The following is a 58,352-nucleotide window of genomic DNA, read 5'->3' on the forward strand; positions in this document are numbered from 1 at the left end:
TAACAAAAGACGCGCGCTGTCAGCGGCACCCGGCTAGGCTGCCAGTACGCGCGCAGCACAGAGGTTGGTAGGTCCGTCGTTTACAGATAGTATAGTTGAGGGGTCAGCATAACTCAGCATATACCACTCAACGTAATTTTCGTCACTTTTACCAACTTTTACTATAGAATTAGGGCCGGTTGCATCAAACCATCTGTCATTGTTAAAGCGTTCGTTAAATTTTATTGTATGGGACGTTCCATAGACGTCTGCTGCGTGACGATGATGTGTCTGTCAAATGTGGTTGATGCAACTGGCCCTTAAACTGAATTCGTAAAAAATTGGATCTTTCATACATTTTGGTTGTTTGAATTAAACATTATGATTTTTTTACGCGATTTCGGAGCTGGTTCCATAGTAAAAGTTGCACCTTATTTGTTGTTGAAGGTGAGTAAATAATCACTTTATATTGGTACAGTGAGCTGCAAAAGTGCATGGCGAATTTATCAATGTATTCTTGATATGTCCATAATTTATCTATGCAAATATGTAGCTCACTATATATCAAAAGATCTAATTAACCCAAAATATTCCCAAAAAAGAGGTAGGGCAGAGCTCAGGAAACTGCCAAAGTTTCAGTGCTACTCTTCTCAATAGATCGAAAGAAAACGAATATATTGTAACTGTACTTTATTAAATTCAATGAAGGAAATCAACGTGAGGACACCGGACTAATCCCAATAAGGCCCACCTAATAATAGTTACCCTTTGGGTTGGAAGGTTAGATCAGGAGCCTATTTCTCAGGTATCGGAAGCCTACAACCGAGTGCCCGAAACCCTGCCAAAAAGCGAGCGTCGGAACACCCCAGGGGGTTTAGTCCGTGGGAGTCGGACATACCCACTGGCTTTCTCCCGGGCCAGTGGGATCCATAACGGATTCACTCTGGGTAAAAAAAAGGAGCCTATTTCTGGAAGCTACAAGTTACAATTTACAAGTGGTAGTCAATGTCTAATATGACAAGTTGGAAAGGGACTTTCGCTTGTAAATTGTACCTTTAAGTTTTGAGAAATGGGCCCAAGATGGCAGTGCTAAAAACTAGTACATATGCCAAAATCTTGGGATTAGTTGTCAAAGCGGCCCCAGGCTCCCATGAGCCGTGGCAAATGCTGGGATAACACAAGGAGGAAAATGTTCATTATTAAATTGTTTTCAGTTATCAGGGCTGCGCTGCTCGGCATCGGAGTAGCGGTCCAGTTGAAGGTCACGGTGATAACGGACCTGGTCGATGGCTGGTACGAGTTCGGACCCATCGCCACCATGGTGGTGGGGTCCATCGTGTTCTTCATCGCCTTCCTGGGGTGCTGCGGCGCTATACGGGAGAGCAACTGCATGCTTGTCACTGTAAGTACCATCACCATCATATAGGGGAGACCGGGGCTAGTTGACTATAGGGGTAGGTTGACTAATTATTAAAAAGTTGAGACAAAAATCTAACTTGAGCCAACCTTCGTTATACGGAATACTTTTCATCTTACGCCTCAAATAAATCCCTTCTATCAACCCATCCTTTATTTTTACATTGTTACTACCAAGAGTGTAAATTTAGTGGAAAATTCGCACATGCGGCCCCTTTTTACCCGACTACAGCAACGCAAAAGGAGGGTTATGATTTTCACCGGTATGTTTTACTTTAAAGTTTTACAATGTTTAAGCTAAAGATAACAATATAAGGAAAGAGTTTATTTGATTCTTACAGAAGAAACTTAGTATGTTGTCTGTCAAAGTTCCAAAACCTTTTAATTAATTTATAAATATATGCCACGGACACTAATTATCAATTGCTTCCAGTACTCGATCTTCATGATCGTACTGATGGTGCTGAAGGTGGCCCTGGCGACGGTGGTGTTCGTGAACGCCGACTCTCTGGCCACCAGCGTCAAGACCGAGTTCAACAACCTCTTCCAGAACAACCAGACGGAGTTCCACAAGATCGAGACGGCGGTAAATATATTTTATTCATTATAAATAATATAGTTGTCAAAGCGGACCCCAGGCTCCCATGAGCCGTGGCAAAATGCCGGGATAACGCAAGGAGGATGATGATGATAAATAATATAATGTATGGAAGCGGTGTGTTTTTCAATCCGGAGGTCGCAGGTTAAAATTCTGGCTCATACCAATAACTTTCTGAGAACTTCCGTACGAAATATCATTTTAATATTTACCACTAGCTTTTCGGTGGATGAAAACATCGGGTGGAAACTTGCATACTTGTTTACATATGCGAAGAAATTCAAAGGTGTAGGTATGTGAAGATCCCTGGCAGGCAATCATGGTCGCGCAATAAATTTTAATGATAAAACATCGGGCCGTCCCTTTCGCGCTATTTATAAGTGCGATAGGGAACGGCCTGATGTTTTATCGTTTATCGCGCGACCATGCTATCGGTGCTAATTCGCATTGGGCTAATTTGGGGACTATAGCCGAGGAGGCCTGTGCCCAGCAGTGGGACGTATTAGGCTCAATTATTTATTTTATTTGTTAATGTATAAGGGAATGGAAGAACGGTACGGGAACAGGTAAGGTTTTAAGTTTTAATCATAATGGAGATGACAGTAAACGTAATGTGACTAGCATCAGCATCAGGTTAAGCCGGCCCGGTTCGAAGGACGTTAGCTTACAATTGATAGTTAATTCAAATCAAAAGAATATTTCACAATGTTTCCATGTGGAACCTACTGATATGGAACTGTCTTCCAGCTGAGTTGCTGCGGCACCGAAGGCGGGCAGTCGTACGGGGCGAACATCGTGTCCCTGCCGCCGAGCTGCTGCGCCGAGGGCGCCGTCGCCTGCACTCTGCTCAACTCCTACCCTGGCTGCAACCGGCGGGCCGAGGACTTCATCTCCACCTTCAGCACGGCTATTGGTGCTGTTTGCATTGTCGTCGCCGCTTTGGAGGTATGATTTGGCTAATCTGATCCAATCTAAACCGTCCATAGGTATTGTAGCCTACAATATTTATTAAATAGGGCAACTTTACCTTCTATTACACAGATACAAACATTTACCTTCTATTATACAAATACAGATAACTCATAGAAACTGTCACGCATCACCACTCTACAAAATACATATTTACAAATTTTAAGTCATTTTGAACTGTTTTTAGGGTTCCGTAGTCAACTAGGAACCCTTATAGTTTCGCCATGTCTGTCTGTCCGTCCGTCCGTCCGTCCGTCCGTCCGTCCGTCCGCGGATAATCTCAGTAACCGTAAGCACTAGAAAGCTGAAATTTGGTACCAATATGTATATCAATCACGCCAACAAAGTGCAAAAATAAAAAATGGAAAAAAATGTTTTATTAGGGTACCCCCCCTACATGTAAAGTGGGGGCTGATATTTTTTTTTCATTCCAACCCCAACGTGTGATATATCGTTGGATAGGTATTTAAAAATGAATAAGAGTTTACTAAGATCATTTTTTGATAATATTAATATTTTCGGAAATAATCACTCCTAAAGGAAAAAAAAGTGCGTCCCCCCCCCTCTAACTTTTGAACCATATGTTTAAAAAATATGAAAAAAATCACAAAAGTAGAACTTTATAAAGACTTTCTAGGAAAATTATTTTGAACTTGATAGGTTCAGTAGTTTTTGAGAAAAATACGAAAAACTACGGAACCCTACACTGAGCGTGGCTCGACACGCTCTTGGCCGGATTTATTACACTAAATATATTATATTTGCTTCTATGTAAGTAATGCCTAAAGGTAAAGTTACCACAGAAGGTCTTTAACTGCCACATTTAGCAGTACATATTTGAAACCTGGTCGTCCGAAAATTTTGAATATCAAATTTATATTAACTATAAATATAGGGATGTATTATTCAATTATTATTAGTGAAATTCGTGAGAAAAATATAAACAGACATCATTTTATTGATCATTTTGGCTTCTGTGCATTCCGTCATACCACAGATTAAATAAAGTAACTTTTTCTTTCCAGCTGGTAGCGGTGGTGTTTGGTCTGTGTCTCGCGAACCACGTGCGGAACAGGGACAGAAGAACACGTTACTGAATATCTGTCTCTTACTTCATATTACGACGTGAGAAGAACCGCACGGGTCTTCATGTCATTTAGTTATAAGTGCAGTTTTAAGACAAATTGTAGTGGGTTGGGTTAAGACCGAATTATGTTAAAATCATGTAAGGAGGTCATACGGCAAATTGTTACATTTGGTTTGGGTGTTTTTGCAGGTTGATACATTTGCTACTTGCTACCTTAAACTCGCGTTTAGTAGTAAAATGTATAAACACTATAAACATTTTATATACCTACTCTGATCATTATGTAAACAGGCCAAATGTAAAGACCAGACACACATCCGTATTGACCTTAAACAATTTGATAAATAATTATACTTAATTCGAACTTAGCCTATCCTAACTATGTACCTACTTAATGTATAAAGTCTAAATACATTTTGAATAGGAGACCGCAACAATTACTAAGTATAAATAATCTCTTATTTTTTTGTATTATTTATATTATATTTATATTTATTTATAAATCACATGCAAGTTTACAGTGCTGAACCAAAACACTTAAGTACACATTAATTATACAACATTATTAAACATTAATCGTCAGTATCAATTTTAAACTTATACTTCTAATTGAATAAAGATGTAATAAATACATTGTAGTGTATTAAATTAAAGCAAAGGGTAGGAAGCATCGGTCGCGACGCCGCAATGGTTGCCGCGGTTGCGCGCCAACTTCATGTAGCCGTTAATACCCCATGTTTTGCCCCATGAGTTTTGACTAGCCAGTAGTCACCACCTGGGTACTCCGTGCCGTATCCTACTACCAGCACCTACGAGTATAAAACATCATTATATTTGCGTGATACCACGGATGGGTTTATTAATTCTGTTGCGGTACAAGTTCACGAAAAAAATGTACTTTTTTGTACCTATGTTTAATAAAATGTACCCTTATGTTTTTGGAGTTTCGACATAGGGGCCGTGGTCGTGCTAGGTAGGTACTCCCTGGCACGACCACATTATATTTAATGAGTTTTTAAATTTATGTTGCAGTACAAATTCACAAAAAAAAGTACTTTTTTGTACTTACCTTTTTAAAAAAAACTCGCATAGTTTCGGAGTTTTGACATGGGTTGTGGTCGTGCTAAATAGGTACTTCCTGGCACGGCCCCTGTGTCAAAACTCCGAAACCATAAAGGTACATTTTTTTAAACGTAAGTACAAAAAGTACATTTGTTTCTCGTGAATTTGTACCGCAACAGAATTAGTAAAATTATCCGTGGTTGTGCTGTATAGTATCACATTACTGTCAAATCATGCTCTAAATATTATAACTACCTAGTCCTTAATTAGTGATTTTTTTAACGTTTACACGAACAGTCTCAAATGGGTAGGTATAATGAAAAAATAAAAAAATAATACCTATTATTTTTATCCACTAGTGGGTAAAGTAATTTGACCTTGAATAAAGTCAGATTAACTGCTTCAAAATTGATAAAAGTAGGTGAATCTAGTAATAAAGATGATTTACCACCTATGGAACTAGTGGAAGCAGTGATAAACGCATTTTTTGCGTTTTAGTTTCTTCACTATAGTGAGGGGAAAAGTTTTGTGTTACACTCGGGTGCAAATGTATTTTACTTCTCGTGTGTTAAAAAACTCGCAAGTTCAGGATTCTATTCTAGAACCACTCGCTTCGCTCGTGGTTCAACTATAGAATCCTTTCACTTGCTCGTTTATCAATTCCACACTCGGCGTTAAAATACAACTTTGCCCCCTTGTATAACAAATAACTATTATACAATCGTGATATAATACAGAGCTTTGCAGTCGAGTACCATGTTTAGGCCACGCAGCTTGCTGAGTGGCCTAATAGTACGTTACGAGAGTGAAAAGCATAATTATATCACTGTTGTATACAATACTTTTTCTATGTCATCATCTTCATCATCAATGGACGAATAATATCATCATTCAAGTTAAAATTAATGTTAATAGCGTTGTTCACCGTTGCATCAACATCGAATTTCCTGGCAACCAATTGTTTGTAATAACTGTCTCTGATTGGTCGATAATGCGATATATATTGGGTTTTACCGCATGATCCAGATTTGTAGAAGTGCAGTCCTTGTCGAAGTACACTCCGTCTTTGTAGAGTTCAAAACTATCTAGACTGGCATCCATACCGATGGATATTGGGCCTATATTTGCTACCGCATCTTGGAGAGCACCTTCGTCAGCGTAAGGAAGATCCTTAAAGCCTTTAACGGTCATGTTATTGGAGTATTTAGGGTTATACCTGTGAAAAGCAATACGGTAATTATACTCTTATTGTTCTACATGATGACAAAGTCTGGGAATCGGGAAATCGAGGATGAGAGATTTGGTAACTGGAGCGATACTGTTGCAATATAAATTCTTCATCGATATTCCCGCTATCGGCCCAACTGACTATCAGCCTGCCGGAGGCCCACAGCCTGTCAGCACTGTCAGTTAGAACGTTAAATGTTCGCGTTGATGTGCCAAACAACAACAGTCAGTGGGCCATTAAGGTGCTTAGCAAACATGCAAGGAAATAAAGTCAAATATTTTACGCAAAATATGACACAATGGTTGTCGACTTGCGGAAAAAGCCCAATACAGGTTACAATAAACTAACTAGGTAAAATAAATCTCTCAATTTTATCAGTTGCACTGGTTGCTTTGAGTCAATGCTGCGTTTAACATATTATTACAACTGATAGAGGTTGCCAACAGCCGGCTCGATTGAATCAGGCGTTAGGTACTTCGCAGAATGTACGTACCTATTTATGCTAAATAAATAATGGGATAAATTGTGGCGTAGGCGAGAGGCTGGCAACCTGTCACTACAATGTCACATTTTCGTTTTCTTTCAACCCCTTATTTGCCAAGAGTGGCACTGAAGCTTTAGTAGTTTCATGTGTTCTGCCTACCCCTTTATGGGATACAGGCGTGATTGTATGTATTTATGTATGTAAATAAATTAATAAATAAATATATATACCGGTAAATATATGTACCTGCACAGGCCTTGAACTCCTTTATAAGGGTATAATTTCTCCTTATCAACACCACCATTGGCTGCAACGTAAGTATAGGCATCATTCGGAAGACCTCCGTCAACACAGCCGTCAACATTTCCGTAGAATTCAGAACAGTCAAGCAGGTTTTGTTCCGATAATGAAATCAATCCTCCTGTTTTCAGGAAATACTGCCCTTCGAGGGCACCAGTCTGGAAAAAATAACATGTCTATCTAGTATCTAGTTATCAAAAGTGGTCGTTTTTAGACCTTTCTTTATAGTTTGCCAAAATTCGTATTTGATAATAGCATATTTTAAGTAGCTTTAAAACACGTAGGCGTTGTTTGTTGGATTCTGGAGCCCTCTATGTGTCTGTCATCATCAATTTCCTTGAGTTATCATTATCACCGATATTTGCCACGGCATTGGCATAGTCACTGGCTTGTACGAAAATAACTGCAATCGATCTTACAATTCATATAATAAACTGGTATTTGTCCGCTCTTATGAAGATTAGTTCCTTTACCGAAAAACGACTAATATTAATTTGTTGTGACAAAAAAGCGAAATATTGAACTTACGGCACTAAATGCCCAGCAAGAGCCGCATGTGCCCTGGTCCTTGACCTCCGTCACGGCTCCTTTGAAAACCCAATCCACGGCCAGAGGCAGATTATCGGGGAAGCTGTTTTGCAAGGTGCCACCGGCGGGACGAGTAATTTTGCTGGCGACAAAAAGAATCAACTTACACAATAATTTTGTACATATCATTGGCCGATGAATGCAGGAACGAATCTCCTACTTAAAGCTTTTGAAAACCGGCTGGCTTTTTTGGGTTGGTCTCCTGTAGGTACAGGTCGTATATCGTACAGTATGGCCACTCCCGCTCCCCGCTGAAAGTGCCGCCCACCCACTCTCGGCTACCTCACAGTTACCGCCATATCTCACTCATATAAACATGGTAGGTACGCGTTAACCAACACGAGCTTAACTAGGCTCTGTACGTAGGAACGCGCTTCTTTTATATAATTTGATGGCCATTGTCCGAGGTGTACTTACGGTTTGTAGCCGCGCATGCGTTGTAGTTCCTCTGGGTAGTAGTCAGACAACGCGTTGAGAGCGAGCGTGAACGATGTGAGCCCCCGGGCATGTGCCTGGTTGTGCTTGGCCACCTTGAATTTGTTATCGACGTATATATTCATGCGTTCTCTTTCCTCCTTCAATGATGCGTACTGCTTTTTCTGCTCCAGCTGAAAGATAATTGTGCTGATAATAAATATGTAAGGGACAATCTTGCACAAATCGGCGTACCCATACGTATTAAGCTCATTGTAAATTGGTCTTAATTTGTAAAACTTTTTGTAATTGGAAATGTATTTTAGTATATAAGCATTATGAGATCAATGCTGAAATATGAAGCGAAAGAAAATTTGCCTGTATGAAACATACAACACAACATATCCATACCTACTTAATATTATAAACGGGAAAGTATGTGTGTCTGTTTGTTTGTCCGTCTTTCTCGGCAAAACGGAGCTACGAATTGTCGTGATTTTTTAAGTGGAGATACTTGAAGGGATGGAGATTGACATATTAGGCTACTTTTTGTCTCTTTTTACTCGAGCGAAGCCGCGGGCAAAAGCTAGTCTGTAATAAATCTGTGTAGGTAACCTTGAAGCAAATGTAAGTTTACCTTAAAACTCTCCCACTCTTGTCGCACCAAGTCAAAGCTGTGGAAGCAGACAACGCCAGACACCGCAACGCACAGGAGCAAGCCCGGACACTTCATGACTCCTGAACAAATAATGTCAAATATAAGCATAAGGTCCATGGTCGCTGAACGCTGGCGTACACATGTTCATACTAACGAGCGATTTTAAAAAAAAAACGAAAAAAAAAGCAAACGAGCAGATCGTATTGATCGGCGAAAGCCGATTCCGCGTCGATAGCTTTGGGGAGACCTTTACGCTACGGATCGGATACCTACTAACTACGATAGACTACAGAGCGTGAACGATTGTAGTTTGTCTTACGCCGTGGCTTGCGTAGGCGACGGCGATGAGACGCATACGAAATCAAACCTTATCGATATGGAAGTATGAGACGCGACGGCCCACGCAAGACACGGCGTTAGCTACGACTGCTGGGTACGAATAGGTAATGAAATGAGAATTATTTAAAACTAATAAGTAATAAGCAACAACTTATGCAAGGGTTACTAACTCCAAAACATACATGCTTTTGTATCTGACCCTTTGGCACAACTTGCCTTGTCGCGCGCGAATCCATACTTCAAACGCGACTTCAAGTAGGTATGGACTCGCGCGCAACAAGGCAGGTTGTGGTAGAGGGGTTGGTATATGCCTACCCTGAATGAATACCTCAGGGTTGGATCAATTCAATTGGATCCTAAAATAATGTTTAAATTTAATTATACTATTTTTAGAAGATTAATTAACAAAGCTTTTCACTCACCTTTGTTTTTAGTTTAGGCAAAATATTCCTACAAATATATCATGTATTTTCATTGCCTAATGACTCACTAACTCTGAACGCGCTGCTCAATTATTAAATAATATGACTACAATACATTTGTGCCTTTAAATAGAGATTTAAAGGGAAAATTATTTTTAACCTGAATGTAGAAACCAACCTGATATCTGGGATTTCTACCACATACATATTATTATAATGTAAATGCGTTTAATGATTAAATAAATACCAAAAGCGGGAAATAATCTGCAAAGTTCTGAAGGAAAAACGACGTGTTCGCTTTTATCTGCATTTGTACCATGAAAATCAAATGAGTAAACATTTACTCCGGTAGTACTTATAAAAAAATGTTGACACATGTAATAAAATTACACAATTTTATAGATATTATAAAATATGACCAAATTTATTAGCAGTCATATAAAACCACCACCTTATAATATACATACTAATATTATAAATGGGAAAGTGTGTACTCTGTTTGTTTGTCCGTCCTTCACGGCAAAACGGAGCGACGAACTGACGTGATTTTTTTAAGTGGAGATAGTTGATAGATGTGGAGTGGAGATAGTTGTAGAGTGGGCTTTACAAGCCCACTTGGAGCATCCTCCTCGGGCCAGCTCGCCCAGCAACAAGCCGGCCCTGGGTGGCTAGCCGAATGGCACAATCGCTCACGAAACGCTCACAAAACGAAGCGCTAGTAGATATCTATCTCTATCGCGCTTGCGTATTGGCGCGACAGAGCCAGCGGCGTATCGCTTTCGTTTGGCGTCGGAGAAATGCCATTCGGCTACGGGGCCTGGTTACCTCTTCGCTTCACCGTGGGTGACCAAGCCACGGTTACTACTTAAGCCCCTCCACCACGACGAGGTGAGCAACCTGCGGGGAGATGTATCACCATCCTAACCTAACCCGTTGGGGAAAAAATAATATTTTTCCTATAATTCCTACCTATAATATATTATAAATATAGAAGACATTAATAAATAATTAGGTACATTCGCGGACGAAGGTTCGACCGATCTACACGTTCTGCGCGTACTTGTCAGGCCATCGAAAGTAAGTTTTTAACCGCCGCCTCAAATCTCTCAAGTTAAGTCGTCTGTATATTTTTTTAAATGTTTGTTCCACGATATCTCCGTTGTTACTGGACCGATTTTGAATTTTTTTTTGATTGAATGTATATGCATACAGATTGGTCCCATTTTTCTCAGAACCCAGTTCTGATGGTGGGATCCTGCAGAAATCGAGGGAACTCCTCAAATCTGAAAGGCATACCTACATATGGTGATTTTTGTGTTTTTAAAGGAACAGCATGCATTTACGTACGGAACAGTGACATTTGGTGCAGTGGAACTGCTGATGATGGTCAGAATGGAACTCCTCAAGTCTGAACGGCACGCTTATAGTGACTTTGGTATTTTTATAAAAACAGCATGCACTTACGTCCAGAACTGTGACATTTGGTGCAGTGGAACAGCTGATGGTGGTCAGAACCGAACTCCTCAAATCTGAACGACTCACTTATAGTCACTGAACGGCACGCTTATAGTGACTTTGGTATTTTTATAAAAACAGCATGCACTTACGTCCAGAACTGTGACATTTGGTGCAGTGGAACAGCTGATGGTGGTCAGAACCGAACTCCTCAAATCTGAACGACTCACTTATAATGACTTTGGTATTTTTATAAGAACAGCATGCAACATCCAGAACAGTGACATTTGATGCAGTGGAACTGCTGATGAAGATCAGAACGGAACTCCTTGAAGCTGAACGGCACACTTATAGTGATTTTGGTATTTTTATAAGAACAGCATGCATTAAAGTTCAGAACAGTGACAATTATTTAGTTATGTTTATTAAGAATATTGAGTTTTCAAGTCAAATTTTGTCAAGCTTCGATTTCTTATAATCGGATTCATGAGGAATTCAGGAAACTCAAACCTTAACGTTATACGTATATTCATTTGTGTTGCCATCAAATAATTAAAGCATTAAAAGCAGTTTTAAAAAATACCTACACATTTCTACATAATCAAACATTCGCAAGTAGCTTTCACTAGAACCCCAAAGGCGGCAGTATATTTTTTCTTAAAAATTATCATATTAAATAATGTTACTAATTGGCAGTCAATGAAGTTACTGAGGTACATAAACCTAAAGGCTATCAAGGAATAATAAACATTAGTTGTGCTTTCCAAGCCTCATCTTGACTAATACAATGTTGAATTTGTGGTGTTAGGGTTAAAAGTTTGACTCAAATTGTATTACGATATTGTATGAGACAACGGAAAACGAATAAAATAATTTAAAAAAACTTAAATGAAAATTGGTACCTAGGTATTACAGCTAAATAAATTGGCCCAGGTCCTGTTCGTTTGGTAGGGTGCCAAGAAGACTGGCATTTGATGAATAATAAACGCGAGTGTGTACCTAACTCAAACATCAAATGAAGCGATCGTCAACTGTTGATATACAATGTTCTCATTGGTAACTTGCAAGAAAATTTTCTCAAACTTGCATAACAATGTACTTTCGTGTCATAAAAGTTTTGCTGAATTACCTATTTAAATATATTTTCAAGCCATGAAAATTGCGGTGCTGCTGCTGATCGTCTTAGTGGCGAGCGCGTGCGCCATCGCGTTCCAAGAAGTGTGGAAAGTGTTAAAGGTAAGTCACACCTTACCTACATTACATAACTATTACCTTGGGTATCTCCTGAAGATGCCAACCCACGTGGGTTGGAATAGGTAGTGATTATAGTTGAGTGGGCATAAGTATGTACCAAAACAGCGAAATCTCCCAGCTATGTCCTAATGGACCGGCTGCCTACAGTTTTCCGGACGATAACGACCTAGTCTTTCGGGTCTGTCACTTTTTGTTTCTGACTGACAGGCTGTAGTTGCTCGTATCGCACGCAGTGGTCCCCAGAAGGCTACTTGTGCCGGTGATATTATTCATAAATATTATTCAAGTTAAAAACCTGCGTATTTTCAAGAAACTACTGTTTTTTACAAAGTTACCAAGGGTCTCGTAACGGACCTGATGACGATCACATTCCACGCCCAATGTTAGAGGGAGTAGAGTGGCCGCTCCTGGCGCCAAATCGTAGTAGGGGGAGGGGCAAAACGAACCCTTATGGTGCGACTCTGTCCGTCTGTCACATTTCTAAATATCTCGAGAACTACTTATGCTATCGACTTGAAATTTGGAATAGTTATGAACATTGTTAACCTCTACAAAAGTAAAGGATTAAGTTTTTTATTTATTAATATTAATTATACAAAATGGCCAATATGAAAGTGGGGTAAATTGTAAATATCAAGAACTAAGTCAAGTGGCGTATCGTTAGAAAGAGCTCAAATTGTACATATCAAAAAACTATTTTTTATAATTATTTTGTTGTGGAAAAAAAAAGAATTATGAAGGAAAATGTAAAAAAAAAACACCGTTCCCTTATCTCCGAAGTTTACCAACATAAATTTACGAAAATTTCACCAAACATGGCTATTATAATGAATATTACAGGAAAAATAAAATTATACACGTATCTTGAAAACTTTTTTTTTTATTTATAAAAATCCTTTCATATTTACATTTTCAATTTCAACACCCTTGCGGGTGTTTATTGTAGGTACCTGTATTTTTTAACAAAATAACAATAAAATTACCTGCTTTCAAATAGAGGCAAAATGGTTAAAATCGGTTCACGCAAAAATCAATTATTCCATAAAAATCGTCTTCCATACTAGGTCGCGCACATTAGTTTACTCAATTTGCCGATAGATGTCGCTGTACGTTGAACGCTCATTTCCTACATTCTACATTTTTCCTGATTTATAATGAGGTCGGTTCAGGAGCGTCCTTGCGACATGTCGTAAGTCGTAAACTATTGATGTCGAATAGTCTTGATTTTATTTGGACGTTGTCTAACAATAAAATTGTAGGTATATAAAAATATTACTTATGTGGGAAATTGAGTCTTGAGGGATTTAGTCAAATCTCTGTAGAGTTCAGACTTTTGATGATTCAACTATTAAAAGTTTGTACGGAACCCTCGGTGAGCGAGTCCGACTCGCACTTGACCGGTTTTTTTTTCTTTCAATGACTAAAATTTGGCCGCCAAATTTATATCTTACTCTACCCCGAATAGGTACACTGATCGAATGCTCGGTTGCCCGGGCCGGCATCGGCACTGGTGAAAGGTACCTTGCGGACGGTTCTCCGTCTCGTCTCCGTCGTCGTCTGGATGGCTTTCTAGCCATCCACCAAAATCTACCTATAACGTGGCACATCACATATGTCATCTATAATAGTTGCATGATGTAATAGGTGGAGTACAACACGCAGTATTTAGCGGGAGACCATCCTACTCACATCTTGGATCTGAAATATGTTGTGAACAAGAAAAACCTGATTCCGAACAAGGCACAAGTTCAGCCAAGTTTTCCAGCAGTTCACGAGAATTACGACAAACGGTTCGTATTTATTAAATTAAGAAAATAATAGTAACCACCAGTACATGTAGGGCCAGTTGCATCAACCACAATTAGGTACCAAGCGGGGCTTTATGACGGAGACGGAGTTAATGGAACTTCCCATACATTAAAATGTTGCGAACGCTGACAAACGACTTGGTGCAACTGACCTTTACACTGACAACCTTACCATGCATCAGTAAAACCCCTACGAAAGCAAAATTATGGCCCTTTATCATACTAAAATTGGTGAATTTGTCATATTTTTGTACGTGTCGAAATTTTTCATTTCGAATGTCAGTTTCCTTTTTTTTCTGTAATTTTGGGGTACCTAATTACTGATTTTTTTAATATCTTGTATTTTCCATGTCCAGCAATTTGGTTTCTGCAGTAACAGCTCGCTTACAAGACCCGTGCCTGGATAAATTACCAGCATATTTAAACTGGACAGCGAAAGGAGCTGTAACGGACGTCAAGGATCAATATAAGGGTTATTGCCCCTCTGTAGGTTGGGCCTTCAGCGCTGTAAGTCACGTTTAATATAACGTTTTATTATAAGTATTACGATTAATTTCATTTCATTGAATCTAGGTTCAATAGTGTTTAATACCTCTAGTTAAAATGGACCTAACATGAATCACTCTTCTGTAGTCTACACTAAAAACCCGAAGAACGTTACCATGTAACTGTAAACATATGGTATTTTTCAGACTGGAGCTCTCGAAGCCCAACATTTCCTGAGAACTGGCCAGCTAGAGTCTTTGTCAGAGCAGCACTTGTTAGACTGCTCATACTTCTATGGCAACAACAGCTGTGCCGGGGGCGACGTAGAATGGGCCTTCGCGTTCGTCGCAGGGCACGGCGGCATTGCTACGGAGGAATTCTACCCTTACAACGCCATTCCGGGCCAGTGCGGAGCAGTGTAAGCAGTTACCGCCTCACTATAATTGTATAATTAGGTATTTATCCTCATTACAGACGTATTTTCAAACTAAAGCAAAAATTGAAAAATTCAGACCTCCAGCAGCTCTGATATCTATCGTCTTTCTGGAATCCAACCGCTCTAACCAACTGAACCACTTCATCTAAGGGCCAGTTGCAACAACGATAGAATACATCTTAGCGAACACTTTAATTGTCAGTTGTCACAGACGGTTTGATGCAACCGGCCCTAAATGTACATGAATTTACTTTCGCAGGCATGACGTCACATATTCCAACGTGACAGTGACCGGTTTCGTACAGGCTCCGACCGATGAGGCGAGGCTGCAGCGATGGGTCGCTCGGTACGGGCCGGCATCCGTCCGCGTCCACAGCCAGCTGTACAGCTTCCAGAGTTACCTGGGCGGCGTGTATTACGACAAGGGATGCGCTGACGCAGACCTTGAGCTCGATCACGCGGTAATCACAGTTATTTACGATACAAGTGCGGCAAATATCGAAACGACCTAAGGGACCTAAGGGAGGTGGATATAGCTTTTTAAACCTACGATATATGGACGCAAAGTGGCATATTTCGTACTGGTGTAGCAATGAACTATGGATTTTTTATCCACGTTCACTGATTAAGAGGCTGTATAAGTATATAAGTATTTAGTTCCAACTTTTAAACTTTCTGTGTTTGCTTCCCCACGGAGCGTGAATTGCCAATTAGGCTAGACAATCCAGATCAGACAACACAATGTAGGTATCTAAATCTACATGCAAAGACTGAGCAGGTAGGCAAGCATGGTCGCGCGATAAATGATAAATCATCAGGCCGTCCCTATCGCACTTACTAATAGTCCGATGTTTTTATCGTTTATCGCGCGATCATGCTATTGGTGCAGGAATATATTTAGCATTGTCAAAAGGTTAATGGCATGTTACGTGGTGACAGTTCTATTCTATATACCAATATGAAAAAAAAATTGTGTAGAAATTCCGCAACATAATCATGTATTTATGGTAAGGCTTAAATGAATTATTTGAATCAATTAATTAAGAATTGATGATTTTTATTGCAGATGCTGTTGGTGGGATACGGCACAGAACAACCAGGTGGTGACTACTGGCTGCTCAAGAACTCTTGGGGCATTGGCTGGGGCGAGGATGGTTACATGAAGCTAGCTAGAAACCGCGGCAATCACTGTGGTATCGCCTCGCGAGTGATCTACCCGCTGCCGCTGCTTACTTAGTGAGGGGGAGTAGGAATAAGGCCTGATTTAGACGGCGTGCGAACTCGCATGCGATTTTAGTTACATTGTGGGCTGTTGAGGTTACATAGGTACAATTTTGCACAGCCATCAAATACCGCAATGTAATAAAACTCGTATGAGAGTTCTCGTACCGTCTAAATGGGCCCTAAGGCGCTATGAGGCCTCGATCGTTCTGGTCGAACATCTGTGAACACACCATACCTACTGACCTCTTGGGCTGTAAATACACTGACCTCAAAATACACTAGTAGTCAATATGCTACAATTTCAAAATTACCTTTGCTCATAATACACGAGACCATAATTACTGTATTTTGAGTTTAGTGTATATTTACAGCCCAAAAGATACAGACATCGCGGGCCTGAACGACCAAGGCTTCAGGCCTACTTACAGTTTACAGTATACATGAGAGAATATGTTTGCCTACATAGAAGATAGTATATAGTATGGAAAGATATTAAGCTAATAATAGTAATAATATAGCTGACTGTACAAGTGTACATAAGTATCCATATTATTTACAAAAATGTGACGAATGTAGGGAAGTAAATCAAAAATATTTAAGCGTCATAAAATTTATTTAAGTATCAGAAAATATAATGTTTCTCAATAAAGCAATATACATGATTTTTATCGTTTCTATACACACTAGCTTGATATTCATGTACCCATTTATCTTGTAACGACTAAATTAGCTATTTTTGCACCATTTGCACGCACTACATCATGATTAAATAAATAAATAAATCTGTACCCCGTCAAGCACCTAGCATGTAGACTGCAACACCATGTATTTCGGTTACACGTTCTGATTCGGCCAAAAGTCTCAAAATATTTAATGTAGCTTTGACTTTGTATCACACATCCTACGAAAGGAACAGTCGACTGCTTAGCAGGTCGCTATACATAAGTTATTGTTAAACTTATTCGAGTATTTTATACATTGAGCGATATTTGAAAACAATAGTCTTTAGACAAGTTTTCATGGATTTAATATATTTATATTATAAGTATTATAACCAAAGGACATTTTGTCACTATGTACATTGAATAAAACTTGTTCTGTCAATTATTTGAACAGGGTACGTAGCCGAATGGCACGAACGCTCAAGAAAGGCTTGTAGACATCTATCTCTATCGCTCTTGCTTATTGGCGCGACAGAGCCAGACTACCTTTCGCGGCGTTTCGTTTTCGTTTCTCGTCGCGGAAATGCCATTCGGCTACCAGATGTAGTGTGAAAAGATTTGCCTTCGTACTGTTACGGAAACGTACGAATGAGCCATGCTATTTCAGTCAGACACAGCAGTACAAGATGTAGGTACTGACACTGACTGAACTAGCATGACAAATACGAACGTTTCCGGAAAAATACGAAGGAAACCCTTTTCGCACTACATCTGTAACTGCGTTTCGTTCAATTTTGAGTACCTAGCAGTGTAAGATACGAGAATTTTTCAAAGTAGTGGTAATACCTGGGAAAAAAAACCGTCATGTACCTATCTACATCATGCATAGAGCCCTTCTACCTCCGCACCGAGTTTTTTTTTACTTATTACTCTTAAGTAGGTAAAGACCATTTCGACTATCCCCAAGCAATAATTTTATTATATACCACATCTCAGGTACCTTAATTATATTTACTAGTATTTCAAGCATTCGACTTATATTAATAAAGTATGTAACAAATAAAGGTGGTTTTCCACCGGCAGGGCGTGAATGGGCAGAGCGGGGAGGGAATTGAAATCGCCCTGAAGGTGGTTTTCCACCGGCAATCCACTCCTCTCCGCGATAAGCCACTTTTCGTCTTGTCCTGCCGGTGGAAAACTACCATCAGAGTTAATTTATACTTTAAATCGGAAGCAAAACAGTTAATTTTTACACTAACAAATATCTTATTTGCCAAGAGTGGCACTGAAGCTTTAGTAGTTTCATGTGTTCTGCCTACCCCTTTATGGGATACAGGCGTGATTGTATGTATGTATGTATGTATGTACAAATATCTCAATTAAAGTCCCGCACATCCCAGTCATCTTTATACTATTTCCACCGAAGATGCGCTGGGCGAGAATTGAAAAAATGCCATACAAATTGCAATTCCCTCCCCGCTCTGCTCATTCACGCCCTGCCGGTGGAAAACCACCTACGAGGGGCAATTCCACGGTAGAACAGACCACAAGTGACCAAAACACAAAATGTAGGGTCAAAAGTTACAAATGTGGAGACAAATTAATGCTTGCATCCGCGTCATAAACAAATAAACACGCAATGAAATGGTCACTTACGTTACATTTACATGTAATCTTAAATACAGGTAGTATTCTTACTTATCTACATGACTATCGAAATTTCTATTCAAAATCACAATTTAATACCTAATTCGCTTTAAGTACCTTAGGAGTCTTTAGCCCCAACATTTGACCAAAACATTAACATAAAAACATTCAACCTAATATTATTATCTCAAAACAATAATTTATAATTGCGTTGCATTGTGAAAATAAAACTGAAAAGGTTAATTTATCCTGTTTCATTAAAGTTGTAAATTATTTATACTGATTTAACATTACTTAAATAATCACCTGTAGATTATGAGATCATGTAAAACACGACTTGTAACTTTTTGTTAGTAATGAATATTTGTATTTCAAGTGTTGGGCCAACACTTGGTTAAATCTTTTACCTACCCACAAACACATTATTTATCAATCAATTACATCCAAACGTAATATCCATATATGAGCATTTCTTTTTTTTTTGCCAATTTTTTTTTATTGTTTTAAGGAATTTTAGGTCAATTGTACTCAGAATCACGAGTACTTTCAATCTCACTGGGAGACAAAAAGTGTCCCTGAATTTCCATACATTTTTGTTGCTTTCCTCTTTTGTTACCCCATACAACATGTACGGAAAATGGTAACAAAATAAGAAAAAATCGTATGGGACAATTTTTTTAACTACTAGGATTGAAAAGGCTAGTAATTCTGAGTAGAAACAGCATTTTTTTTTTCAAAAATATCACACTTCATAAGAGTGGCAAAAAAAAAAGAAATGCTCCTTACCTGCTAGCTTTAGTTATATTCGATTAATTAATATAATATACAGGGTGTGTCCTGTAGCAGGACAGGAGCAATAAATTTAACCTACGAGACTCCTCATCTTGACGAACAATTTGTTATGCGACTTTTAAAAATAACTGTTTTATATATTTTAAAGTATAATCTCAAATGTATTGCGAATTTATTGTTAACGTGAAAAACGTTGCAAACAAATATTTTTGTACGAAATAGGAGGCAAACGAGCAGACAGGTCGCCTGATAGTAAGCGATCGACTGCCGCCCATGGACACCCGAAACATTAGAAATGCTGGTGGTTGGATATTTATTATTTGTAACAGTGGCGTGCCTAGGGTTTCAAAGTGAGGCAAGCCGAAAGGTACGTTTTGGCAATATCTAACTACTTAATCTTCAATTTTCGAACTCACAGCCCTACAAAATGTTCTATTACGCGCCGCACTTTTCTGAGAAATACACAAGCCGGGCGTTGGTTTTCGCGCGGAAATAATGTCTCGTTTTTGGGCAAAATTTAACTACTTTACCTTGCCTTCGTCGAGTAATATGTGTACCACGCATTTGTCACCGTCACAAGGAACAAATTCATCCATTGTCAATTGGATTTTTAAACGAATTAAACACTTAATAACAAGAAAACGAAGAAGAGCACATTCACTTAACGCAAATAAAACTTTCGACTAAATAATAATACACTTGAAGTTGTCAATCAAACGCGCGCTCAATCTTGTTCCTCACTTCATACCAAAAGCCCGGCTTAAATCGTGGAACAAATGTTCTATATATACCTACAAATAGTTATATAAGTTGCTAGGCAGAATGTAGGCTAAAAGCTAGGAAAAAAAGGATGCAAGAGCAAGCCCCATTGCAAGCCAACGAGTGCGAGCGAGCAAGATATAGCTGAACGTAGTGAACGTGCTCTTCCGCGCTGCACTAGCGCCACGGCAAAACATGGCAACATGCTGTGGTCTGTACCGTATGGTCGGTCGGCCGTGAGCTTCACTTATGGAGAACTTAATAATATCTAATATTAGCGCGCGATTTTAAAAATGTTAGGGCAAGCCCGGCTTTTGGGCTTATATGGCTGTACCGCCACTGATTTGTAATAAAGAGAAAATAGAAGAACTTCATATTTTTTTAAACTCGTTAATTAAAATTATATTGTTAAATTATTTGTTCGTGTTACAGAAAACACCCGATATTATTATTTTATAATAAAGTTAATTCATATGAAGGAGGCAAAGTCATCTCATGTAAATAACAGTCAGGTCTCGGATCATTTAATAATCGTGTCGGCATTCAATAGAATACTTAAATATAAACAACAACATACCGAACACCTTTGATATGTAACTAAACACATTTAGATTATATCTAGGTACTTTTACACTTATCCAACAGTCACCTCTCGGACACTGATGGCGATCAAATATGTATATGAAAGAGGTGCGTTCCTAGCATACAGTCTTACCCCTTATTCATAAACGTACTCTAAAGTTATCGAGCCGATAAAGTTCGTTTGTCCTTTTCTATCACACCAATACGTCGGAAAGGGACAAACGAACTTTATCGGCTTGATAACTTTAGAGTACGTTTATGAATAAAGGGGTTAGTCTGTTCGCGTTCTTGACAGGCGGTAACTGTGAGCTTGCGTGTGAGGTAACCGAAGGGGGAGGGCGGCACTTTCAGCGGGGTGCGGGACTGGCCATACTGTACGATAGTATTCTTTATTATACTGTGCTACCGTCCAGCAATGCGTGAAAACAATTCTAAATTTGTCAGTGAAAATTTAATCCTTAGAGTCAAAAATAGTGTTGTAGTGTTTGGGCCACAACCTTCCCAGAATAGCAAGAAAGCCGGAGAGGAATGTAAGAGATCAATAAAATGTATGAAAGACGAAGCAGGAAAGATTTTGACAAAAACATAAAAGAACGCTGGAGGAGCTACTTACTTTAGTAAACTTATGAATTATGACTGACAGTGTACAGGATTGCAACAACTATCGGGGAATAAAGCTCATGCATGTCACATGGTATGAAGATATGGGGGGTGGTAGCGAGAAGAATAAAAGAAGAGAGTGAGGTAACAGAGAACCAATCTCGGTTTATACCTGGCCGGGGAACTACGGACGCCATATTTAAGGTTCGCCAACTTTGCCAAAAAATGCAGACAAGCAAAGAAGAACTTGCATATCATATAAAGAAAAAAAACCGGCCAAGAGCGTGTCGGGCCACGCTCAGTGTAGGGTTCCGTAGTTTTTCGTATTTTTCTCAAAAACTACTGAACCTATCAAGTTCAAAACAATTTTCATAGAAAGTCTTTACAAAGTTGTACTTTGGTGATTTTTTTCATATTTTTTAAACATATGGTTCAAAAGTTAGAGGGGGGGGACGCACTTTTTTTTCCTTTAAGAGCGATTATTTCCGAAACTATTAATATTATCAAAAAATGATTTTAGTAAACCCTTATTCATTTTTAAATACCTATCCAACAATATAACACACGTTGGGGTTGGAATGAAAAAAAATATCAGCCCCCACTTTGCATGTAGGGGGTAACCTAATAAAACATTTTTTCCCATTTTTTATTTTTGCACTTTGTTGGCGTGATTGATATACATATTGGTACCAAATTTCAGCTTTCTAGTGCTTACGGTTACTGAGATTATCCGCGGACGGACGGACGGACGGACGGACGGACGGACGGACAGACGGACAGACAGACATGGCGAAACTATAAGGGTTCCTAGTTGACTACGGAACCCTAAAAACACCGTAGTGAGAGAGAAATTTTATCCTGAATAAATACTCAAATATAATAGAATAAAATAAGTTTTGGTCTTTTTTAGTGTTCCGTAGTCAACTAGAAACCCTTGTAGTTTTGCCATGTCTGTCTGTCCGTCCGTCCGCGGATAATCTCAGTAACCGTTAGCACTAGAAAGCTGAAATTTGGTTCCAATATGTATATCAATCACGCCAACAAAGTGCAAAAATAAAAAATGGAAAAAATGTTTTAATCCCCCTACCTGTAAAGTGGGGGCTGATATTTTTTTTCATTCCAACCCCAACGTGTGATAGGTATATTGTTGGATAGGTATTTAAAAATGAATAAGGGTTTACTAAGATCGTTTTTTGATAATATTAATATTTTCGGAAATAATCGCTCCTAAAGGAAAACAAAGTGTGTGTGTGTGTGTGTGTGTGTGTGTGTGTGTGTGTGTGTGTGTGTCAACCCCCCCCCTCTCACCCCACCCCTCTAACTTTTGAACCATATGTTTAAAAAATACGAAAAAAAATTACAAAAGTAGAACTTTATAAAGACTTTCTAGGAAAATTATTTTGAACTTGATTAGTTCAGTAGTTTTTGAGAAAAATACGGAAAACTACGGAACCCGACACTGAGCGTGGCCCGACAGTCCCGACACGCTCTTGGCCGGTTTTTTAAAATAAAGAAAAGTGTCCTTTAAGTAAAATGAGCCAGCTTAAGGATTTAAGGTATTTTTCCCTCCAGAACCAGATTATTTTTCCACACTGTATAAACCTTGTACTTTAAGAAGCTATTCGAATTAAAGAAACTCTTTCTTACATGAACTCTTATAACTAGGAATTTTAATATCCATGAATAATTCTACAAATAGACTTATTTGTGTTAATATTATTGTACTTTTAAGAATAATTTTAATTTTAATATACCATATAATAACTATGTACCTAAATCAATTGTGACGTGTAATATGTAACAATATTATAAATAAATGAGTATGAGTATGAGAGTATGAGTATTTTTACAACTGGATCACTGTTTTAATAACAGTAAGTATTTTAATCGGAGCAGCATCAGCATATTGTACTTACCTACATATTTTAATCAAATTCTTACGGGGTCCACTTACTATTGTCTAAATAACTGATATTCAGTCGGCAACTTCATAACTTACAGTAACCTACAGTTCGTAAGAAGCTAAAACAATCATCTGACTCAAAAAACGATTTCAAAGTCTGATGACGAATAAAAAAATATTGTACATTCGTCATCTGATATATTCTATAGGCAACTTGCCTGAACTTATAATAAAATATTTTAATCCATGCACGAAAAAAAGCATCAGATAATTATAAAGAAAAACATGAAAAGAAGTTATTTTTAATAAGTCGGAGAGAAATATATAAAGTAAATCAGTTGAACGTGACATCACTCGGCACAATTTCATAATTATTACATATTAGCAAATCGTTCAAATTAGTTCTGACAATTCTTAAAAAGAAGCTGATTTGCCTAGCCTAGCCTAGCCTAGCCTATTGTATGAGAGTGCGTGTGAGAGCTCTGATATATCAGATGGCGACTGTACCATATTGAACAAATAAGCAAGTTGTACATTTTACAGATCCACAATATCCACATTACGGAATTGTACAATATTTAAGCGGAAGACAAATGTGAAAACACTAGGAACTATTTAGGAATTGATTGGAAATTCGATTTTACGAGTATATAATTCGATTGACGTAATCTACTTCTAATACTACCTACTACTCCAAGAATTCCAATACTTAACACATCAAATACAGTAAATGAACGTCCGCTTATTACATCTACATTGTACTCTTACCTACTAGTTACTACTTACTGATTTCTATAAAACCAAGCGCTGATTTTAAAAGACTATCCGTAAAAGATATGCTAAAGATCAACCATGATATGAGTGAAGAGAGGGTGCATTACCGTGGCCACTTCTGTGTACTGCAGAGACTTCAGCCCGTCCTCTTTTAGTCTGTCTTTTGCGTGTTTTAGTAACTTTTCCACCGTTTGACTGAAACAAAAAAAAAAGTTTTTTTTCCGGACTAAGTTTAGCTATGTTTAAACAATGAAATATTCCTTTAAGGAAGAGGCTATCATTTGCGCTAACAAAACGGTAATGTAGGTACCGAATCTCTAACTGTCTATACGTAATACCTACTTATAACTTTTTCATAATAGTGCAATATTACCACAAATATTACCGTATTCCTGCTACGGAGCAAAAGAAAAAACCTTGGACATCTTGACTATACTCTGAAGGTGCCTCCCCTTCAGGCAGGACATACATAATAATGTCGATATACATATTATTAACACGCTGAGATGAGGCCATTTCGTGCCACTTCATTACTTTCTGTCTTGTTATTATGTGTACTCGTATTTTGTCATGCCTGTGTCCACGAATTAATGTTTATTCTATTCTATTCTATTCTATTATATACTTAACCGCTCAAGGTTGAGCAAAATGTGGGTGTGTGTTTAGTCAAATGTCCCACGATTGCTATAAAGCCGCTTCGTCAGTTTATATTCATATAAAGATACAAGCAAATTTCGTCTTGTTCTTGGTAAGCAACAAAGTGGGACGTTTTACTAAACACTCACAAATGGCGTGCTGTTGTGTTGGAAGCCAAAACTCATTTTGGGTTATAGCGCCAGCCAAGTACCTAAGTAAGTAAGGCCTGATTTAGACGGCGTGTGAACTCGCATGCGATTTTGGTTACATTGCGGGCTGTTGAGGTTACATCCAATTTTGCACAGCCATCAAATACTGCAATGTTATAAAACTCGTATCGTTCTCGTACCATCTAGTAAGTTAGACCCCACATGGAGTACTGCTGTCACCTTTGGGCAGGAGCACCTGGATACCAGCTTGGACCCTTTGACTCGATCCAGAGACGCGCTGTACGAATTGTCGACGATCCCAAACTCACAGGCGGTATTGAACCCTTGTCTAAGGAGGGACTTCGCCTCCTTATGTATGTTCTATCGCCTGTACTATGGGTTGTGTTCTGAAGAACTGTTTGACATGATGCCAACGGCCACTTTCATCGCACCGCTCGCCATCGACAGGACGCTCATCCACACACCTTACAACCTAAATGGTCGCGCACCGTGCGGTTTCAGAGGAATTTTGTCCCACGAACGTTCCGGCTGTGGAATGAGCTCCCTGTCGAGGTATTCCCGATGAACTACAGTATGGGGTTCTTCAAAAAAGGAGTGTACAAGTTCCTAATGGGTCGGCAAAGCGCACGTGACACCCCTTGAGTTGCAGGCGTCCATAGGTTACGGTGAACGCTTTCCATCAGGCGGGCCGTATACCTGTTTGCCACCGACGTGGTATAAAAAAAAATCTAAATGGGCAATAAGAGTAACTCACGTATTAGTCCTGGGGTCGTGCCGGTGTGTGAGCATGTGGTACCGACTGGTCGCGGGTTCGAACCGGCACCGTGTCAACCCGTGCGCCTCCAGCCGCACATACAAGTCGTCGTCCTCGCCGCCCCAGCCATAGTATTCGTTGCTCATCCCGTTTATTTCTGAGAACTGGGCCGTGGTTATGGCTATGGCGCCGCCGAAAAGGCCGAGGTATGGCAGGACGAATCTGTAATGAGATTAGTATAATTAGTGGTTGGAGATATGTAATGAGGGATATTCTCAGGTTCGCTTTTAAACATGAAGACGTGTTGTTAGTTCGAGCTTATCATTATATTAAACTTACATTGTAAGTCCATTAAAGTTGGTTCGTAAAGCAAAGCTCGCAAAAACACCCGTCATTTTGAAATCATATCCATAATTTGGGACCCATAAGTCAAAGTATCATTCAGTTTATGAGCCGTTAAACTCTACGAGTATGTTGTACGGAACAGGGTATATTTTTTTAAATGCCCTTTTCCGACCCTAGCTAGCCATCAATTTAACCATAGGCTAACAAAAACCTGAGAGTCAAATGTATCTTATATTTTACCATGATAGGTTAACTTACCTAAACTTGTCGATACTTGATGACATATGCCTAGGGCTGTTCGTACAGGCGTATATATTGGCAGGCCTCAGCGGCAACAAGTCTACGTCATGTAGGACGAGACAAGGGAACCCGGCGCGGGCTGCGACCACCGCGCCTATGTTCATCAGTTTCGCTCGGTTGAAGGGCCGGGAGTCTACCTGTCAAGGCACACTGTTAACTTTCTGTGTAAGAATGTCCTAATGAGGAAAAATGTAAACCTTTAAAGCTCGGCCACACATGCGCGTTTTGAGAGCGTAGGCGGAGCGTTGGCGGAGCGTTAGCGGGGCGCAATGATAGCGGTGCGCCGGACGAACGCTGGCGTTGCGCCCAGCGGACGCCGGCGGAAACTAAAGAGCGCGGATTGCGAGCGGAATGCGCGCGGATTGCGAGGGGAATGCCAGCGTTCGTCCGGCGCACCGCTATCATTGCGCTACGCTATCAAAACGCTTTATGTGTGGTGGAGGCTTTACGGTGTGACCTTTCGTCGATAGACCGTTACTTTACATATGTACAGATGTAGTGCAAAAAGAGTTTCCTTCGTATTTTTACGGAAACGCACGTGTCATGACTGTCATGCTATTTCAGTCAGTCTCAGTATACAAGACGTACTGACACTGTCTGAACTAGCATGAGTGACAGGCTGCTGGTTCGTCACCCATGATACAATTGAACTCATGTCCTACAGTTGACTTTACGACATATTCTACCTATCTATAAACACATCACCATGGGCTACTTTTAAACCGCTTCTCATCGTTGAAACTTGAAAGGCTCTGTAATTTTTTTTTATTACTGACAGTATACAATACAAAGTTTATTTAAAATGGTTCTTAATGCATGTAGCTACTATACGAGTATGAACTCGTGTTTAATACAAATCAATATTCCCATATCTACTACATACCTACAGTTTACTACAGCTTTACAATTTTTGTACTAATTAGCAAGTGTTGTAACAACCAAAATAATATACGAAAAAAATGGAAGCAGCAAACTTATCTGTATCATCCTAAAACCATTTGTAAAAATGATTTGTTTACATCCTAAACATGTGGTTCATGCCGCAGGCCAACCTGTTGGAAGGGGTTTTTGCGTAAGGTAAATATTGTTATATATTATGTAGTTAATTAATAATTATTTAGTTTTATTAATAGGTTAACTTTACTTTTAATATTATTATTTTCTGTAGTTCATATATAAATTTATGTTTCATTTATGTGTCAGACAAACCTGTGTGCGTAGCCGATTGCACAAATGCTTCACGAAACGTTCACGAATTGTGAGCGAATCATTAACGAATCGTGATCGAATCATGAACGAATCGTGAATCATGAGCAAATCGTGAAGCGTTTGGGCATTCGGCTACGCACACTGTACACTGTACAAGGGTTGCAGGATAGTATATCTTTGTGAATGACACAAAGTATACAAACAGTTCGTCTAGAGAATGCAAACTGGGTCAATTTACACCTCTCGGTATATTTGCTGCTGTTATGCACAGGCCAGTGATGCCAATTCTAAACAATAGATATTTGTTAGTGTTAGTCCACAATTCTGGTTACCTGTTCAATTATAAAAATGCGGTAGTGGATCAGCTGTCGCCGCAGGAACGTGTGCATGTAGATGAGGAACATTCGCAACTGCTCTGCTCGATCTCTGTAAAAAGTTATGATAGCTTTACTTAACCTTTTTTAAATTATGAAATAAATTAATAAAAAAAGATAGAAAAAAAAGTAGTACATTGCTATAGAATTGTGTTGTGTTGGTTATGATACTTATGACATACAACACATTATTTTAAATATTGTAATAAGAGAGTATGAATTGATTAATACACATGTTTCATACAATGTATTAAACATTTTTTATTGTTAAAACAATTAGTAAAAATGAAAAATCGGTCATGGCGCTCACAACTGCAGCCCCTGTCAGCACCCTGCTGGTAAGGATTGGGGGGCATGAGGCACTATGACAGATTTTTTACCTTTACTCACTGGGCAACTAGGATTAAGTGTTTCAAGTAAGTGGATATTATTGAATACCAAAAGTTGTACACATACATTTTTTGGTATTCAATAATATCCTATGTTCCCAATGATAAAAAAAATAGAAAAAAGTATAGATTATTTTGGTTCAGTTTTTTTAAACATTAAAAATCAACCAATAATAACCTGTAAGGTACCACTATCGCTGTACTGAACCTCGGCTTGCACTCCAGCGGCGCGTACTCCCCGCCTTCTTTGATCCTATGGCCCTCGACCAAGTCTCCATCCTTGATGGCCGGCGACAACGTAGTGTCGTCAAACACAATATCACGGTACTCACACTCACTTAACGCATTGCTACTAAAATTCTCAGCTGTCCCATAATGTAAATTATTTAGTATATCATCTTTTTCTATATATTCGTAGGTCAAATGACCATTCATATCTGGATGCAGAAATATAATCAAAACTACAATCACCACAGCGGTGTATAACACCTTTTTCTTAAAAACTTGCCGCATTGCGATAAATTTAGTTAAGTAACATCTATTTGTATTATTTCATAATCAAATTTAGCTCGCTTTTTTCTCGTGTTTATCGATTTCCACCACTTTGTTTTGTTGACATGACAAGTATGACAACTAAGGCAATTTGACAGTGACAAACGTCAAAAACAGCTGCATAGATGCGTTTTGTTTTCATCCGGAGTGCCAACGTTTCGTTTCCTTTATACGCATATACGCATGTAGAATAATTCTAAGACTTTTTAACACATTTTATTGAGAATTAATATTAAGATCGAAGAATGTAATACTCACTAGGAGGTTAAGATATTTTATAGGGGTGACTGTGGCGGTAGTATAAGTAATCAATAATGCAATACTAAACAACAATGTAGGGTAGACTAAAATAAATAGGTACTAAAACTTTTTGCTAACTTTACACGTGAAGTTTTAATATAACGGTATGGCTTTAAATAAAGAAAAAGTGAATGTTGTCAATAATACTTCAAACTCCGCTGAAAGGGACGTTTCGATGGATTCCATCGAACTAGTGAGGAGATGTTCAAAAGAGAATACAGCTGAGACGTCTTGGGACCCAAGTTGTTATGTTTCAACTATAGACAGGAGTAAAGATGAAGGCGATATAACCCCGCTGTTCGTGACTATTATGGTCACTGAACCGTCCAGCCCATCGCAAAGCATCGAGAACACTTCCACGCAGACGGACCCCTGTGAACTTGCTATCAACTGCGGAGTTTCTGACGTGAGCCTCTCGTTCTCAAAAGATTTCAACACACAAGGCTCCACCTCTACCTCTGAGGATAATTTACGAACAAAACGAGTAAGACGCGATTCTCATGATGAAGACAAAATATTTAGACCCTGAAACGAACAAAAAACGCAAGCTTTATGAGATCTCCCAGTTTAATCAACGAGGATAAAACACTCCGGCCCGCTGTGTCTTCGAGTCAATTATCTTCGACATCAGATGCCTCGTTCAAATCATTGAGCAGTAGTCATACCTACAAAGTTAGGAAAAGAAAGCCAATGTCAGAATCTAATTTGTTCAAAGACGCACTCCATAAGTCGAGGAAGAATAGAAGTTTTAACAAATCCGGGAACAACACCCCAGGTAAGATATATAGGTATCTATTGGCCTTGTAAGGAAAGAAGACAGGACATTGATACTAAGATAGATAACCTCGGGTAGGCACCTAGGCACATGCGCGATTCCAAGTTCAATCATAGGCAGACGAAAATACCTATTAGGACATTTACCATTCATCAACTATTTACATTCGTTTCCTGCTGCACCGGCAATGCAGAAGGGAGCAGGTTCGAGTCCTGCCGGGAGTTTGAATTTTTAAATTTTTCCTTTAATTTAAAAATAATTAAATATCACTCGTAGACTTTTCTGCATGTTAAAAAATAAGTTCAGCACGGGAAGCATGGTCGCGCGATAGACGATAAAATATCAGGCCGTCCCTATCGCACTTACTAATAGTGCGATAGGGACGGCCTTCTATTTTATCGTCTATCGCGCGACCATGCTTCCCGTGCTGCATTTGTTTTAAACGAATCCTTATAAATCGAATACGGACTTTGCCGAATACGAATATTCGGTTCCGCCATATTTTAAATCCTGGCTTAGAGTTAAAAACTTTTTAATGATTGGTAAGTAATGGGTACTAAGGCTCTTAATGTTCCTATAATTTAGTGCATAAGAAGATTTTGGTTTTGTATCTTAAGCTACGTTATTTTAATTTTTAACATAATTAATTAATTATTGTAGATACTTATAATATTTTTAACCGCATTTTTAACTCCCTTTGGTGATTTCTTAGAATGCTGAAATAGGATGTCATTATTCGATGAATTACGAAAAAACTTACGCTATTTATTTACTTTGTTTATTCGGTAAATATTCTGCAAATAACCGAACTATTCGGCCGAATACGAACATTGAAAAACTTGCCGAATATCGAATATTTACCGAATATTCGGCCCATCTCTACTTATAATGTAGGTTATAAGGTACTTACCTATATAATAATACTAGCTTTTGGCCGCGGCTTCGCTCGCGTCAGAAAGAGACAAAAAGTATCCTATGTCACTCTCCATCCCTTCGACTATCTCCACCTAAAAAATCACGTCAATTCGTCGCTCCGTTTTGCCGTGAAAGACGGACAAACAAACAGACACTTTCCCATTTATAATATTAGTATGGTGCCTATAAATAACTAAATAGTATGATACGATACAACTTTGTCCGGCGCCAATTATTAATATTATTATCTCACATGTAATCATCAATAATGTTGTAAGTCTTAATCCGTCATCACACATTGAACTTTTTATTGAACTTGTGTTATCTTGGTGATAACTGCCTGTTTCTTTATACCTACAGCATCCCGTCAATGACGAATATAGATCGGTGACATCATTCTAGATTTCAACTTCCAACGGTCAATAACAAATAACAAACTGCACGTCCATACGTGTTTAGACCGCGGAACTTGTTTAAGCTTTTTTTTTTTTTTCAAAATGTAGCTGGCTGGTACTAAAATTCGGTGTGCACTGTGCAGGTTTATTATTTGAAAATCGAACTCCTTACTATGTGTGCATCCAAAGAAATAGTGAAGGTCGAAGTGGAGATTGAGTGCGGCATAGACGCTAATAACTTAAGTGAGGTGGAATGGTTTATGTTGTCAGGAGGGTCGCCGAGGAGAGAGAGGAGTCACCGTAAAAACGCACCTAAGACTTGGAAGTTTGTTGATCTTTGCACATGGATTGGCATGAAGGTAATTTTATTACAGACCTACTTAATTTTTTTTTACTTTAACATCCCTTTCACCATCTTTCACATACCTATATACCGAAATATCTATGGCATAATAATAACAAGATAGATTCTATGCAGAGAGTTTTACCCCTTAAAAAAATGATGCCTTAAAAAATAATCTTAAAAAAAAATTTATAATTGACACTGACAGATCTGTCAGTGTCTTGTCAGTGTCAGTTTGAACTGTCAGATTGCATACAAGTTTTTTTTAAGATTATGAATTTTTAAGACTGTCTGTGGGGAGCCTAAAACTTATAATTCCAGAGTTACGAGTCCATAACGGGCATGCTCCGGGACCCGGCGCGGAAGCACGGATCAGAGCGAGAAGGACGGGAAGACACCGGCCTGCGAGAGGAAGTGAGAGAGCTGCGCCAGTATCTGAAAGAGGTCGAGGGCCGGCAAGCGCGGCTGGCATGGGAGAATGACGCACTGCGGGAACAGTTGGATAAGATGAACTCCAAGATTGAACTGATGGAGGAGAAATTCAGGTAATTAAAAAAAGCTGAAAATGAAAAAAAAACCTTAAGAATATGTTCGCTTGTGCTCCGCTTTTCTATTTAAAGTATAGGTAAGTATTAGGCTCCCCACAGTCTTAAAAATTCATAATCTTAAAAAAAACTTGTATGCAATCTGACAGTTCAAACTGACACTGACAAGACACTGACAGATCTGAACTGTCAGATTGCATACAAGTTTTTTTTTAAGATTATGAATTTTTAAGACTGTCTGTGGGGAGCCTTATTGTAGCATGACGGAAACTTCTTGATACTTGTCAAGTTCGGAAAGTTATGAAATTTATAACATTCGGCTAGTTCGGCCATCCTGACTCAGTAGTTTGTCCCAATGACAACATTTTATCAGTTATTTTGTACTTGGATGTGTCCCTTTGAGGGGTACATATTCTAGAGATTTTTTTATTCCATATCTATTATAATCTCGCACATTAATCACAATGTGTTGCATCGAGTGGCGTCATACACTACGCGGACGTCCGTCGTGAATCGACCGCGGACGGGAATCTGGACAATGGAAATACACGTAGCCGTGCAAACTATCGGTCGACGGACGTCGACGTGGCCTTGAGCGCATGGACGTCCGATCGAAATCTGGCTCGCTGGATGTTTTGGTAAGCCGAAAAACGTCCGCACAGTATGCACGGTGCGCAGGCCGCGTCCGAGCGCCAGAAGGACTAGGACTATTTGAGAGCTTACACGTACAGTACTGCGCACAGACTTATAAGAGATACTACGTACTGCGTACCGTAAAAATGGAGGAACGAATTATTGAATGTGTTCGCAACAAGGAAATACTATATAATCTTAAATTAAAGGATTACAAAAATGCTTCAAAGAAACAAGAAGCATGGGAGCAAATAGGCGCCGAATTAAATATAACGGGTGAGGATATCTATTCAATTACCAAACAAAACGCTAGTAGATACAGTTATTTTTATTATATATTTATCAATATTTAATTCCTATTAAGCCTAGGCAGAAGCCCGTTTTCAGAAACAAAGTAGTCACTAAATTTATCACGCACAGCAAATGCTTCTTGGGTTGAATTTTGCCGAATGCCTTCCAATGGCATAAAGTTTTCTGGTAGACCATTATTAGCTTGTTCCTCTTGCATAAAAACACTATCCTCTTCGTCGCTACGTAGCATGTTGTGTAAACAACAGCAAGCTAAAATAATGTTATCTACCAATTCGGGTTGAACATCGATATCAGTATGAAAAATCCGCCACCTTGCAGCCAAAATGCCAAATGCGTTTTCCACTGTCCTTCTAGCACGAGATAATCTGTTATTAAAGGTTTTTTTCTTCATATCGGCGGAGGCAGATTCTTTACTATATGGTCTCATTATATACCGTTTTAACGGAAAGGCTTGGTCTGCTACAATAACATGTGGCATGGGTTGTCCACCATTTTCCAGTGGAATATCTTCTGGCACATCTGCAGTGTTTGTGGCTAAGGCAATTCCTAGTGTTGATTGAGCGAATATACTTCCATCACTGTTACGTCCATATGCACCAACATCAACATAAATGAATTTGTAATTGGCGTCGACCAGTGCTAAAAGAACCACAGAATGTCTTTGTTTATAATTGTAGAATAATGATCCTGCATTTTGTGGGCAAAACAACATAACATGCTTGCCATCTAAACTACCCATACAATTAGGGAACTGCCATTTATCATTGTATGCCTTAGCAATTTGCTTCCAGTGTTCTTTAGTAGGATTTGGCATAAATATCTCTTTTAATTTTTTCCAAATAGCTATACTGACATCCTGCACAATACTTCTCACTGTGCTGAATCCCATTCTGTATCTAAATCCTAGTGATCGAAATGATTCTCCAGTAGCAAAAAACCTGAAAAGAAAACATTTTTGAAACATTTAATTTAAAATTTCATTGTAATTTAATTTGTTTGTGTTATGGTGTTGTATTTAAATATGGTCTCGAAGTCTGAAATAAATGATATTTAAATGACTCTTCTGCTTCATGGCCGGCCTTTAGCTATCAATCTTATTTTTATTTTTATCTTCAGCCGCGGAGTGTAAAACCAAATGGACCCATCTTCGCAATGCGTTTATGCATGCCGTGTCCAGAAGAAAGACAGTAACCGGCCAAGGAGTGAAGAATTGTAATAAGTGGAAATTTGAAGAGCAAATGGCTTTTTTGACACCATTTATGGCAAATAGGAAAACCATTGCAACACCAGTTGGAACATTCCCACTTGAATCTACTGAATCATCGGTTGCAGATATAATCGAAGAATCCCTTCATACAAATAACAGCCGACAAACAAAACGGAACTTAGATAACTATCATGAAGATATGCTAAATCTGATGAAAGCAAGATGTCAGAGGAGATCTGAAAAAAATGATATCAACTTATTTTTTGACAGCATCGCTGAGACTGTTAAGAAGTTTCCCAAATTAGAGCAGCTTAAATTAAAGTTTCATATTATGAAATTGGTCAATGAGGTAGAGTTGAAGTTGTATTTGGAAAATGACGGAGCTCCTACTTCAACATCTTCACCTTCCAATCACCATCCATTTTCTCCTCCATCATTATGTAACTCACCTTCACCTCATTATGACAGTTATGAGAGTTATGACACTCATTATTCCCTTTGTTCCCCACAACTTATACACCAGTCTTCACCTTCGCCCCAGTTTCCATCCTCACCTGCTCCCCCTGTCACTCAGAAAGTTTCTCCCCCACAACTTATACACCAGTCTTCACCTTCGTCCCAGTTTGCTTACTCACCTGCTCCCCCTGTCACTCAGCAAGTTTCTCCTCCACAACTTATACACCAGTCTTCACCTTCGTCCCAGTTTGCATCCTCGCCTGCTCCCCCTGTCACTCAGCAAGTTCCTCCCCCACAACTTATACACCACTCTTCACTTACGCCCCAGTTTGCATCCTCACCTGCTCCCCCTGTCACTCAGCAAGTTCCTCCTCCTCCACAATGCATACCTCAGTCTTCATTTTCATCCCAAATTGCATACTCAACTGTTCCTACTGTAACTCAGCCAGGCTTCAAAACTCGACCTGTGAGAATTTCGATCCCAGCATATAGTAAGAAGACATCCGCGCACGGGTTCCAGAGCAGCGGGCCGGCAAATAATCTTCTCAAAGAGTTTTTAATTATAAAGAAAAAAATATGAATATTAAATATAGAATACCGTATAGTTTTACTGTATGTTTCCTTTAATCGTAAACTAACGCCTGATTCCATCTATTATTTGTATGTTTCCTTTATTTACTTTAACCAAGGATTATTTTATATAGGAGTTGTTGGTCGAGACTTAGCTGTTATCAGTTCCATGGCAATTTAGTACGCCAGAATTCCCTCCACTTCACTAAGAAATATAAGGCATTTTTCTTTTAAGTCCTTAGTTACATTCATACACAAAAATCGGTCTAATTACTACTTATACTTTGAAATCTTAGTCGATCTACTGATCAGCTTGGAAACTAAAACCCATCAAATTGCTGCCGAGCAATTTGAGGCGTTTTGGATTTGAATATTTAAATAAGTTCGCCTTTGTACCTCCTCCTTCTTCATTTTTTAAATTTTATGTCTTGTATATTTTATGTTGGTGGTACAATACTTATTTATCGCCTCTCCCCTTCCATTGGTACTTTGGTACCAGCCACTGTGCAACTAAGGTCTAAAATGATCCACACCTGGATAGGAAGTATCTTCGACTAATTGGTCTTCTCTTTTTTTGGTTATTCTGTTTTGAAGGAGTACCTATGCTCAGTTGCTTATTCCTGTTCTAAGACCCTAACCAGGACGCTTTTGTTTAGAGCCTACGAAAAGAGTTTTCAACTATTTATATTAAGTATCCGATCCGGTCCAAGATGGCATCTGGTATGGGCGTAGGCATTTATGCAAATGACTAGTGACTACAGTGGTAGTATCAGCATGGGCAATTATGCCACTGTCTTTTAAGCCGAGACATACGCAATAATTACCTGTGTACATAAGAATATAGTTAGACAAACCCAAGGAAAGAATATCTATATACTCAGCGACAGTCAGGCGGCACTCAAAGCCTTCACATCGCCCAGAGGTGACTCTTGACTGGTATTAAACGGCATCCAAGCTCTTAACAAGCTTGGAAGGCAAAACAAGATGCAACTGGTATGGATACCGGGGCACGAAGGCTTCATTGGCAATGAAAATGCTGATGAACTTGCCAAGGCCAGGTCTGAAGACAACGTCACAAGGAACCATTAAAACGGCTATGAAGGACCATACAAAGGCTAATCACCAAAAAGAGTGGGATGCCCTGGTAGGTCTGAAGCATTCAAAGCTCTTTATGTGGAGGGTAGAATCTGGATGGAGCAAAAAGCTAGGAAAGCTAGGCAAAAGACAACTCCAAATTATAACGGGGGTGTTCACAGGCCATTACGGGATCAAAGGAATGTTGGCCAAGATGGGACACGCTGACTACACAGATTGTCGCATGTGCGGCGAAGAGGAAGAGACCGTCAGACATCTAATGTGTGAATGTCACGCCCTCGCCAGACAAAGAATGAAGAACTTTGGAGCAGGCTACCTAGTACCAAAGGACATCAGAGAGCTACCCATGAGCCTCATCATCCGATACGTGGAGATGGTCGAGAAGCTCCTGAATAGCTGAAGGATCTTTAGATCTAAGGGGGTAATTGCACAAAAGATCCCGATGGGTCGAAGTGTATCCGGAAGGGCCCCGCAGATTTAAGATAAGATGAGTATCCGATCCGATCGAGCGAAGGACCGACTCCTATACATTCTCGAAATCATTCAAGGCGCCATCTTTGATTTTTGCCTTTGACATCCTTCCTATATCCGATATCGGAACGGATAATATGACAACGCTGTATCGCCTATAACCATCATCATATCCAATGATGTTGTCTCACGTTCCACTCTACACAAGCCATCCTCTCTACCATCCATTTCCAAGGTAAAGGTGTTGTCAGAAAAACTTCTCGTTATACCTAACACCTAACTAATCACTACTACTAACTGTCTTATATCGACAGCTCACTATCTGATTGCAAGATTCTAGTCATAGAACTAAAGATAGAGAGCTAGGTTCCGAGTTGCGACAGCCCGAAAGCTCCCCCAGCATTCCATGTGCCCAGACTGATCGCTGTCATGTAGCAGAAGACCTTAAAAATGCTACAAGTGTCACCACAACACAGAATAGTATGATACGATCAAAATCCATCGAATCTTTACTACAGACCCAGGACTACATACAAGATACGTTTGAATATGACAACGAGGAGCTTTCACGAAGTGTCGACTTGACCAGTGAATCTAGTATTATCATAGAACTGAGGTGTGAAATAGAAAGACTGAGAGTTGAATTAGCAACCGCAGACCAAGAAATACAAAATGTGATACTCGAAAAGAATGAGCTTACACGTCATTCAAACAAGCTCGCGCAGGAGTTAAGTGCGCTTAAAAATCTTTGTAGGACCCCACCACCCTCAAACAAAGGTATTCGTAAGACCCGAGCTTCAGTGGCGAGTCCTATTAAAACCATGGATCCTACCAGCCCCTCTACGAGTCACTCCTTTAAACTTTTAAAGATGGAGCGTACGATAACAACTCTACAAGAGGAATTATCTCACTCGAAGAAAGAAATAATCGACTTAAACCTAATTATCAAGAGCCTTGAACAAAAACTGCGGTTTGTTTCACCACCCGTGAAATTGAATCAACAATTTCAGCGTGTTGCCCAGTCAATAAACTGTAATAATCATCTTAACAAATTATGTGTGATTTCTAGTAGTACAAGATATCACCTACTGCGTAATATGAAATCAAGTAGTTTCTACTCACAGTTCGATTGGTGTCATTTCATCACACCAAATGTGGGAATGGATGTGCTGTTAAGAGACATCGAAGCAAAGCTCAGCAAGTTCACCAAACAAGACTATTGCATAATTATGATCGGTGAAACTGATTTCTATACAACTCAAGACTTCAATGCATTAGTTAACATAATAAATAAAAAGTTAACACCCATCTCCCATACCAACATTATTTTGGCTCTACCAACGTATATTTGCGGTGCGCCGTTATATAACTCCAGGATAGATTCATTTAAACATGTATTAGTGCAAGATGTTGAAAAACATAACTACGGTTTTATCTACAACTCTAACCAGAATCTATCAATTGAAAAGTTTTCCTCTCTGAGTGGGAAAATTATCAACTCTGGAATACAAACTGTGCTTCACGGACTTGCTGAACTCATTTTAAGTCTACAGACACCTGAATGCTCTGACTGCCCTATATCTACGAGTACAACCACAGATGCTGAAAGGCCTGAAAGTGATGAAATAAAAAATAACTATGAAAATTCCACCTTAAAAACTCAGAATGATCATAATGGCGTTTTTTTTCGCACAGATACATATACGTGCTACACCAAAACATAGCTGGGCTATTGAACAAAGCCGATGTCTTGGCCGTCTACCTGGAAGACCTAGCAACGAACGGGAAGGCCATTGATGTTATATGCATTACTGAACACTTCATGCTAGATGGCCTTGAGAGTATGTTAACTATACCCAATTTCAAACTCGGTGCTTGTTTCTCAAGGGACAGTCGAAGAGGCGGAGCGTGTATATTAGTTAGATCGAATTTAGAATATGTAGAACTAAGTCATGTCAAAAGCTTTTCTGTTAAATGTGCTATCGAATGCTGTGCCGTTGAATTGGTATGTCACCGGATAATTATTATTTGCCTGTACAGAACACCCAGCTCTAATATGAATTTGTTTTTTGATAAAATTGAGGCTTTACTTTCAAGTGTTTGTGATAATACTAAAAAACGAATAATAGTGTGTGGGGATTTCAATATTAATATTTTAAATAGAAACAACAATGCTCTTCAATTTGAATACTTGCTTCTTAACCATGACCTGCACTTAGAGATTAAGGAATCAACCAGAATGATTACTAATACCTGCCTTGACAATTTTGCTCATAACATAAAAGGATGCAAAGGGGAAGTCGTGGATCTGAGTTTATCTGATCACACTGCTCAAATTTTAAAATGTCCAGTTAAAAAGAGCTGTATCCTTAAATATTGGAAAATTAAGAGGCGTGACATGAGCACAGAAAACTTATTGAAATTCGAAGAATGTTTAAATTGACTGTCGTTTACGGATGTATTTAGTAGCACTGACCCGAACTTAGCATACAATACTTTTTTAGATGTTTTCCAATTATTTTATGATTTGTGTTTCCCATATAAAACTATTAAAATGAAAATATTGAAAAAACCAAAATGGATTTCTAAAGGAATTAAGTTGTGCAGTAAAAAAAGAAGGGCTCTTCTCTGGAAATACAGAACCCAACCCAGCACAACAAACAAAAATATTTTCAAAACATATAGTGCTAAATTCAAGAAAATTATTAACCTTACTCAACGATCTCAAAATACTAATTTTATAAATAATGCTACTAATAAATCTAAAGCGACATGGCAAGTCATTAAGAATACCTCTGAGAATATGCCTAAAGAACCAATTTTGAAACTTATACGGAATGGAGTAACTATAACAAATCCATCAGATATGGCGAATGAATTCAACAATTTCTTCATCGACGAAATTAAGGGTAACGATAACGCAATGGCTGAACCTCACAATGTTACAACGAACTTATCGGGATCCTTGTATATGAGGCCGACTGTTCCTTGTGACATCGCGGGGATCATAAACAATCTTAAAAATAAGCACAGTGTCGGTCACGATGGGATTTGTACCAAAGCAATTAAACAAGTATCACATATTATAGCATATCCAATTAGTCATATAATGAACTTGTGTATCTCTAGTGGTGTTTATCCTGATCAATTAAAACCTGTGATTGTGAAACCTCTGTTTAAAAAAGGAGACAAGTACAACATATGTAACTATAGACCAATTGCCCTAGCCTCGGTGTTTTCAAAGATATTTGAGAAAGTTATATACGAAGCCTTATATAACTATCTGGAAAAGTTTAATCTGCTAGCTACTGAACAAAAGGGTTTCCGCAAAAATAAAACTATTAATATGGCTATATACGATCTTGTGAACCCTGTAATCTCGAAAATGGACAAAAGACAAAACATATGTGCCATTTTTATGGATTTAAGTAAAGCGTTTGACTATGTGGATCATACGATACTTCTAAAAAAGATAAATTCTTATGGTATCCGCGGAAATGTTTTGGATCTTTTAAAATCATACTTATGTCACAGAGAACAGATTACGGAACTTACTCAGATATGTTTGAATACTAAAGAGGAAAGGACCTACAGATCAGATGTGCGTATACTGAGATATGGTGTGCCACAGGGTAGCGTATTAGGGCCTCTGCTATTTTTACTCTACATCAACGATCTCCCTAAACATGTCAAGTATCCAATGGTTTTATTTGCAGACGACAGTACAGTCATAATTGAATGTAAAGATATTAATAATTATGAATTGGAAATTAATGACACCATGAATAGTATAATAGAATGGCTTAATGTTAATCATCTTAAAATAAATGTTAATAAAACAAAAATAATGCACTTTCGACAAAAAACGCCTATGTTGCCAATAAATTGTAACTATCAAGGATATACTTTTGAACCAGTTGATGAGACAAAATTTCTGGGAGTAATTATTGACAGCAAGTTGTGTTGGAAACCACATACAGAGGAAGTTTGTAGAAAACTTAGTAAATATGCATACTCGCTGTATAGACTATCAAAGATAGTAGCCATTGAAGCAGTAATTGCCGCGTATCATGGCTATGTTGGGTCAACTCTTCGATATGGGCTAATATATTGGGGGAATTCGACCAACAGGGAGATCGTGTTCAAGGCACAAAAGCGATGCATAAGATCTATGTTTGGACTGCATCAATTAGATAGCTGTGTTCCATATTTTAAGGAGCGTAACATTTTGACTCTTCCATGCCTCTTTATATTTGAAACCGCTGTATTTGTCAAAACAAACCTTCATCTATTTAAACAAGTGTCACAAATATTTAACAGAGACACCTACCGAGCTCACAACCTTTGTACAGTATTTGCTCGTACTGCATTAATGCGGAAAAGCGTGTTTTGTCTGGCAAGCAAAATTTATAACAAAATTCCTATTGCTATAAGAATGAAGCCGTTGCACTTGTTTAAAAATGACCTAAACAAATTATTGACATCTAAGTGCTATTATTCCATACCTGAATTTCTTGTTGACGCTTTAAATTAGATTGTAATTATAGTGTATATAATATGTATGTATGTGTGTGCATGACTTATTGACATAAGAAAATATATGTATGTATTGTGCTTAATTATTATTATTATGTATTTATTAACAAAATTTTATTTGATATTTTATTTATTCTAAATATTCATAATAATGTGTTTGATTCAATGAACTTGTAGTATCAATTTTTAATTTAATTTGGATTTTAATGTAATAATTTTTAATGTATTTCAACCATTTTCTTGTTAGTTGTTTGTCTTTTTTTAATGTTTGCATGTTAATGTATAGATATTTAATGTAATTGGTATGTGTATACCCAATTTCAAAATTGTACTTTGTATGCCTATCGGCGAAGCATAGCGCTCTGACAGAATTTTGTACCAACATTGTTACCTATGTTTACAAACAAATAAATCGTTTAAATCGTTTAAATCGTTTAAATCGTTTAAATAGGTGTGTTTTAATTTCTACAGTTTGCTGATTTACGCAAAAAATAAATAAAAATGTAGGTAAATTTTGCATTATGGCGCTCATCTATCTCAGCCGTTATCAATTCCACGCTTATACGCACCTGTAACATTAATTTTGTTCCATTTAATAAATTATCCGAAATTATCCGAATTATTCGAATATTCGAATAATAAAAATTGTATTATCCGAATTATTCGAATATTAAAAATCCGTCGGATAATGCAAACTCTAGTCGAGACGCAACCTATGATACCGTTCGCTGAAACGACTATCGGAACAACGATCGTCAACATCCCACATGGCGGTTATCTCGGGAGTCAGGCACTGATACCACCGCGAGCTAGTAAGCTATGGGCTATCGGCTATAAAAACGAACAAAAGATCATCACTCCCGTGTAAATAAAAGAGACACGGCGATGTTTATAGTTACTCGCCCAGCGGTGAGCTATCAAAATCGCCGTGTCTTTTATGTGCACGGGGATGCTTATCTTTTGTTAGTTTTTATAGCCGATAGCTCATAGCTTACTAGCTCGCAGTGGGACCAGTGCCTCAAGTCTAGGTACCAACTTACTGGACATGTCCTTCTCGGCTTTCACGTGATTCTCATCATATGGGGGATGGTTATGTCAACCAGCACGGCCCGGCGTTGCAGTCGATCTATTATCACAATGTCAGGCTTATTGGCTGCAATAGTCCTGTCAGTGATAATAGATGGATCCCAATAGAGCGTGGCACGACCATTTTCGAGAACTGGCGCAGGAGGATACTCGTGTCTCGTAGTACGGTACTTCGCGGTCCACAAGGCCGTATTGAAGAGCAAGCTGCTGTGGTCAACAATCCTGGGTACGAGATTATGTCTGTGCAATTAGGTACTCACCGTTAGTGACTGCTCACGGTTGTGGAGTTTTTTGGCGTTTACGATACAAATACAAATAATACTTGCTTCCTTGGTGTGCTGATGACGGGAGGACTTACGGAACTAGCTTGTTCCGTCTATTGTCCTTTGAGTCGTCGGCAACCCGAACCCTCCTTAGAACTTGTACACTCCTTCTTGCTGTGTACTCAACACTGCAAAAGGGAATGTACAAGCTTCTAATGCGGTGGCAACGCGCATTGTGACACTGTTTGAGTTGCAGGCGTCCATAGGTTGCGGTGACCGCTTTACATCAGGCGGGCCGTATGCTTATAGGCCACCGACGTAGTATAAAAAAAAAACTTACCTCAAGGCAACCACTAAACGTTCTTTTGGTGATATGGGAATACGAAATTGTGTTAACTCTTTTTCGATGTCGTTTTCGATGAGATTTAGCAAAAAATTAAACTGGTCTTCGTTCATCCGCAAATAAAGTTTGTATCGACGTTCATCTCTCAATAAATGTGGATACAAAGTGTGGAATTCACCAAACTCTGATCTTTCTTTATTTATTTCGTGAACCCAAATGCTTCTTTTTATTTTCTTTTTGGGTGGACAACATAAAGCAGCCGCCGCTGCTAATTCGAGAAAATCGTCATCACTGTCACTACTCGACATGTTTCGTTTACAGTTCTTTGTTGAATAAACTTAGAATAAACCAAAGGCGAACAAGCGAATTCTGTGAAAGAAAATTATTGCTGCCATCTATCGCAGGACTGGCTAACTAAGGTGGTATACATTTACATCAAAGAGCATCGAGTATTATAGAGTTACTGTCGAAGTAAAATGTGTAATCACAGTGCATAGACTACCATCTCTTGATGTAAATCAAAGACATGTATAACTCCGTATAGACAGATAAAGTCTAAGAAAAAAACGTACCTCAGTACCATACAGAAAAAGGTACGGTGGCCTAGATGGCATTACACCTTTGGGGTACGCTCAGCTAGATGGCGCTAATATTAATATTTGACATTTTAAAACATATCGAGCTAAGAATATGGGCCAAATTGTCAAAACGGATGTTCAAAAGTTTTAAGTCTGTGTCAAAAGATGGCAGTCTATGCACTGTGATTACACATTTTACTTTGACAGTAACTCTCTATAATACTCGTTCCTCTTTGATTTACATACTGTATGTATCAATGTATAAATTTTGTCTACAAAAGTATCACAAACGTCGTGAAGTAAAAATAAGTTAATAATTAAAGTTTGTATTTCCTTAATTAGTTGAAGTTATATAATGTAAGAAAAATAATAGTAGGTATTAGTTGGAGCTCGCTGCAAATATGAGAGAATATACAGGCAACCAATTGGAACCCTAAGCCACTGTAGAACTATGTCACAGTGACGTTATAAATCAGATTGTAAGAAATCTCTTACTACTTGTCATTTTGACATGGTTGTAGAGTGGCCTAGGGTTCCAATTGGTTGACTGTACATCCGTAATTGTAATGTACTTATTATCTGTTTTCAATGTTTGTCATGTAATATGTATGATGTGGATGTACTTTAATAATAAAATAAAATAAAAAATCACATTTATTGAACATAATCCGTAATACATGGCAAATTAATTAACCATAATCAGTAACACATGCAAAATAAAAAATAAACTTTCCTGAGACATTCAAATAATTACTGAATCTACGGTTGTACTCACCAGCACCACTTCTTAAACTTCGTGGTCCACGGAGTTTAGCCACCGCGTGAACTCCTATATGCTTGAAGAGGGGCCTCCAAAATTGGCCCGAAACATGTCGCAGCAATAGCGATTTAATAACGTGAGTAAAACCTTAGATTCATTACTTATAAAAGTTAACATCAATAATGATAAAAATACACATATACAAGTGATCCCGGCTGAGCGGCCCAGGGAGTACAAGTAGGAGAACATAATATATAGAGTATACTGCCGCGATTATAATTAAGCTGTCGTTGAGAAACTAGTGTTTGCAATTGGACATAATTAGATTAATTCGGCCTTAAAACTTGATTTTATCAAAAGAACAGAAATAATGTAAAAGTTTCATAAACTACTATTGTATCTTATATTATTTGTCTACTGTGTCTTATATTTATTATAATATGAGCAGACTTTTTCATAACATCCTCCCCATCATACAATAATTTCTAGCCTCTTGCCTTAGAACATGATGAGGAGAATTTCTTTTTATAGAACCTGTATAGATTTTTCCAATCCGTGGAGATAAACTAGACACATTTAGAGAGTCAAATAATTTGTCTATGAAGTGAGTGAAGTGTGTAGAAATTTAATACCATTGGTCCCTACAACAAATGGACACACAACATTTTCGCTTTTTCTGGCTACTAAATTGTCCGTTGCGACACTTGCGACAGCCATGCTGTGACTGAACACTTGAGTTGCATTTTTCTAATTTTTGCTGGGTTTGGTCCATTTAGGTAAGAGACGCAACTCGCCGTGTGATCTCACAGCCTCAAACACCCGCTGAAAATACTCACACTAAATACTTTTATTGAAATATTATTATTATGGACACATTTTAAATCTTTATTCAGCAAATTATTTCTTAGTCCTTTTATTAAGTGAGGAGTACCTATCATACAGCGGGATCAATTCATTTTTATTTATAATTATTATTTCATTTCGCCATTCCTTGTCATCTTTAAGGTGGCTCGCTTAGGTTACCCGAAGCTCAGGCTGCGTTAGATGGCGTTAATCTGCAAATTACCAGTCTTATTTTTTTTGTGGAGTCGTACAGGCATTTATATACTTTCAATTATGCTTCGCGAACATTTAATATTAAAATTGACGTATTACAACATACATTCAACTTCTCATTGTAACGTTAATCCCCTCAATGTACATAAATTTACTATTTTACACTATTTTTAAGTACCACTCACACATACAAACAGTGTTTTTGTATCCCTTCTAGTCGATAATTTCACGCGGTGACAGCTTGTTTAAATAGCCTTGCGGTAAATACGTGCCATCGCATGATTTGCATGGAAGTACTGGGTTCGAATCCAGCTAGGACTTTTTCTCTTTTTTTTTTTTAATACTACGTCGGTGGCAAACAAGCATACGGTCCGTCTGATGGAAAGCGGTCACTGTAACCTATGGACGCCTGCAACTCAAAGAGTTTCGCATGCGTGTTGCCGCCCCATTAGAAACTTGTACACTCCCCTTTGCTGTGTGTGCACAGCAAAAAGGAGTGTACAAGTTCAAAGGAGGGTTTGGGTTGCCGACGACTCAAAGGACAATAGACGGAACAAATTAGTTCCGTAAGTCCTCCCGTCGTCAGCACCCCGCACCCTCGTTGAGCTCTGGCAGCCTTACTCACCGGCAGAAACACAACACTATGTGACACTATTTTTTGTTTTATTATTTATACATAAATGTATATGTACTCGTACAGTAGTTACTGAGCGTTTTCCACAAAAAAGATTAAAAACCTATTCTCTTACATGGTAATAATTTTTGGGTTCGTCGAACTCAGAATTTCTAACATAATTATCCTAATCTGATATTTTAAAAAATTCCAAAAAAGTATAGATAAATTTTAGTTTCTAAACTACGATTCGAATGATTTTTTTTTCTAATTGTTTATTTTCGATGGAGCAAGGGTATTGAAATCGCTTTTGAAATCTTAAATTAAATAGTAAATGAAAATGCAATAGTTAACTGAGTAACGTAATGCTTTAAAAACTCAAGTGGACTTTTTTTTATCTAAGGAGTAATTTCGATAAAATATAATATTTAGCGAGGGTATTAAAAGTTGTGTTTTATATCTCAACTTAATAAATAGAAAATCAAAATGACAATAAAAATATCAATAGGTTCTCTAAGATAAAATTGATACCTTCGGCTCTCCATTCTTGCTCGGTCAATAAAAAATACGAAATTTATATACAAAAAAATACAAAAAGTTTATAGAATCCTGGGAATCGAACGCACCTTCACGGCGTGACAGACGACTGTACACCAACGACGCCATTACATAACACGCTGTTCCCGACGAAATTGGGCTATACATATATAATTATTTAAATATAAATAATAATGTCAAATCCATACTAATATTACAAATGGGAAAGGGTGTGTGTCTGTTTGTTTGTCCGTCTTTCACGGCAAAACCGGAGCGACGAATTGACGTGATTATTTAAGGGGATTTAGTTGAAGGGATGGAGAGTGACATAGGTTACTTTTTGTCTCTTTCTTACGCGAGCGAAGCCGCGGTCAAAAGCTAGTTTATTATAAATGGGAAAAGCTGGTTACTCTATAATCTGAAGTGGAAGAATTCGTTGTTTCACCAAAGATAATGTGTGTTTGTTTGTTTGTCCGTCTTTCACGGCCAAACGGAGCGACGGATTGACATGTTTTTTAAGTGGAGATAGTTGAAGGGATGGAGAGTGACATATGCTACTTTTGTCTCTTTCTAACGCAAGCGAAGCCGCGGGCAAAAGCTACAGTACAGCACGGGTAGCATGGTCGCGCGATAGACGATAAAATATCAGGCCGTCTCTGTCGCACTATTAGTAAGTGCGATTATAGGGACGGCCAGATGTTTTATCATTTATCGCGCGACCATAATTGCCTGCCTGGACCAGATTATATTGATGATAATTCTTATTTGTAACCATTTAGTTAATATTGTCTTCAGTTACCGCGATAGTTACTCATGAAATAAAAACTATGAAAACGGATTAAATCGCGTATAATGAGTTTAAAATTCATCCCGATGTTTCAAACACTTTACAGCGTTCGTGGTCAACGGGTGACTGAGGAAAAATTACAATGTGCAAAAGCTACCCATATTCTTGTATATAACCATTTAGTTGTTGAAGAAAAACATTCACACAACAATAACATAGGTCAACCAGCTCAGTAAATGCAATACTTTACTAATACTATGCCCACACTATGACCTATGTATAATGTATTATACCAGACGTGTAATATTTTATTTTATCAACAAAGGCATAATAAAGGATTGTATTGTATTTTTGTATGAAAATAAAAAATAGGAAAGCAATATAGTAATAGTCAAATATTCCATTAAAAAAATAAAAAATACTTAATAAATCCATAAAAGTTCAAATGATTAAAAAAAACTTCGGACTCGAACCCACGATCTTCTGCATCATAGTCGGTCGTTTGACCGAGACGCCATTTCGATTTACATTAGCAGTGTCGAAATACACGATATGTATCTTTGTTGACAAAATGCGTCATTATTTCTGAGTCTGCTTGAGTTAACTAAACCAATATCTTTAAATAATTACTTGTCAAGAGCCAAATGTCACTGATGACAATGTCAACTAAAAATGCGCGAAATATGACGGCTCTGTGTCTGTACACAAAATTTGGCACGCACATTTACGTAAAATTAATAAAAAATTCACAAGGATTTGTCCATGATTTCTGTATGAAACAATGTATTTCATTCACTACCGCGACGACGGATAATGTATAGTAGATGTATGCGCATATTTTTATTTAGTTGTAGTGTGCGGTGACTAAATAAATGGTAGATGTTTTTTGTATGGAAAGCGAGCCACCTTAATATACGCTCTTTTTGCATCCATTATCAAACTATTGATTGTGCTGACATTTGTCGAAGATTGATCATAATCACACACGGTTGCAAATATAGTCAAACCAGTAGCTTGTATATCTGCCACAACATTTATAATAATTTATTTTTCAGTACAGACGGTGTTTTTTTTACGCACTAGTGCGAGAAGTGGTTCATTATATGGCAGGTTGAAACTTCAGAGGTCCATCTGTACTGAAAAACAACGTTCGATACACGTGCGAAAAGGAAATTCGTAACTCGTGTCGATTTAAAACACTCCCTTCGGTCGTGTTTTAATTTATCGCCACTCGTTTCGAGCTTCCTCTTTTTCGCACTTGTATCGAAATGTACTATCTGTACTGTCTGTCCGTCTGTCACATTCCTAAATATCTCGAGAACTACTAATGCTATCAACTTGAAATTTGGAATAGTTATGAATATTGTAAACCTCTACAAATAGAAAGTATAATTTTTTTAAATATATTAATTTTAATTGTAGAAAATGGCCAAAATGAAAGGGGGGCAAACTGTAAATTTCAAGTTACTAGGTCAAGTGGGGTATCGTTGGAAAGAGCTCAAATTGAACGTAAATAAGCTATTTTTTATAATTTTTTTGTTGTGGAAAAAAAAGAATTTTGAAGGAAAATGTAAAAAAAAATACCGTTCCCCCCCCCTTATCTCCGAAGTTTACCAACGAAAAATTACGAAAATTTTAGTAAACATTTGTTTTATGCTAAATATTACAGGAAAAATATAATCGTGTTTATATTTTGAATAATTTTTTTTTAATTCACAAAAAACTTTTCAGATTTTTACTTTCAATTTACCCACCCTTGCGGATGTATATCGTACTTCAAATTAATACGAGATGTTACGTAAACCATCTTCTGTCCAATAAAGTAAAAACTGTTTAAATCGGTTAACATTATAAAGAATTATCCCTGAAAAACCAGGTCGCGCAAATTAGTTAGCAAATTGACCGGGAGATGGCGCTATTCACAATAATACTCATTAGTGCCTATACTTTTGTCTTCTAGTCAAGTCATTAGAGTTATATGAAAATATAAGATTATTTTTACTAGGTAGTTTGAAAGAAAGTTTGTACGGAACCCTCGGTGGGCGAGTCCGATTCGCACTTGGCCGGTTTTTTCATCATTTCCATAGTTTTCAAATCCCATAAGATCGTCAGTGTTACTATTATATTGAATTTGCGGGGAAACCGACATTTGATGGAATATTAATGTGCACAGACGATCTTGTGGTAACAATTTTGACAAAGTCTCCTTTAACTCCTTGGCTCCTTAATTCATGGTGTTGTCGCTCTTTCCTTGCACTTTTGGTCTGGTATTTTCTCAGCAGATATTCGAAAGTTTGTTCTGAAAATAAAAAAATCAGTCTTAACATCAATACTAAATCGTATACATACACAGGACAGATTATGACTTCCATGGTAGGTTAGAAAATTAGATATTTTTAGCACACCGAACTAAATCCACCCAGACAAGCCAAGCAATTCTATGTAAACGTGCCTTGGCCGTGAGAGCCTGGGGTCCGCTTGTGACAACTAATCCTAAGATTTGGCGTAGACACTAGTTTTAGGAAAACGACGACCATCTGACCTTCCAACCCTGTATTACTGTATATATAGGTACCCAAGACTTGAATATAATAGTACAGCATTTTATCAGTAGTGCAGTGTGTAGTATAGTGGGGAGTGATTTCTTTTTTCATTTCAACCCTAATGTGTGATATACCTATTGTTGGACAGGTATTTAAAAATGAATAGGGGTTTACTAAACTCATTTTTAGATAATGTTCATATTTTCGGAAATAATCGCTCCTACGGTTAAAAAAAATGTGCCCCCGCCCCTCTAACTTTTGAACCATAAGTTTAAAAAATATGAAAAAATCACAAAAGTAGATCTTTATAAAGACTTTCCAGGAAAGTTATTTTGAACTTCATACTATTGGCCGGTTTTTTTACTCTTTTATGTCGCATATCGTGTACGTACCAGTCGAGGATTCTGCCAACGAAAGGAGAGATGAGTGCGACGTGAGCCTCCGCGCACGCGATGGTGTAGTGGATACCGTGTTTCTTCTCCAGTTCCCTGAAATTACCAAATAAATTTTTATACACTGTATTATTGTCATTTTATTTTACTTCGATGTTTGTAACACTATGAGGTGCATATCAGGAACCATCAGATCGACTCCTATACAATGGCTCCCAGTCCTTAGCCACATTCCACCACCACACCATAGACGACAGCAGGATCTGGTGACGGAAGCGAACAAAATTCGTAGCAACCCGAATCTGCCAATCCACCAGGAATTCCTAAATCCATCCCAGCATCGACTGAAGTCCCGACATAGAACGGGCCTATCAAACCCTAAGCGTGCAGCGTGACTTCAGCATAAGGGAAGCTTGGAAGGAGGAATGGCAATCCAATCTGCCTAGTATGAACCTAGGACCCTACGACCCTACACAGAAGCCCTACGGATTTTCTACTACAACTAGGAGGGAATGGTGCCAACTTAACAGACTGCGTACCGAGCATGGACGTTGTGCGGACTATCTGTTTAAGTGCGGGTGTGATGGAAAATACATTTGCACCCGTGTGTAACACAAAACTTTTCCCCTCCCTATAGCGAGGAAAGTACAACGCAAAAAACGCGTTTATCACTGCTTCCAGTAGTTCTACAGGTGGTAAATCATTCTAGTCACTAGTGGATAAAGTGCGTTTTTACCCGCTGGTATTAAAGGATAAAACATGTTTCCGAGCTAGTGAGGGGAAAAGGTTATTTCCCAGTTCCCACTACTGAGCCCTGTCGTACTGCACAACTTTCTGTATGCTCAAGGTGGATCTTGCACAGCATCATGAAATCTATCAACCTACCAATTTTTATTGAAAACGAAGACCTGATCCAAATGTAGATACAAACTTTTTGGGAATTACTCATATATTATAGCTTGAGCTATTGAAATATATAATTAAACTCAATGTGTTCTACAATATTTCCTTCCTTTATTTAGAGCCAGAAAACCGTGTCATTAGGTATACTTAAGTGTGTATATTAATAAATAAATAAATAATTGATGATGTAAAATATGCATCATGGATTATAGACCTATTTGTGTTATGAAAATAAATATATGCATCTACATATATTTGCTTTAACACATTGTTGTTGAATTGAGTTTTAAATGTTTTGATATACCTACCTAAAAATAACATAGTTTTCGTAAAGTCAAGAAAATCTAATTTAAAATCACCAAAATTATTGTTCTTATATTTATTTACCTGGCGTCAATTTTCACGAACACTCGACCTTCAGAATCTCACATCTAAAGAGTACACTCAGCATGTCTAGTGTCTCGCTCACTTGCTCCTCAATGGTGCTGAAATAATGAAAATATTAAAGTAATGAATACAAATGTTTAAATGGTTCAAACAATGGTCCTTGTAATGTGAACCTCCTCTGCCTATGAAGTCAATGTACCTGGGTATAATTATGATTATTTAATTATTATAATTTATTTATTTGAAATAACATTGATTCATATAATTTGGTTAGTAACATGACATAATACAACAAATTGTCTTATAAGCTAATATCATCATCCTCCTTGCCTTATCCCGGCATTTGCCACAGCTCATGGGAGCCTGGGGTCCGCTTTGACAACTAATCCCGAGATTTGGCGTAAGCACTAGTTTTATCATCTAATATATTTAATTAATCTAGAATATTTAGATTAATATAACATAAAGGCCATAAAGGGGCTCCTAAACGGGCCATGTTTTTGTGCAACATGTGTCTAGCTTTAATTGCCTAGCAATCGCAAACATATTTTATTGCAACTGATGACTGACCAATCTATGGCTGGGCAATGTTTGCATATAAATGTGGGTCTAGTGAAAAAAAGTATAACTCAAATTGACTAGGTTGGTCAATTTGGTCCATATTTTTAGGTTGATATGTTTAAAAATGTCAAATATCGTCACTACTTTTAAAAATTCTCATATCTCACACTGCTTCTCAAAGTTAAAACGCAATAAGTCTATATGCATTCCAAACATACTTACTATAATTTTCTTTTCATTGACAGACAAAGACACAAGTTTTTTTTAAAGTAGTGATGATATTAATATTAGTGCTAATAGCTGAGCGTCCCCAAAGGTGTAATGCCATCTAGGCCATCATATCTTTTTCTGGATGGTACTAAGGTACGTTTTTTTCTTAGACTTTATCTGTCTATACGGAGTTATATATGTCTTTGACATAAGCAACTGTATTTACTTACGATGAAAATTCCTTGATGGTAACGCTGGCCACAAAAGGTGACCGAAACACCTTTTAGTAGAAGGAAAATGCTGATCACATATTCGCTTGTTTCAGAAGATCCGCGTTGGATCTATTTCCTTGAGCTTGTCGCCAGAAGCTTCAACTCAAGCAGCAAATTAATCAGGGCGTTTATTAGGATCCGGCAACTGGTGAAGTGCTATTCCTTGCTCATCTAAAAATGAAATATTATATTTATAAGAACGGACGACATTATTAATTTATAGTTATTTATTATCTATAGTGAAATGAAACATCATCATTCCCTTGCCCTTTTCCCATTATTTGTCATTTCCATACTAATACCTTTCACTCTCATATCATTGTTCACACATTCCAACCAGCTTTTCTTGGGCCTTCCACTACCATTGTCTCCATTCACCTTCATATTTACCACTCGTTTTATAACATTGCTTTCATGCCTCCGCATTACATGCCTGTACCATGCTTGATGCATGATGATTCCGAATCCTATCCAGTCTTGTATGAAATGAAACATCAGCTATTAAAACTTACTTATGGAGTCACACCGAAAAACGCACAATCTCCTCCGTCGGAAACTCATGTTGTACTCAGAGCTCAACGTGAGAACAATAAAATATATTTATATATTTAAACAACTATATATTTTAAAGGATAACAAAATAAAAAATAAAACAACTGAGATAACCTCAAAATCGCATCAAACTACTACGCTACTAGGAACATACTACGCGGGTCGCGGACGTCCGCCGTCGAGCGACCGCAAGCCATGTCCGAAAGACCGTGCACACTGACGGACGTCCGCGTAGTATGTTCCTAGCTTGACGGAAACTTCTTGATACTTGTCAAGTTCGGAAAGTTATGAAATTTATAACATTCGGCTAGTTCGGCCATCCTGACTCAGTAGTTTGTCCCAATGACAACATTTTATCAGTTATTTTGTACTTGGATGTGTCCCTTTGAGGGGTACATATTCTAGAGATTTTTTTATTCCATATCTATTATAATCTCGCACATTAATCACAATGTGTTGCATCGAGTGGCGTCATATATTTCGTGAGAGTTGATTTTTTTGCCTTCTTCGGCAGAGGAAATTTGATATTTCAAACAAAGCTATACCTATTTCTAACAGACGAGAACTGGCTCGCTTAAACAAGAAGTGACCCTGTCTTTAATTCTTCCAGGTTACAGCAACAGACCCAATCTCGTGCATCTTGTGTACCTCCCCCTCCGCCGCCGCCGCCACCTCCGCCACCGCCGCCACCTCCCCCGCTGCCACCATCGTCAGCGCCTAAACTTGGGCGTTCCAACACGATACCTAGATGTGGTTCCGCCCCGCCCAGGACGTCTGGTCCCAGGCTTACGATAACACCAGAAGACATAGCTAATGTCAAATTAAGGAAGGCGAAGGTGAGATATTTTCATATTTTACTGATTTTATGAGTATATAAAAATCCTCCTCTACGAATAAACCCGTGGACATGATTTAACAACCTGAAGATTTTAGTGATTGAAAATATTAGCTAATAAAACATTTTTCAGGATCACCCGGTGCGCTCCAAACCCCAACCACAGCAGCCGCTGGTGACGCAACACATGCTCCAGACGACTCGCGCGAAGCTCGGCCGCTCAAAACCACCCGCGGCATCTACCCCCAACAAAATACTCAATGACCTAGAGAAGTAAGATGATGTTGAAGATATATGATACTGAGGTTAATGAGGTTTGATGTGTATGTCATGGTAGACATTTTCATTAACAGGGATCGGATGCGTACGTGTCTATGATTTGTTGATCAATTTATGAACTTCGTTTTTAAAAAAAATACTTTGTTAGATTTATTTTAGTGATACGTAAATTCTGATTCCTCGACATCATCACATCATCTCATTTTGCACATAGGACTAAGTGATCATATTAAAATTATAGTATTTACAGTATCTGCATATGTATAATTATCATCTTACTGTTACTATACTATTTTTTACTTTTCACCATGATAGAAAATGTACCTTACATTACTTAAAACTAGATTTCCCTTCACAACCTAATGGTTCCAGCTTCCCCCATCTTTATTTGACAAGTTACGTGATCTGAACCAAGATAGAATCAATATAACCCCTGATATAGTCAGACCTCTTCGCATCAGGGTCTCTTCTGCGTTAAACGACGGTGATACTACAACCATTGTCGTACAACAATAGTTGGCTTGTGTTATTCAACCTGACGTTTTTTCAGATGCCTCCTCCAAGACACGTGGGTTTCATCGCTCCACCGGCGTCGCACAACGCGGGCGTCATTTCGCAGCGCAGAGGAACTACGCCCGCGCCCCTACCCCACCGCTCGAACGTACGCACCGCGCTCCCCTCGCTCGCCTCGCGCGCCGAGGTCGCCACGCGCAAGCTCGCTACCTCGAGGAGCTTTATCGCCCCTTAAGTATCACTTAACTTTACCAAAATAGCTGAAATTATTGAGAATAAATGACAACTGTGATAGCTGCCAAGCAAGGAGTCATGTTGGATCATGATACCTCTACTTTTCTCTTGCTACCTTGAAACATGGTATTTCAAAATTAGCGGAATGCAGTATTTAGACATCAATATACATATATGTTCAATGAGTAGGTACTATCGTCTACAGGTACCTGAGTTAGGGGGTTCACTACTGCGTTTGGCAGAAACACGTTACGCAGAATATGCTTTAGCTAAAATAGTTTCGCAGATTTTTATAATACCGAATCGTATGTTGTCGTAATATTGATGAGTATAATAGACTTCAAGTCAAATAGTTACTTCCGCAAATAATATTTGTGCATAATATTTAGGTAGCATAAACTTGCAATTTGCTTTTTCATAGCGAGTCGAATGTGTTAGGGATGCAAAATACCTAACACTCCTCCTCGCTTCGCTCGTCGTCGTACCTAACGGTGGCTATGGGACAGTATTTCCTTTTTGATGGCGTGTCATAATCATAGCTGGGCATTAACTCGTTAATCCGTTAATCGTTAATTAACGAAGTTAACATTTCGATTAACGGATTAACTTTTAAGTTAACTTTAAAAAATGTTAACGGATTCGTTAACTTCCGTTAAATTTATCCTAGTCCGTTAATCGTTAATCTACCATGGCAGGCGCCAGCGGCGCATTGAAAACCACGTTATGAACGCTACTGAAAAAACCCGATGTCAATCGTTAAAAATACGAAACCATATATAAACTAGTATTGTTCTCTTTGCTTCGCTTTTTACTAACGTTGACTCAGTGAACCCTAAGAGGTTTTTACCATGGCGATTGTGTCAGGGCCGCTAATTGGAGCACAATTTATGGCCACATTCACATCAAAACGATAATTTGTGAGTGTACACTGAAAATGTCCCACTTTGTCGAATGCTATAAAGCCATTTTGTCAGTATATTCATATAAATATACAAGTAAATCTCGCCTTAATGGTAACCAACAAAGTGGGACGTTTTAATAAACACACTCACATTTGTTAACATTTCGGGTTTTGACCTATTGACATCAGGGATGTTTTGAGAGGCTTTGCTGTACTGAACAGTAACATAATACAATATAATGGATTATTGGTGCAAGTAAAATTCAAGTTTTATCACGTGTTAACGGATTATCGATTAACTTTAACTTCCGTTAAATTTGTCGAAATGTATCGCTTTAACGATTAACGAAGTTAACTTTTTTAGTAACGGATTAACGATTATCGAAGTTAACTATTTCATTAACGGTGCCCAGCTATGGTCATAATTCGGCTCTTGGTTTTTTAAATTATTAATTACGGTTCATAAAATTATGCTAAATCAAAGTCGACCAAAGTAATATTCTGTAAAACAATATTGTGCTAAATGTGTCGAATGCGTCGCAGTAATAATGCCAACTAAGTTTTCTGCAAAATTACCATTCAACCGAAAGTGTTTCTGCGAAACATTTTATGCGAAGTGTGTTTCTGACCAAAATTATTCTGCCAGATGAGGGTAACCCGAGTTAGGGATTATGATAATGTTGATTGAAGATCTATTTTAGAATAATGTAAATATTGCCAAATAAGAGTCGCAATCGTGTCTAGTAGATTTTAAAGATTACGGAGCTATAGCGCTTTTGCACTGTGCAAGTGCGTAAGTGCTTACGAGAGTTCTAGAGGCACGAAAAAAGAATATGACTACTTGACAAGAATTTTTAAGCCTAAAAAGTACTGGTCATCTAAGTGAAGATATTATTGCAATATCGTTAGTTTTCTCGATAATTGTAATAAAAAGAGATTGTGGATATAACATTGGCTTTTCGTCTTGAAACTCTTGAAGTACTTAGCTGACCGGTAATCTTTATAGAACTAAGTTTCTAGGCTTTAATATTCTAAGACTGTCTTGACTTGACATTCTACATCTAACTTGATTTAACGAATCTAGCTCAGATTTATAACTTGACTTTATACATTTAAAATCATTTTGATATTTTTATTCTAATTAGTATTTTGTAGATTATAATCTTTAGCTACAAAACGTTGCGACGAAAATAAATATTTATAGTTATATTTTTATTAAGTCGATACTTGTAATTAGCATAACCACGGAATATGAATATTATTATTTATAAAGATAATAAAAATTGATATTGGTTTTTTAAGTTCGTTGTTAATAAAGGGGCATTCCACGAAAATGTGCCTTACGAAATGCTATCGTCTTGTTTGCCAAAAGCATTCATAGAAGACAGTTATTTAAATCAAACCAGGGGCCTTACCATGATCTCTTAACGCGATTCAGTTTAGGACCTAAACTGAACTGCGTCGCTATTTCCTACCACGACATTGTTATTGCGATCAAATTTCGACCGAGCGAGCGATAAGCGTCCCAGCCGTTTCATTCACTCATCTCAAGTGTATTTCGTACCATGACATGCCACTTGAGCCTAAACTGAATCGCAGGAATGTCAAATTTAGCGATTCATAAAAAGTTACTCACTTACCGCATTATTCTGAATCGCTTTATTGTAACACTAGCGATACTAAATAGTTTTGTGTTTTTTATAAGGAGTAGGAGATGGAAAATATAACTAAAGCTAGTTTCATCACCTGATTAATTTATTATTTTGGTTTTTCGATCCTTACCGATTCGATAATAAAATATAAAGTTTTATGATTTTGTTTAGTAATATTTACGGACCAACTATTCCAACTAACTACACGTTTTTACATTTTTAGAGTGCCCTATGATCTCGCAACTTTCGCAAAAACGCAAATCAAAAAGAGCGAGAAAAAGTCTGATCCTTTTTTAGTCGATATGCAAGGAGTCATGTTAACACTTGCGACAAACTATGCCTAGAACTAGGATGGCTAAGAAATCAACTAGGTCTAGCATAACTTAGCGATATACATTAAATTTAGACACGAGTGAGCTACCTATAAATACTAATGACTTACGTATTTGTTAAAATATCATCCAAACACTGCGAGTTCTATAGCCGAGCACAGCACTTCAAATACATATATAAAAACTTTATTATTAATTACCTACTAGGTCAAGGGCGCGATGTTCTAAACATAAGCTTTAACGAACTGTCATTAATGTCATTATATATATTTTTATCATTTATTTATAGTTTTGTTCAAAAAGACACGATATTTTACATAAAATCATTGTAATTATTGTGAATTTTACATTTAAATATTTTAAATATTTCTTTTTCCAGTTTTAAGAATAAAATAAAATTAAAAATTAGTAATCGTTCCTGGTTTTCGAACGATCAAACGTCACAAGGGGAAAACGAGATAGATTTATACGATTCCTATAGCGTCATCCTTTTCTTGTCAAAACGATTCAGTTGCGAACCAGAGACAATATCGGTCTTTCATTCACTTGTACGCG

The 58,352-nt window shown here is 38.1% G+C and overlaps 6 protein-coding genes across 7 annotated transcripts; 3 read left to right on the forward strand and 3 right to left on the reverse strand.

Annotated features, from left to right (window-relative positions):
• The first annotated feature begins 1,153 nt into the window (after positions 1 to 1,153).
• On the forward strand, positions 1,154 to 4,510 carry LOC125235440 (23 kDa integral membrane protein-like). Its single transcript, XM_048142007.1, has 4 exons — positions 1,154 to 1,381; positions 1,829 to 1,981; positions 2,741 to 2,938; positions 3,988 to 4,510. The coding sequence occupies exons 1-4, from the start codon at positions 1,169 to 1,171 to the stop codon at positions 4,057 to 4,059; spliced, it is 636 nt and encodes a 211-aa protein (XP_047997964.1). The 5' UTR covers positions 1,154 to 1,168; the 3' UTR covers positions 4,060 to 4,510.
• Positions 4,307 to 25,531, reverse strand: LOC125235437 (procathepsin L-like). Its single transcript, XM_048142004.1, is given in 9 exon segments — positions 4,307 to 4,804; positions 4,807 to 4,858; positions 6,126 to 6,327; positions 7,070 to 7,281; positions 7,652 to 7,793; positions 8,129 to 8,319; positions 8,763 to 8,863; positions 24,034 to 24,121; positions 25,487 to 25,531. Coding segments are annotated over 7 exon segments (1,002 nt in total). The 5' UTR covers positions 8,859 to 8,863; positions 24,034 to 24,121; positions 25,487 to 25,531; the 3' UTR covers positions 4,307 to 4,697.
• Positions 10,583 to 16,549, forward strand: LOC125235439 (procathepsin L-like). Its single transcript, XM_048142006.1, has 7 exons — positions 10,583 to 10,621; positions 12,150 to 12,235; positions 13,898 to 14,043; positions 14,418 to 14,568; positions 14,754 to 14,965; positions 15,243 to 15,444; positions 16,050 to 16,549. Exons 2-7 carry the CDS (start codon positions 12,152 to 12,154, stop codon positions 16,218 to 16,220), a joined length of 966 nt encoding a protein of 321 aa, XP_047997963.1. The 5' UTR covers positions 10,583 to 10,621; positions 12,150 to 12,151; the 3' UTR covers positions 16,221 to 16,549.
• Positions 23,992 to 26,786, reverse strand: LOC125235574 (beta-1,4-N-acetylgalactosaminyltransferase bre-4-like). Its single transcript, XM_048142171.1, has 4 exons — positions 26,724 to 26,786; positions 26,090 to 26,268; positions 25,487 to 25,708; positions 23,992 to 24,121 (listed from the first exon to the last, which is right to left on the reverse strand). Exons 1-4 carry the CDS (start codon positions 26,784 to 26,786, stop codon positions 23,992 to 23,994), a joined length of 594 nt encoding a protein of 197 aa, XP_047998128.1.
• On the reverse strand, positions 26,475 to 28,719 carry LOC125235441 (beta-1,4-galactosyltransferase 3-like). The gene is made up of 3 exons (XM_048142008.1): positions 28,282 to 28,719; positions 27,673 to 27,766; positions 26,475 to 27,183 (listed from the first exon to the last, which is right to left on the reverse strand). The coding sequence occupies exons 1-3, from the start codon at positions 28,614 to 28,616 to the stop codon at positions 27,154 to 27,156; spliced, it is 459 nt and encodes a 152-aa protein (XP_047997965.1). The 5' UTR covers positions 28,617 to 28,719; the 3' UTR covers positions 26,475 to 27,153.
• A 322-nt stretch (positions 28,720 to 29,041) lies between these two features.
• On the forward strand, positions 29,042 to 55,442 carry LOC125235436 (mitochondrial fission regulator 1-like). 2 transcript variants are annotated; one of them, XM_048142003.1, is made up of 6 exons: positions 29,042 to 29,730; positions 31,311 to 31,399; positions 31,705 to 31,928; positions 53,662 to 53,887; positions 54,020 to 54,191; positions 54,716 to 54,844. In XM_048142003.1, the coding sequence occupies exons 1-5, from the start codon at positions 29,508 to 29,510 to the stop codon at positions 54,161 to 54,163; spliced, it is 906 nt and encodes a 301-aa protein (XP_047997960.1). In that variant the 5' UTR covers positions 29,042 to 29,507; the 3' UTR covers positions 54,164 to 54,191; positions 54,716 to 54,844. The 2 variants fall into 2 exon arrangements, with proteins under 2 accessions (XP_047997960.1, XP_047997959.1); XM_048142002.1 differs by having other exon boundaries at positions 29,043 to 29,730; positions 54,020 to 54,159; positions 54,716 to 55,442.
• Positions 55,443 to 58,352: the final 2,910 nt, after the last annotated feature.

This window comes from Leguminivora glycinivorella, chromosome 17 (assembly GCF_023078275.1).
Source record: "Leguminivora glycinivorella isolate SPB_JAAS2020 chromosome 17, LegGlyc_1.1, whole genome shotgun sequence".
NCBI classification, from domain to species: Eukaryota; Metazoa; Arthropoda; class Insecta; order Lepidoptera; family Tortricidae; genus Leguminivora; species Leguminivora glycinivorella.

Bases quoted from the DNA above. Each gene is read 5' to 3' on its own strand.
- LOC125235439 (XM_048142006.1), top strand. From the start codon at position 12,152: ATGAAAATTGCGGTGCTGCTGCTGATCGTCTTAGTGGCGAGCGCGTGC. The intron at 14,044-14,417 runs GTTCGTATTTAT...TTCCATGTCCAG, and splicing joins CACGAGAATTACGACAAACG to CAATTTGGTTTCTGCAGTAA. The intron at 14,569-14,753 runs GTAAGTCACGTT...GGTATTTTTCAG, and splicing joins TAGGTTGGGCCTTCAGCGCT to ACTGGAGCTCTCGAAGCCCA.
- LOC125235574 (XM_048142171.1), bottom strand. From the start codon at position 26,786: ATGAGTTCAATTGTATCATGGGTGACGAACCAGCAGCCTGTCACTCAT. The intron at 26,269-26,723 runs GTCAGTACGTCT...GTGCCTTGACAG, and splicing joins CTCATGCTAGTTCAGACAGT to GTAGACTCCCGGCCCTTCAA. The intron at 24,122-25,486 runs GTGAGTTACTCT...TTTTTGTTTCAG, and splicing joins CACGACCCCAGGACTAATAC to TCAAACGGTGGAAAAGTTAC.
- LOC125235440 (XM_048142007.1), top strand. From the start codon at position 1,169: ATGTTCATTATTAAATTGTTTTCAGTTATCAGGGCTGCGCTGCTCGGC. The intron at 1,982-2,740 runs GTAAATATATTT...ACTGTCTTCCAG, and splicing joins TCCACAAGATCGAGACGGCG to CTGAGTTGCTGCGGCACCGA. The intron at 2,939-3,987 runs GTATGATTTGGC...TTTTCTTTCCAG, and splicing joins TTGTCGTCGCCGCTTTGGAG to CTGGTAGCGGTGGTGTTTGG.
- LOC125235441 (XM_048142008.1), bottom strand. From the start codon at position 28,616: ATGCGGCAAGTTTTTAAGAAAAAGGTGTTATACACCGCTGTGGTGATT. The intron at 27,767-28,281 runs GTTATTATTGGT...AACTTTTTACAG, and splicing joins GCGATAGTGGTACCTTACAG to AGATCGAGCAGAGCAGTTGC. The intron at 27,184-27,672 runs GTAACCAGAATT...CCCTTCCAACAG, and splicing joins GCATTTTTATAATTGAACAG to GTTGGCCTGCGGCATGAACC.
- LOC125235436 (XM_048142002.1), top strand. From the start codon at position 29,508: ATGAGATCTCCCAGTTTAATCAACGAGGATAAAACACTCCGGCCCGCT. The intron at 31,400-31,704 runs GTAATTTTATTA...TTATAATTCCAG, and splicing joins GCACATGGATTGGCATGAAG to AGTTACGAGTCCATAACGGG. The intron at 31,929-53,661 runs GTAATTAAAAAA...TAATTCTTCCAG, and splicing joins CTGATGGAGGAGAAATTCAG to GTTACAGCAACAGACCCAAT.